This window comes from Dromiciops gliroides, chromosome 2, assembly GCF_019393635.1.
Source record: "Dromiciops gliroides isolate mDroGli1 chromosome 2, mDroGli1.pri, whole genome shotgun sequence".
NCBI classification, from domain to species: Eukaryota; Metazoa; Chordata; class Mammalia; order Microbiotheria; family Microbiotheriidae; genus Dromiciops; species Dromiciops gliroides.
The window spans coordinates 521,440,011-521,512,099 of record NC_057862.1 but is presented as its reverse complement, the minus strand read 5'-3'; the positions used below and the strand labels follow the sequence as shown (position 1 = coordinate 521,512,099).

General features: G+C 40.7%; 1 protein-coding gene across 1 annotated transcript; it reads left to right on the top strand.

Moving 5' to 3' along the window:
• Nucleotides 1-37,368: 37,368 nt before the first annotated feature.
• Nucleotides 37,369-55,137, top strand: LOC122741020 (prion protein). Its single transcript, XM_043984032.1, has 2 exons — nucleotides 37,369-37,523; nucleotides 52,521-55,137. The coding sequence occupies exon 2, from the start codon at nucleotides 52,531-52,533 to the stop codon at nucleotides 53,269-53,271; it is 741 nt and encodes a 246-aa protein (XP_043839967.1). The 5' UTR covers nucleotides 37,369-37,523; nucleotides 52,521-52,530; the 3' UTR covers nucleotides 53,272-55,137.
• The last annotated feature ends 16,952 nt before the right edge of the window (nucleotides 55,138-72,089 follow it).

Below are 72,089 nucleotides of genomic sequence, written 5' to 3'. Positions count from 1 at the left end.
CCCTTGCAAGCACATGGTTCACAATGCTCAAAAAATGAATAAAATGCATCTTCTACCCTAGACTCTCATCTAGGGGCATGTCTCCTATTGAGACTTTTCCACAGAGGGTCTTCACAGTTCTAGCCATATGTTCTTTGTCACTCCTCTTTAGCAACACATATCCCCTAGTCACTTTGCCTACTGTACTTCAGATGATGGTGTCATTTCTCCTCTGCTATCCATTATGGTGGTGTTCCTCCTACAGATTTCCTTAGCAATCAGATGATACTTATTTTAATTTTTGATACTTTGAATTTGGGGTTTATGTTTGATCCTGACGAAAACAGGGAGAATAGGTGGTAACATGATCAGAATCATACTTTAGAGAAGTCACTTTGGCAGTTAAGTGGAGGATGGATTGGAGTGAGGAGAGATCGGGGGAAGGGAAACCATTTAGAAGGCTATTGCAAAGCACTTGCAGGAAGTGATGAGGGTCAAAGTTAGGGTTGTGGCTGTATGAATAAAAAAAGGGAATGAATGCAAGAAATATTATGAAGATCAAAATGGCATAATTTTGCAATAGATTAAGTTTGGTGAGTGAGAGTGAGGAATCGAGGATGATACTGAAGTTGTGCAAGCATCAGTGACTGGAAGGATGGTGGTGTCCTCTATAGAAATAGGGGAGTTTAGAAGAATGGAGAGTTCGATAAGAGAAGGAATGCATTCTGTTTTGAATGTTTTTATTAGAGATGCCTATGGTACATCCAATTTGACATGTCTAAGAGGCAGTTGGTGATGTGAGATTGTATCTCAGGAGACTAGGGATAGATATCTAGATTTAGGAATTATCTACATAGAAATAACAATCCACAGAAGCTTATAACATTACCAAATGATCATGGCATTGATTAGAATTCACAAGTTTTTTTAAAAAATATTTTCTTTTAATCAGCTAAGATGCCTCTTCTCACAATCCAACCCCAAAGAAAAACTAAACCCATTACATACATGTATAGTTGATAAAAAAACAATTTCCACATTGGCTATGTCCTACAACATATTTGTTTGCATATTCTGCATTCTGAGTCTTTCATCTCTCTATCAAGAGGTGGGAAGCATGTTTCATCATTCATCCTCCGGAATCCTGATTGGTCATTACATTAATAAAAGCTCAGTACAACAGTATTCCATCACATTTATATATCACAATTTGCTCATCCATTCCTCAGTTTATGGCTGCCCTCTCAGATTTCCATTATTGCCACCTTTAAAAATTTTGAACATCCTTAGAATTTGTTTCAGTTAGGACTAATCTGTCCCTAAATCTACCCTCCTTTTAATTCCCCCTTCTCCCCTTTCCCTCCTATTTCATTGTTGAGTGAACTCTGTGTATATTCTTCCTTCTATTGACCAGTTCTGATGAAAGAGGTTCAAGTGTTAGTTGCTCCCCCTGACTCCCTCCTCCTTGCATGTATAGCCTGTCATTATGTGAGACAACTTTCCCTAACCCTCCTTTCCTTTCCCCTGATCTCCACCCCCCACCCAGTGTATTCTTCTTCCTTTCTCTTTCCATTTCTTTCTTAAGATCAGCAAGACATAACAGAGCCACATTAAGGCCTTATCTAATTGGAGTCCCTCTATGAACCCTGAAGATGATAGGGACTGGGGAAGAAACATTTTCATCCTCCCATATTTCAATGTAAGTCATTCATCCTTGTTTAATTCTTTATCATTGTTCATTCAAGTTTACCTTTTTATGTTCCTTTTCATTCCTATGTTTGTACTTAAAAATTTCTTGGCAGCTCTGTTCCTTTCCTCAGGAATGCTTAGAAGTCTCCTATTTCATTAAAGATTAATTTCTTGGGGCAGCTAGGTGGCACAGTGGATAGAGCACAGGCCCTGGAGTCAGGAGTACCTGAGTTCAAATCCAGCCTCAGACACTTAACACTTACTAGCTGTGTGACCCTGGGCAAGTCACTTAACCCCAATTGCCTCACTAACAAAACAAAACAAAAAGATTCATTTCTTGTTTCTGTAGCATTATTCTCAGTTTTGCTGGGTAAGCTATTCTTGACTATAAGCCCTATATCTTTTGCCTTCTGAAAATCATATTCCAAGTTCTCTACTCCTTTATAGTTGTGGCTGCTAAATCATGCATGATCCTGACTGTAACTTCTCCAAACTTGAATTTTTTCTTTCTGGCTGCTTTCAATTTTTTTTTTCTTTGACCGTAAAGCTCTAGATTCTGGCTGTGATGTTCCTGGGAATTTTCATTTTGGATTTTTTTCAAGGAGATGACTAACAAATTACTTCTATTTCCACTTTGCCCTCTGATTCTAAGAGATCTGGACATTTTTCTTTTAAGATTCCTTGAATGTGATATCTAGACTCATTTCTTGGTCATGATTTTCAGATAATCTAATAATTCTTTTTTCCATAAAAGTATTTTATTATTTTTCCAGTTACATGTAGAGATAGCTTGCAACATTTGTTTTTGTAAGATTTCTAGTTTCAATTTTTTCTCCCTCCTTCCCCTGCCTCCCCAAGACAGCAAGCAATCCTATATAGGTTATATACGTACAATCACACCAAACATATTTCTGCATTAGTCATGCTGTGCAAGAAGAATCAGAGCAAAAAGGAAAAACCTCAAAAAAGAAAAACAAAAAAAAAAATAGAGATAGTATGGTTCAATCTGCAACTAGATTCCATAGTTCTTTTTTTTTCTGGATTCAGAGAGCATTTTCCATCATGAGTCCTTTGGAACTATCTTGTAATCCAATAATTCTTTTTTTTTTTCTCCTCTGTTTTCCAGTCAATTGTTTTTGCTATAAGATACCTTACTTTTCTTCTATTTTTTCAGCCTTTTGACTTTCTTTTAATATTTCTTGTTTCCTCATGGAGTCATTAACTTTTATTTGGTCCCTTCAAGTTTCCAAGGAGTTTATTACTTGGGCATGTTTTCTCAAGTGCTTTCATCCCACTTTAAAAAACATCTTTAGGGGCAGCTAGGTGGCACAGTGGATAGAGCACCAGCCCTGGAGTCAGGAGTACCTGAGTTCAAATCTGGCCTCAGACACTTAACACTTACTAGCTATGTGACCCTGGGCAAGTCACTTAACCCCAAGTGCCTCACTAAAAAAAAAAACAAAAAAAAATCTTTAAACTCTTATTTCATCTATTCCAGGAAATCTGGTTGAGTTTGTGTTTAAGCTACGTTTTTCTCTGAAGTAATGTTTAAAGATATTTTGCAATCATTCTCTTCTGTATTTGTGCCTTTAGCTTCCTTGCTACAATAATAACTCATCATGGTGGGGTTCTTTTTTCCCCCTATTCTTCCCCATATTTCCTGACTTGGGACTTGATATTAAGGCTGGGCTCTAGCACATTTCTATAGTGAAGATCTGGGTGTGGTCCTGTTGCTGCTTTCTTACAGTATTGGCAATTGTGTTATTCCACAATTTCAGAGACAGTCTAAGGGCCTGCTAGCTTTCAGTTCTCCCAAAGGGGTCTAATCCTGGGCAAAGTTTAATTGCTACTCTTCCTAACTTGAGATCTGCAAGTTCTTAACCTGGATTTGGTTGACTTAATTCAACAGCAGAGTTGACTGCTACTGGACCCTGCCCCTATCAGTCAAATGGAAGGTTCATTTGGCTGGGAGCTGCAGAATTTGGGCCTGAGTTTAAACCATTATACTATTGCTGCAGGCTTCTGAAATTCCTCCTTTCTCCATACCCTGACTAGGGCCTCCTGTAGAGGTCCCCTTCTCACTCACTCCATGCTGGATCTGAGACCTAGGACTGGGGAGTGGGCAACAAAGCTGTCAGTTGGCACATGTCCCCATTGCAGTGTAGGTTTGGGGGTACCTTATTATTAGTCTGAGACCTCCTTTTGTTCTGGTACACAGACTCTCCCCAGATGCTGGAGTGTTCAACCTTTAGATCAATCTTCCAGCATACTCCTTCCCCAACCCCCTGCACTCTTTAATCAAATGACACTGGTTTCCTTGAATACTCAACCTCTCAGCTCTGGGCATTTTCTCTGACTGTCCTCCCTCCTCACCTCTGCCTCCTAGCTCCTGACTTTCTGAAAACCCACCTTCTACAGGAAGTCTTGCCCAATTCCTCTTAATTCAAGTGCCTTCCCTCTGATTACTTTTTCCTATTTATCCTATATATATATTTGTACATAGAAGTTAGTATGTTTTCTTCTCTGTTAGATTTTGAGCTCCCGGAGGGTAGCAACTGGCTTTTGCCTTTCTTTGTATCTCTGCCCCCCCACCCCGCCCCCCTGCCATTTAGCACAATGGCTGGGATGCAGTAATCACTTTATAAATGCTTATTATTAACTGACTGAAAAGGCTGGTGATGAAACATGTTCTCCATCTCCTAATAGAGAAGTGATAACTCAAGATGCAGAATGAAATCTATATTCTTGGTCCTAAGTCCATGGGAGGATTTGTTTCACTTAAATATGCATATCTGATACAAATGGTTTATTTTTATTTCTTTCAATGAGGAGGGGGAAATAAGTAATAGGGAGAGGAGGATCATATTTAAATACTCATCTTATTTGGTTTTAATTAATTTCAAAATTGAAAAACAAAAAATAACTGGTAATTTTAGGTATCGTTTATAGCCTCAGAGTCCCTTTAGAAATGACAGAGTGAAATTCAATATGTTGGCTCCCACAGCCTCTTGGTGGAGAAAAATCATTCAATTGTAACAGTGCATCAGCTTCAGGAGTGATGTCCAACTGAGATTTCTGCCAGTTTTCTTTGGCAATTAACATCTTAACTTAACTTTGTACACCTGCTGAGATTGCACTGTGTCTTTTTTTTTTTCTCCTAATGTTGCATTCACTAGCTGTGACAGCCAGAGGTATAATCTCATTTTCTCTAGCCAGCTAAAGGCAATTATAGAGAAAACACACACACACACACACACACACACACACAAGACCTGGGTGTTCTTGAAGAAGGACTTCAGTGATCTAGACAAAGATCATTTTTATCCTTTTGTTTTTATAGATGAAGAAATTCAGACCCAGAGAGGGGAAGTAACCTACCCATTGTCGTACAACTAGTAAGTTGGAAGAGCCAGGATTCAACCCTAGATATTCTAACCATAAATTCACTGCTTGTTCTCCATAGAATCACAAGATTCAGGACTATCACATCCAAGGGGGATTGATAACATTTAATAATAATAATGATAATGTTTAATCATTTCAGTCTTGTCTGATTCTTTGTAACCCCATTTGGGGTTTTCTTGGCAAAGATACTGGGGTGGTTTGACATTTTCTTCTCCTGTTCATTTTTTTTTTTTTTTTTTTAGTGAGGCAATTGGGGTTAAGTGACTTGCCCAGGGTCACACAGCTAGTAAGTGTTAAGTGTCTGAGGCCGGATTTGAACTCAGGTACTCCTGACTCCAGGGCCGGTGCTCTATCCACTGCACCATCTAGCTGCCCCTTCTCCTGTTCATTTTACAGATGAAGAAATGGAGGCAAACAGGGTTAAGTGATTTGCCAAGGGTCTCACAGCTAATAAGTATCCAAGGCCAGATTTGAACTCAAGAAGAGGAATCTTCCAGACTCCTGGACTAGCACTCTATCCACTGCACCACATAACTGCTCCTAATAGTAATTATAGCTATCATCTATAGAGCATTTTAGGGTTTGCAAAGCACTTTATAAATATTATAGTACATGATTCTAACAACAACCCTAGGAGGTAGGTGCTATTATTATCCCATTTTACAGAGAGTAAAACTGAGGCAGACAATCATTAAGTGGTTTCCCCAGGTTTGTGCACACAATTAATAGATATCTGAAGCAGGATTCAAACTCATATGTTCCAAATCCAACCTTCCATCTATTGAGTCACTTAGAAAACTGAGACAGATGACTTGCCTAGGGTCACATTGCTAGTGTTTGATTTGGCACTCAGGTATTCCTGACTCCAGGTTCAGCACCTCTCATTGTTCTTCATGTCCCCAGAGGACAGAACTGGGAATAAGGGATAGAAGTTGGAAAGGGTCAAATTTAGATTTAGGAAAAAACTTTCTAACAAGTAGAAATATCCCAAAGTAGAGTGGGCTATCTCTGGAGAAAGTCATAATAAGAATAGTGCTTTACAAATTTTATCTCATTTTTTCCTTGCAACCACCCTACTATGTAGGGTTTTTATTATATTTACTATTTTATATATTATTATATTTATTTTTATTATTATTATTATTACAAAATCAGAGTTGGAAGGCTCCATAGAGACTATGTAGTCTAGGGCCTCCTTGGACAAGAATCCTCTCCATGACATCTCCATCCAAGGGTCTTTAAGTAAAGGCTGGTTGACTCATGTGGACCCTATTCACAAGCCAAATAGCCAAGACAGTGAGAAAGAGGTTTTTCATAGTAACAGATCTCAAGCCCTCTTGAATCCAAACAAAACAGTACACAGCAATTGAGACATCTGGGTTTTAAAACCTTTGCCTTGATGGCTTTCAAAAATAGAGAGAGGAAGGAAGGACTTGCTCACACTCAGAGGTTTGTTTGCTAAACAGGATAAAGGTCTGAATGATTTTGAGTGGGCTTAGTGGTTCATCTAACCTGGGTGGGACCCAAAGGCTTATCGGTGAATGGGCAATAATACCTACTTAATGGCTTTCTATGTCCTGGTAGGTTTGGGAAATGCATGCTTCTTTTCCATTAACCCCCTCACCCCATAGCCATCACTATTCTATGTGCAGGGCTGTTGTGAGGATCAAAGGAAATTATATATGTGAAAGCACTAGGTAAAGACAAACATTATTCTGATCATCATTATCATTATCACTGTTATATATCTCTAATATTTTTTAGAGAGCTGGGGCAGCTAGGTGGCTCAGTGGATAAAGCACCGGCCCTGGATTCAGGAGGACCTGAGTTCAAATCCGGCCTCAGACACTTGACACTAGCTGTGTGACCCTGGATAAGTCACTTAACCCCAATTGCCTCACAAAAAACCTCCCCCAAAATAAAAAATAAATGAAATTAAAATATTAGAGAGCTGCCACAGTTGATCTGACCCATCAGGGTGAACTCCAACATTTCCTAAGGGCCTCTTTCCTACAAATCCCAGCCCTGGCTGTATTAAGTTCTCTGAGAGAGACAAAAGAAATAGACAGTGTCTTCTAGATAATTCTATTAGAATCATTCATTAACAAGAAAATTGGGGGCACTTGCTGTTTGCAGAGAATTGTGCTAGAGAGCGGGAGAGATATAAAGTTTAGATAAGACATAGTCCCTGCCCTGCTGGAAAGGAGTATGGCACTCCCTGAGGGAGGGATAATACAGGATGCTACAAGCTCCTCAGTCTGGCATTTAAAGCCTTCCACAGTGTGCCTCCCACCTACCTTTGCAGACATTAAGATGTAGAGTTCCTTCATCTGGCTCTAGGCTTTTTTACACACTGTTCCCTGGGCTCCTCCTCAACCCCACCTCTTCAAATCCCTTCAAAGTTCAGTTGAGGAAACACTTCCTACAGGAAGTTACTACCATCTCTCTCCTCATATGACACTGAATTTAATTAAATGTCTCCTCTTTTTTTTTTTTTTGGTATTCTCAGTGCCCAGTAGAATGTCTTGCATATAGCAGGTGCTTAATAAATGAATGTTGGAGAGATTCAAAGCTAAGTGAGCTGCTGGGGGAAAAGCCCTTACTGATTAGAATGTCATTCAAGGGGGGCAGCTAGGTGGTGCAGTGGATAAAGCACCAGCCCTGGATTCATAAGGATCTGAGTTCAAATCCAGCCTCAGACACTTGACACTTACTAGCTGTGTAACCTTGGGCAAGTCACTTAACCCTCATTGCCCAGCAAAAAAAAAAAAAGAAAAAGGAAAAAAAGAATGTCATTCAAGTTACTTGTCCTGGAAGGGATGGGATTTGAGTTGGGCTTTAAAGGTTAGGTTCAAAAGATGAAGGGTGGGGTGAGGCTGAAGGACCTTAGAGGTGTAGCCCATACAAACTCTAGACAATAGAAAGTAATTCTAAGCCAAGGCACTGGCTTATTACCTTGTCATTCCTTATAAATGTTCTCTCCTATCATGTTGCACCCTCCTCTGTTATCTTCCCCTCTGCATTGTTGTTGTTGAGTCGTTTCAGACTCTTTGTGAGCCTATTTGGGATTTTCTTGGCAAAGACATTGCAGTGGTTTGCCAATTCCTTCTCCATCTCATTTTAGAAATTAAGGGACTGAGGCAAACAGGGTTAAGTGACTGCCCAGGGCCGCACAGCTAGTACACATCATGTTGTTTGTGCTTCATTCTCAAAGGGGACATGACATCAGGAGGTGATGTCATGACTTGCACTGAATTGGATATAAGTGAGGGTGGACTGTGCAAGGTCACCTGCTTCACTCTCTCTTCCAGAGACATCTAGGTTCAGTGACAAGATATATATCAGGACAACTAGAGATGGCCTGGGATGTGTTAAGGCAATTGGGGCTAAGTGGTTTGCCCAGGATCACACAGCTAGTAAGTGTCCGAGGTGAGATTTGAACTCAGTTCCTCCAAATTTAAGGGCCAGTGCTCTATCCACCACACCACCTAGCTGCCCCAATAAATGCTTTGTTGACTGACTCCCCCCAAAATTACTTATGATCTCTGATTGATGAATGACCAAATTTTCTCAGTCCTTGTCCTTCTTAGCCTCACTGCAATATTTGATTCTGTTAGCTCTTAGCCATCCTTCTTTTTTTCCTCTCTGCGTTTTTATGACTGCTTTCTCTTGGCTCTCTTCCTACCTATCTGACTAATCCTTCGTCTCTCTTGCTGATTCATCATCCATAATCCACTCCCTATCTGTAAATTACCCCAAGGTTCTGCCTTTAACTCTCTTCTCTCTGCACTCTCTTGGAGACTTCATCAGTTCCCATGGGTTTAATTACCATTTCACTGCAGATAACTTCGAAATCGGTGTAGCCAATCCTACCGACTCCCCAGGGCTTCAATCCCACATCACCAGTGTCCATTGGACATTTCAAACTACACGTCCCATCCATTTTAATCTCAAACTCAATATATCTAAATCAGAAATTAGTATCTTTCCACACCCATCTGTTTTCATTATTTCCCTATATTTCTGAAGTGCACCATCAGCCTTGGAAAGTCACTCAATTTTATAACCTTGGTGCTATCATTGATTCCTTCCTCTCCTTTACCATACACCTCCAGTCAGCCGGCAAATCTTGTCATGTCTAACTCTACAACATCTCTTATATCCCATTCTCTCCACTCATGTAGCCACTACTCTAAGCCAGGCTTTCATCACCTTTAGGCTGGGTTATTGCAGTATTCTCCTAATTGCTTTATCTACTTCATTCTCTTCCTATTCCTCTATATCCTCCACATAGCTGCCAAAGTGATTTTCCTAAAGCATAGTTCTGATCATTGTCACTCCCCTCCTAAATAAATCCTACCTCTAAGCTAATATTAAACTCCTCTATTTGGCACTGAAAGCTCTTCATAATTTGGCTTCATTCTGCTTTTCCAGATGATGGAAGCCCAGGTCACCCACTGCATCCGAGGAAATTGCCAGTTATCTTGACTCTTGTCTTGCCACTGGACTTTGATGACTCTGGAGGAGAAAGTGAGGCTGACAACTTTATGCAGGTCTGCCTGAGTCAAATCTAGTTCATGTGCAAGTCAAGACATCCTTTTCATAATGTCCTTGGTCCTCCTTGAAAATGAAGGATGGACAACAACCACCTTTCCAGACTTATTACAAGTTTCTCCCCTGCTCCACACTCTGTGGTCCAGCCACATTGTCCATCTTTCTGCTCCTCATAATGATCCATCATCCTGCTTGATTGGTTGTCCCTTATGCCTGGAATGCTTTCCTTTCTCATCTTTACCTCTTATAACTCCTAGGTTCCTTCAAGAATCAGCTGAAGTCCTGATACCTTTGCTGGTTTCCAACCCACATAACCCCCAGCTGTCAGTGCCTTTTTTCCAAGATTATCTCATAAGAGTTTTTATGGCAGAGGAAAAGCAGTAACTTCTTGGAGATCCCAACACGATCACTCCAAAAACCTTCAAATAATGCCATAAGACAATAACTGGAGAAGCAGAACCCACAAAAGGATGGGGTGAGATCATTTTCCAGCCAAAGACGGCTTAGAAGGTTAGCAGGAAAGGTCTGGTGTACTGGGGTGGGAGTAGAGCCCAGCCCCATAGCCATGCCAACACAGATCCAGCCCCAGGCAGACCGAAACAGAGAAAGAGACATCCAGAACCTCTGAATTGGCTGTAGCAGAGGCTTCTTCTGGAATCAGCCCATAGTCTGGTGAGAGGGTCAAGTGGTTGGCCAGGGGGAGATTACAGGAGTCTCTGCTGGCACTGAGGCAGAATTTGGTTCTCTTGCCCGTGCTGGGAACCAGGAAGTAGTCTTGAGTGGTGGTGGCCCAGGTCGGGCAAGGACACAGGCTCGGACACAGGCTCACCCAGAGCTTTCAACCACAGTGAAACAGAATGTTGTTTCCCGATTAAAGAGTAAATAGGCCTGGGGCTACTTACAGACCAGAACACAGGCCAGGTGATTGGAAAACCTGCCTCTCCTTAAATCATACCACCTGGAACCCCCTGAATCTTGGGACAGTGCATCCTGGAAGCAGTGTTCTACTTTAAAAAGGAGTTAAAAGTCAAGATATAGGCTAGGAATATGAACAGACAGAAAAAAATGTGGACCATAGAAAGTTTCTTTGGTGACAATCTTTAAAATAAAATTAAGGTGTAAGAGGATTGCACTGGGAGAAAGGGAAAAGGAAACGTGGAATGGGGTAAAGTATTTCACATAAAAGAAGCAATAAAAAGTTTATGGAGTGGAGGGGAAGATGGAGGAGGAGTTGGGGAGTGAATGAGCCTTAATATCATCAGAACTGGCTCAAAGAGGGAATAACATATGCACTCAAATGGGTATAGTAATATATCTTGCCCTGCAGGAAAGTGGGAAGGGAAGGGGATAAGGGGGGAAGGGGGAAGGAAGGGAGGGAAGATTGGGGGAGGGGCAGTTAGAAACAAAACACTTTTGAGGAGGGATGTAACGATTGGAATGACGCCACCTGCTGGAGACTTACTGTAGAAGAGTTCCGCCCATGAAGCGAAGGTCTTTGAGGGCAAGACCAGGAGTCTTTTCTTTGGCGTGAGGAAGTGATGCGGGCGAGTGGGAGGAGGAAGGAAGAGACTGGCGCTCAGTCTCGCGGTCTTTCCTTTGGACTCTGGTGGAGAGCGGAGCTAGAAATGTGCTCTCCCTTTAATAGATAGAAATCTAGGCCTTTCTCTCTCTCTTTACCAAATTCTTATTCTCCTTAATAAATTCTTAAAAGTCTAACTCTTGCTAAATCTTATAATTTATTGGCGACCACTCATTAGATATTTTAGACAGTTTAGCTAGAATTTTAGCCCTTAACAGGGATAAGGTAAAAGAAGATAGAAAATAGAGAAAATATCATGGGGAGAGAATATGATGGAGGGAAACAGTAACTGGGAGGAAAAATTTGAAGCAGAGGCAAGAGCAATGTAAGATGAGGATGATGATGAGAATGAGGACAATGATGATGATAGTACTTACTTTTCTGGGCTATTATGAATAAAGTTCTTTGTAAGGTATAAGGTACTATATAAATGTTACCTATCATTGTTGTAATAATAAACTTCATGGGTGTTTTGTAAGGAAATCTTTTTTTTTAAGTACTATATAAATATAGTTCACTAAAAAAAAAAAAAAGATGAGCAGGAGGCTATCAAAAAAACCTGGAAAGACTTAAATGAGCTAATGCAAAGTGAAATGTACTGTACACAAAACAACAGCAATATTGTAAGATGATCTGCTGTGAATGACAGTTATTTTCAGCAGTTCAATGATGGAAGACAACTCTGAAAAACTTATGAAAAATGTAATCCATCTACAGAGAAAGAGCTGATGGTACCTGAATACAGATGGAAGTATATTTTGTTGTTGTTAGTTCCTTCTTCTAAAGTTTTTTTGTCTGCTATGTTTTGCATGACTGCACATGTATAACTTATATTGAATTGCTTGAGTTCTTAAGTGGGAGAAGGGAGGAAGGATGAGAATTTGGAATGCAAAGTTTTAAAAATTGATGTTAGGAGCAGCTAGGTAGTGCAGTGGATAAAGCACCAGCTCTGGATTCAGGAGGACCTGAGTTCAAATCCGGCCTCAGACACTTGACACTTACTAGCTGTGTAACCCTGGGCAAGTCACTTATTCCTCATTGCCCCCCCCCCCCCCCATAGAATGTAAACTCCTCGAGGTCAGAGACTATTTAATTTTTGTCTTTGAATTTCAAACACTCAGCACAGAGCTTGTCACATAGCAGGTGATTAAGAAATGTTTGTTGATTGATTTAGGATTTGCTTTAACAAAATACAACCCTTTGATGATCAAACTTAAGTTGACTAGTCTTTGACCAGCAGATATATGGTATTGCCAGGCCCATACTCAGTCCTTTTCAACATGTTGGGGCCAACCAGAGTAAGGGCTCTGTTGGAAAAACTTTTGAGAGCCCAGGACCTCTCTCTCTCTCTCTCTCTCTCTCTCTCTCTCTCTCTCTCTCTCTCTCTCTCACACACACACACACACACACACACACACACACACACACAAACACACACGTTCACTTACACACATACATATACACATACTCACACACATAATGCATGGTGGAATGTCAAAAGTGGATTTACATATTTAGATCTTACAAACTCCAAAGTCCTGTTCTGATACTTCATCATGGCATTGAAGTGCCACGAGAAATTGTGAAGGCTGTGCCCTACTTTTTTTCCTCCATACTTAGATATGTCTTTTGCCATGGAGGCTAGGAAAATTTTCTTTGTGAAATGGCAATGCTCCCAGTACTCTGCATTCCACACACACGGCAACCAGATCATTTGCATTTGCCAGCAAAGTAAGCTTTAAAATGGACTCTTCCCACTAGCCCAGAAAAGGAGTGTATAACTTCAGGTGCCAATTGCATTGTGAAGAAGCAGGATTAAGCATGCATTGGCCTTTCATCTGAGAATTCTAAGATGCAAACATTTTAATTAAACCTAAGCATTAACCAGCTAGATAAAAAAATTATTTCATTACTAAAGGTGGGGAAACTGAAGGAAAAGGATGACCCTGAATGGCTTTTGAACAGTTAGTCGGTGGACCTGGAGTACAACTGAGGAAGGACAGGGATGGTTCTGCCCCACTGTGACAACCCTTATCTTTCCCTATAGAACAAAGTATCAGCTCCCTAGACAGGATAGTGGGTAGAATGAGATTTCCTAGGGGAAAACCACCAGTCTACCTGAAGGTGAAATTATTTTGGTGGCCCTCAGTCTTGTAGCATTCATTGTGTTAATAACATAACATTCCATGTTCATGTTGGAAGGCACAGTATCTATGAAGTGTTAAAATGGTGGTGGTGGGGGTAGTCATTTTCATTTGAAATTATTAAAACTACTCGAGTCTATGAGAGGGTGAGCTACAGTGCAGGAAAAGCAACTAGCACAAGGGTCCTCCTTTGACTAGAGGGCACCAGGGAAAGTCCCAAGGTGTCCAGTGCTGCCCTTGGGCTACACGCAATAGAAATTTGTGGTTCACTTTCTTAGGCTAACTCTTTTCACCATAGCAGCTCCTGTTTAGCCTTCCTATGCTCCCCACTGGTTGGAAGAATACTTACCCCCTTGTTGGGAGAAGTTAAAGACTAAGCAACTTCTGGTCAAGAAACACAGGGAATAAGAAGCTTGGTCAATTCATCTTTTTATCTCTAATCAATAAAATAAAGCTGAAACGGACAAAAACAATCCTACTCAACTCCACAAATTATACCAATGCAGTAATTTCCTCTGAATAGGGTATGTGTTTTCAGATTGATATTTCAGGTAAGGATAGTTTTCCTTTAATATCAGTATTCCTTTCATCTCTATGCCAATAAAATCATAGGCATGGTCCCCATATAGACATGCTTCTTGACTATGAAAATTATTAAATATTCTAATGCTTTCCAAGAAAGATTGTAGAATCTTTTGGCTTAGAAATCTTGGAAAATAAATCCTCTTCTGAGATACCTTAGGTATCCCAACTTATTAGTAGGATAAATAAGTGAATTTAACTTCTTCTTTCCATTTCAATTAAAATAATTACATTATTTCTCATAATTCAAATACTGTCAGCATTCCTGCCTCTACAGTTTTGGCCCTAACATCCTATGGTTCCATGATGCATTTGTGTACTTTTCAGACATAGTATGAAAGAAAATTCTCACTCAGTTGAGTCTGGGACCAAATAATCACTTAGGTCTCTTCTAACTTTGAGATTTCGTGATATATCTTCAAGGAACCAAGTAAATTCCAATAGAAATGAAAGCTAAGGGGGGCAGCTAGGTGGTGCAATGGATAAAGCACCAACCCTGGATTCAGGAGGACCTGAGTTCAAATCTGATCTCAGACACTTGACACTTATAAGCTGTGTGACCCTGGTCAAGTCACTTAACCCTTATTGCCCTGCAAAAAAAAAAAAAAAGAAAGAAAAGAAAAAGAAATGAAAGCTAAAGTTTGCTTTGAACCCTCTGATGAAAGCAATGATATAAAGTCTAAGTATTATTTTTGGTGTCAATGGCATACATGATGTTATATAATGTTTTTCCAACTCATTTAGATATAACTTGGCCAGCCTCCTTGGAACAAGGGAGACAGTATGCTATAATAGAAAGAACTCTGTATATAAAAATCACATGATTTGAGTTTGAACCTTACATCTGCAGCTTTTTACTTGTGTGACCTTGGTCAAATCCCATAAGCTCTTGGGCCATTGCTTTCCTCATGTGTAAAATAGTTTGGAATAGGTGATCAAAGAGCTTAGATTTAGAGATCTATAGTCTCTTGATACTCTAAAATCATATGATCCTTTCAGCACTACCAGGATCTATAATTTTATCATTATGGATACTCAACACACTGAAGATCAGAACCTTGCAGATGGTCTTTGAGGGTTTATATGGACAACAAATACATCATGCTATAACCTACCTGGTGAAAGGCCATTCCAAACTAAGGTAGGCTGGTATTGGTAGGATAAAGATACAATCCACTTGGGATACAAACTCATTATAACAGAGATTATATCAGCTTCTCACACCTCATCAGGACTCTCATAGCTTCTACCCTCCAGATCTCTGCCCTTAGAGGGGCAGAGAACCCTCTGTGTTGGGCACACAGCCCAACAGTTGCCCACCAGCTGCACTTCCTAGATTTGATTATGCCATCATCATGCCCCTGTGCCGGGTACCTCCTCCCTCTCACTTTTCAGCTTTCTTTGGTCTATTGTTTTCCTCTATTAGATTATAAACTCCTGGAGGGCAGGGACTGTCTTTCTTTTTCTTTATCCCCAGCACTTAGAACATAATAGGTGCTGAATAAATGTTTACTGTATGATATTGTATCCATCCCTGGGCTCATACTCAGTGCCTTCCCAGAGCGTCTGCCCTGCTAACATGACTTCAGCAAGAAAGGCTCACCTCCATACCACAAGGAGGCATCAGAGGAAGATTTTAGTGGTACTTTTTCCCAAAGCAAATAATTAAAAAAAAAAAAAACTTCATTCCATAATAGAAGCAGCACCAAGTTGTTCAGAGACATATTTTTGTTTTTAATTAACAAAAGTGTAATTTTCTCTCTCCCTCCTCAGAAAAGAACAGAAAAAGAGAAAAAAGTCTTGTAACATATGCAATCAAGCAAAACAAACTCCCACATTGGCCACATCCAAAAACATATGGGGCAGCTACATGGTGCAGTAGATAGACAGTTCTTTATCTTCTGTGATCCTTTCTATACCTTTTTTACTCATGAACTTTTTCTGTACTCAAAGATCTGAAAGGTAATTTCTTTCTTGTTCCTCTAATTCACTTATGTCATCATTAATATCAATCATATATCCATTTAGAGTTCATCTTTTTTTTTTCCTTTTTTTTTTTTTAGTGAGGCAATTGGGGTTAAGTGACTTGCCCAGGGTCACACAGCTAGTAAGTGTCAAGTGTCTGAGGCCAGACTTGAACTCAGGTACTCCTGACTCCAAGGCTGGTGCTCTATCCACTGTGCCACCTAGCTGCCCCCAAGTTCATCTTAATACATGATGTGAAATGTTGGTCTATGCCTAGTTTCTGCTAGATTGCTTATCAATTTTCTCACCAATTTTTATCAGTAGTGAATCTTTAGCCTTGAAATCTGGGGCCTTTGGGTTTATCAAATACTACTGGGCTCTTTTGCTTTTGTATGCAGTGTACCTTATCTGTTCCATTGATCAATCTCTCCATATTTCAACCAGTACCAAATCATTTTAAGTAAAGTTAGAGATTTGGTATTGCTAGGTCCATTCTCACTTTTTCCATTACTTTTTTTGAGATTCTTGACATTTTGTTCCTTTAGATGAATTTCATTATTATTTGTTTAGCCTCCATAAAGTAAATATTTTGGTAGATTAATTGGTGCATGGTACTGAATAAATAGATTGGTTAGCAATTTATTAAGGAAGATGGGGAAATGCTGTATATAGCACTTTGGGGTTTATAAGGTACTTTGCTCAAAACGACTCTGTGTTGTTTAAAATCTAAATGTGGGGCCTAACCTGCCCCCTCCCCCAGTTTTGGCGGGGAAAACTGGCTAAGATTACTGATAAATTCAGCAAAAGTTTAGGCTTTTAAGGATTTATTAAAGTATATTAGAAGTTAGTGAAGAGAGAGAAGATGAGAAAGCCACCTTTATTTAGCTATCCACACTTCTATAGAGAACACATGGAGTAGATCTTTCTACTCTGTTCTGCCCCTGCCGCCACCATGCTGGTTCCTGAACGAAAAGAGAAAGATCCAGCAAGCCAGCCTCAGCTTCCTGCTTCCTGTCTCTCTCCCCACAAGGGGAGGTCCTTCAAGCTGATTGGTTGAGAGTGGTCTCCTGTTGATGGCATAGTCCATAGCCTCTGAGAACAACACCCTTTTCAGGGTTGGCCATGTGTGGTCTCAATTTAATCATTCTTAAGTAGGTTCTCAGTCAGTTTCTCAGTCTCACCCAATTCAATCAATTCCAAATCAATCTTCAGGTGGGGCCCCTGGGCATCTGCTAAATCCCATTATTTTATCACAACTCCATGAAGTAGGTGATACAAATATTATTATACCCATTTTATAGATGAGGACACTGAGGATCAGATGGCTATGGCTGGTCACACAATAAATGTGGGAACCAGCAAATAAACCTATGTTCCTTCATGCCAAATCCAGTCTTCTTTCCACCACAGCACACTGCCTCTCATGTTTGCAACCATCTCCTGAACCAGTTATAATAAGCAATGCAGTGAGAGCATTTCCTAAATCTCTCCAAAGAGCTTGCTTATTCCTCATTATATAACAAGAGCAGACAGAACCAATCTTTTGCAAATCACTATGGTTTCTGGGCTACTAGAATTGCAGCCTCTTAAAATTGTGTAAGATGTATAATAATCCTGCCTTACTGAGTCATACTTGGCTTTTTCTTTCCCTGTAGTAAGTAGCATCTGCCTGGCTCACAGTCTTTCTTTCCTCTTCATTCCAAGGAATCAGTCTCAGTGACATCATTATTCATGTTTGTGACCCTTGTTGCACACTGCATGCTCATTTTATCCATTCTTCCGATACCCACATTTCCTCTACTTCATTCCCCCATGGAGATGTGACACCTTAGATCTCACCTTATTCAGAACTGCTACACTTCCATTATCCTTAATTCTGATATTCACCTCTCTGATCACCATCTCCATCCTCCGTCTTCTCCTACTACCTGTCTCCTATTGAACTGTCTCTTTGCTCTCCCAACATCCTACAGGTCTTTCATGTCTCCCTTTAAATTATCTCTGTTCTGTCTTAATTTCCCTGCCTTTGTAGTCTTGATCCCATAAACATTTCAACAATCCACTTAAAATCTGTTAGAGTATATGGTATGAGGTATGGTCACTATTCCTAAATTTTGTCATCTAATTTTATATATAGATATAGATACATATAGATACATATATGTGTGTGTATAAAATCGGTGAATGATTCCCTTGTTGTTGTAAAGAATTAATTGTTATTTGAGGTTTTTATGCCTCGGCATGCACTGGCCTGGGGCTCTGCAAACCGTACAGTGCTCCACCCACTGGTTGTAGCTGTTGCCATGGCACTGGTACCTCACATCATCACCACTCGCTGACACCTACATGGGCCTGGCAAAATTATAATGATTGGAAGCCTAGTGAGGGCAGTCATGTGACTGTAAGAGCAGCCAGACAATTGGTTGGGGGCTGTGTGGGGTTTCGGGGAATGGGGAGAAGTCGCCATTATAGCTGGAAGCTGGAAGGTGACAGGAGCTCTGCTGTATATTCTCAGCTGATTCCTGGGCGGTGGTATTTCTTCAGGTTGTATAATTTCCCTTTCCCCATTTTATTTCCTTTCCCTTGATCGTACTGATCCTGTTTGTGTTTTTCTTTAAGTTCATTCTTGTTAAAATAAATCCTGTTCTGTTTTGAGGGAGGCTGCCGGTCTCCTTCCTTGCCCCAATATTGCAGCAAGCCGCTTAGCTAACACTCCCCAATTAAAAATTGGTCCCCACATTATGATCTTGATTTGATCAAATACTAGTCTATTATATGTTCTGGGTTCTAATTCTTAATTATTTACTTTGTTTCATGAGTCAATTTTAAAAATTTTTGTCTAGTACTAAGTAAATATGATACTATTTCATAGTATAATGTGAGATTTAGCAGTTCAAGTCCCTCTAACTCCTGTTTTTCTTCTAATTCTCCTTGATATTCATATTATTTTTGCCCTCCATATGTACTTTGTAATCACTTTAATCCTATGAAGTAGCTTATTGGTATTATCATTTATAGTGTTAAATCTATAAATTAATTGGTGTAATATTGCCACCTTTACTATATTGGCTGCTTTTAGCCATGCACGTGGTATATCTCCAGTTTTTTTTTTTATCCTGCCTTTATAACTTAAAATTATTTTTTAGTGGTCTTCATTTTATATATGTATATATATGTACGTATATGTATATGTATGCATGTATGTATGTGCGTGTGTGTGTGTGTATATATATATATGTATATAAGGCCATCTTTTTCAAAGAAGTTTTTATGATTTCCTGTGATGGGAAGAGCTGTCCACTGGGTCAAACCCTCCTTGTGGGAAGAGCAACATCTACAGGGTGGGCAAAAAGTCACAAAGTTATGAAGGGGTTTCAATATTTAATAACTCCTTTATTTTTTGTTTTTAATTTATAATACCATAGCATCATATAAAGTATATAGAGAATATACATATATATACATATATATGAAATAAAGAAAAAATAATTTTCAAAAAGGTTTTAAAAGACAAGACCCCTTTGTGACTTTTAGCCCACTCTGTACTACTTATTTGGTTGGGATGCATGTCCATAAGCTTGGAGGGTCCCTACAAAAGAGTAACTTTTCCCTAAAAAATAAAACAAAACCATCCTTGAGATCTAATTGGTCCAAGAGACTAAGGTTCAAGCCTTAGCTTCCCATTACCTATGGTATAGAAGCCCAGCACACAAGTAGTTGGTACTCCTCAGACTAGATAGATTTCCCATTTGTTGTGGAAGTCAACACACCCTTTTTAATGGATGTGTCCTAGTAGCAAATATGATGACAAAAAGAGCTACATATAAGTGAGATGATAATACATCTTGGTTCAATATCCTTTCTATGCTAGTATTTAATAAACTTCCCTTTGTGGAGCAGCTAGGTGGCGCAGTGGATAAAGCACCAGTCCTGGATTCAGGAGGACCTGAGTTCAAATCTGCTCTCAGACACTTGACACTTACTAGCTGTGTGACCCTGGGCAAGTTACTTAACCCTCATTGCCCCGCAAAAAAACAAAAAGTAAAACAAAACAAAACTCTTCCTTGTTAAGTATTATGTGGTCTATAAATGTCCCAATTCACTCTAATCTAAGCCCAAGTCAGGTCTGGCACAGAATGTTTGGCATAGCCAGCAGGATTTGTTTGGAATGATCTCATGGCTGACCTTCTGATTAAAGTGTAGAAAAGGCAATAAGAAGAAAAGGGAGCCCCAGGCAATTGAATGGCCTGATTTTAGAGCCTGACACCTGTGGCCACTGTACTTGGTGACACATATTGATTCCTCTCAATAAGACAAGAGGGTGCATCTACTGATTCAGTGGGATTAGCTCATTGGGTTTTTAGGGAGGCTGACAGGAAGAGTAAAGGTACTGTCAGGTCTAGTATTCCCTAGCTGTCACTGATAGCCCTAGAAAAGCTAGGTTGCCAGCATAAGGATAAATAAGCTGTGCATGCACATACTCAGACCTGAGAGGCTTGGGAGTCAATAAACCTTTCTGATAGAATGTGTCATGGCAAATGCAAATGAGGGTAGTTATAATCAGTTAACAAACATTTATTTTAAGGACCTTGATGATGGTAAATGTCCATGAGGTAGATAGACAGATCTTTTTTTTTCCGTTTTTTTCTCTTTTCTTTTTCTCTTTTTTTTTTTGGGGGGGGGGGGGCGGCGGCAGCGGGGCATTGTGGGTTAAGTGACTTGCCCAAGGTCATACAGCTAGTAAGTGTCAAGGGTCTGAGACCGGATTTGAATTCAGGTCCTCCTGAATCCAGGGCCAGTGCTTTATCCACTGCACCACCTAGCTGCCCCCTAATGAACATTTATTAAGCCTGCCAGGCACTGTGCAAAGCTGCACACAAATCGACCAATGATTTTTCCTTACCTAATACCTTTTTCATGCTATTTTTTTTTCCAGGGCAATGAGGGTTAAGTGACTTCTCCAGGGTCACACAGCTAGTAAGTATCAAGTGTCTGAGACTGGATTTGAATTCAGGTCCTCCTGAATCTAGGGCCAGTGCTTTATCCACTGCACCACCTAGCTGTCCCTCCAGGCTACTTTCAAATAAACTTCCTTTGGTTGAATATTATATGATCTACGAGTATCTCATTTCATTCCAATCCTGAGCCTAAACTACCTGACCAGCCTGAATCAGGCCTGACCCAGAACACAGGGTCCATTTACATCTAACTTAGTTTGAAGACTTTCTGCACTGAATCTGGGGCACTTTGTGAAGGATCTTCCAACACAGAGATCCACTGTAACTTATTCCAGGATCTTGTGCATTGTAGCCCAAGAACCGACTGGCATTGATAGACCAGTTTATAGAGGGATTAGTGGATCTAGTCCCACATAAACTATGCAGAACAGAATGGGAAGAGATCCTGCCAGATACATTAAATCATGTGTTCCAAAAGAAAACCCCATCTCACCTCATATCTGGGTCACCTATAACATCACCATAGGCTGAGTTGATGAAAGATATATGGAGTACGAATTGGAAGTGGGCCTCAGTTTTGCTGCCCCCTAGTCAAAAGTAGAGGTGGTCTCTAAGCCACAAGCATGGTTGGACCAATTAGGGCAGAGTAGTAGTTAAGGAATTTATTTGGGCTAGAGAATACTCAAATAGGACAAAAATTTTTAAAAATAGATCGACAAAACAAAGTAAATAATTAAGACCTTCAGAAACTGATGTGTCAGAATCAGCTCGTTCATCTGGTCTTTAAACAATCTTCATGAATGCTTCTGGGTACCTTACATCATTGTTCTAGTCCCATCCTTCACTCCACTGAAGAGTTCAGTTGTTCCATTCCCTCAGGGTTGTCTTTGAGACCCACTTTTCCTTCATCTGGTCAGGTTTTAGAGGTAGCTAGATGACACACCAGCCTTAGACACTTTCTGTGTGTCTCTGGGCAAGCAACTTCTGCTTGCCTGTTTCTTCAACTGTCAAATAGGGATAATAATAGCACCTACCTTCCAGGATTATTGTGAAGACAAATGAGATGTCTGTAAAGCGCTCAGCTACTCCGTTTCATTTTCCTAAAATGAATTCACTGCTGAATGTGATCTGCCCATTAGCCTAGACTTGAGAAGACATAATTGCATGATGACTCTTCAAACACTTAAGGGCCTGCCATATATAAAAGGGATCAATTAGATTTGTTTTCTTTGTGAACTAGGAGGCATAAATGTAAGTTGATGAGAAGCACATTTATACTTGATTTAAAGGCAAAATTCCCAATAATTAGGTGTAACTATGCACATAGAACTACCATTGCCAGGCCCTAGAGCACCAAGGCTCTCAATTTTCCCTCTCCAATAAGGGGTTCCTCTCAGCCCTGGACTGCCCTGGTGGAGCCTGGCCTTTGAGCAGAGGATTCAGGGTAACTTTTCCCCATCTTCCATGACTCTTTAGCTGTCACCTAGTAGCCCTGGGAGGGGGAAAATCATTCAAATCCTAAATTTGCCTCCAGCCTGGGATTTCCCCAAAAGGGAGAAATAGAAAGATATTCAATTTGCATCATAAAGCAACTATTCATCTCCTTTTGGCAAAAGAAATGCTTAACACAAGAGACAAGTTGGTGTGGTAAGGACAATACCTTAAGGCCTCACTTCATGCAGGTCCTATAGGATAGCTTTTCCTTAAAAGGTACTAAAAATTGGGGGCAGCTAGGTGGCACAGGGGATAAAGCACCAGCCCTGGATTCAGGAGGACTTGAGTTCAAATCTGGCCTCAAACACTTGACATTTACTAGCTGTGTAACCCTGGGCAAGTCACTTAACCCTCATTGCCCCACCAAAAAAAAAAAAAAGGTATTGAAAAATAGGCCATCAATTTTGAAACTTAATTGTCCAGCACACTAAGTCTCAAACAACTGAAGGAGCTTTCTGGCAGTCTAAGTGCAAAAGCTAACACAAAAGTATCTGAAGTCCCACCCTTAAGCCTCTGCCCAGTGGATAAGGCCCGGAAATGAGTCCATTTATTGAATAGCCTTTTCCTGCTGGCAGAGTAAACTTCCTTTTATTAATGGTTAGACATTCCAGGAGAATCTTATTCCACTCCAATTATGAACCAGAAGCATGGGAGAAGCCTGAATTAAGCCTGGCTAACAGCTGGGCAGCTAGGTGGTATACTGGAGAAAGTAGTGGACCTGGAGTCAGGAAGAAGCACCTTCTTGAGTTTGAACCTGACCTCAGACACTTGCTAGCTGTGTCACCCTGGGCAAGTCTCTTCACCCCGTTTGCCTCAGGTTCCTCATCTGTAAAATGAGCTGGAGAAAGAAATGGTGAACCACTCTAGAATCTTTGCCAAGAAAACCCTAAGTGGGGTCACAAAGAGTTAGACACAACTAAAAAGACTGAAAAATATGTTCATTAACAAAGACTTTAAAGAGTATAATAATTTATAACTAATATTATACTTTCTCAAAGCTTGATACTTGTCTGTTGGTTGGTAGACCAGCAAGCAGTAAGAGCTGACTGTGTGCCAGGCACCATACTAAGTGCCAAGGATACAAAGAAAGGGAAAACACTACTGTTCTCAAGAAATTCCCATTCTAGTGAGTCCCAATAACCTCCAGGATCAAATACAGAATCCTTCATTTGGCTTTTCAGTCCCTTCAGAATCTTATACTTTCTTACCCTCCTAGTCTTCCTACATCTTAGCCTTCTCTACATCCTCTATAATAGAGTGACACTGGCCTCTTTTCTGTTCTTTGTACATGACATACCATCTCTCCGGCCTTTGCATTTTTAATGACTCTCCTTCATATCTGGAGTTCTCTCCTTCCCCATCTCTGCCTCCTGGTTTTCTTCAAGTCCCAGCTAAAATTCTACCTTCTGCAAGAAGCCTTTCCCAATCCTCCTCAATCTTAGTGTCTTTTCTGAGTCGACCTCCATTCATCCGGTGGATAAATAAAGACATACATTTTGCATGTACATAACTGTTCACATATTTGCTCCCCAATAAGATTGTAAGTTCTATGAGAGCAAGGGCTAGTTTTGCTTTTCTTTGAACTTAACACAGTCCCTAGCACATAGTAAGCACTTAATAAATGCTTCTGGATGATTGTTGGTTATTGCTGTTATTGTTTTGTTTTGTTTTTTTAAAAGGTTAGGGTCAAACTCAGAGTTATCAGATGGAAGAGATTACTCCTTGTCTGGCTTAAGCTCTTCACTCTCTAGTGATCATAATGTCAGCCTTTGTGGTTTTCCATTCCAAGGCAGATGTGACTTCTGTGACCGCATGCCTACCCTCTTCTTTATCGTCTGCTGTGGATTCAATTGTCTATATTGTTATTGCTTCCAGGGTATCAAGGAATTATAGATTCTCAGAATTTAAATGAGTCTCAATGATCCTCTAATACAACTCTGACCTGAAGCTGGATTCCTTTCAGCAGCTTCTAAATCCTGCCACTTCTTTACCTGAAAACTTAGAAAATGTGTTTACTATACTACTCAACTACTTAGATGTAATTTTCACCCTCTAGACAGTATTCATAACATTTTTGTGTATGTCACAGACCATTTTGGCAGTCTTGTGAAGACTGTGAAACCTTTTTCAAAAGAATTTTTTAAAATGCAAAATATAAAATACGTAGGAACATAAAGAAAATCAATTATATTGAAATAGTTTTCAAAATATTTTTAATAGTTCATAGACTCCAGTTTAAGAACTCCCTTTTCTAAGAGAATCATCTTTTTCCTTCCTTTCCTTTCCTTTCTCTTCTCCTTTTCCTGCCCATTTCATCCTATTCTGTTGTCTGATGACTAGCTATACTTCTCCATTTCCCCATAAGTGACTTACAAAAAACCTAAGCAATCCAACAAATGCATTTCCTTTTTATTATATTTTCCCCTCCTTTCAAAAAGCTGCCATTTTAGGAGTGTGGCCAAATTGAGGCCCAAATAATATATTTTGGGGTACGTCTTTTATACAAGGCATGAAAAGACATATAAAAAGCAAAAGTGAAATAGGATCCAAACATGAATCATCAAAATATAAGCTTTTATGTCATAAAGGGGTGAAGGATGAGTTCACATTGGGCCTGAAACAAAGATATATCTTTGATTGGATGGGGAACAGGGAAGAGAAAACAGCTATGGGTATTCAATACAGGAACTTTCAATTGTAAAAGGATTGAGTTCTGAAAGTTTGTGTTATGGGGTTGGGACATATCAAGGTATTTGGGACTATTAAAGTTTAACATATGTCCCAATCCCATCACAGTTTGTTGTCAGTGTTCTTTATAACTTGGAGCATATTTTCTCATAGAAACAATGGAATAAGTGCCAATGAGATTCCTATCATGATATGTAAATACCTCAAGAAAAGTAAGAAATTCGATAGTTTCCTTTTGTGACCGCAGTGGTCAGAAGTATGTTTCCATTGACACTAGGAGTAGTGTGAATCTCTAACTTTGGCCATATGAGATGAACTTGAGTTGGTTCCCCGCCTTTAGTAGGATTTCATGAACTACACATGGTTCTCTTTTGTAGTGTTTGATTTTTAGAAATGTGTATTAGCTCAAAAAAATAAGCAAGAGTTGTAGCTTCTAGAAAACATAATCCAGTGACTTTTAGAGATTTTTCAGTAGGTTTTGGTGTGGGGGAATCAAGTTTCAAGGGTCCTACAAGTCCACAATGAAACAGGGTCAGTTTCACTGAAGTCCAAATGGAAGCTGGGGTAATGAAGAGTCGGACACAACTGAACAACAACAAGGGAAGCACTGTCAAAAACGAAAAACATCACGAACCATTGCTGGGAAATGGCCTGATTAATCCTCAGAGAACAAGCCAAGACCTTGAAAGGGAGCTGGCAGTCAGAGCCTAACACTCAAACTTTTAGAAATTGAGTGCCCTCTCAAAGAGCTTTTATTTATGTGGATTATATCTATCATTATTTACCACAACTGACATTAAAATGTCTTAGTATTATTATAAAAGTGATTTTGTCTTCAGGGACCCCCTGAAAAGCTCTCAAGGACTTCCAAGAGTGATCAGACTATGTTTTGCTCTATAATATAACAAATTTCTTGAAGATGGAAGAACAGTGTTATTGTCTTTTTAAGTTAAAAAAAGTTGATAACCATTCCTATAAGGAAATACTGCTTGTCATAGCCAAGGCAATATAGACTGGAGTATTATTGTTAATAATGAAAACCACTTTTGCATTTAAAACTGTATCATAAAACCATAACACAGCCACCAAAAATGTTTTGTTAATTTTTTTTAAATTTAAAAAAATTTTGTGATTTTCTTTTTAAACTTCTTTTTTTTTTTTTTTAGTGAGACAATTGGGGTTAAGTGACTTACCCAGGGTCACACAACTAGTAAGTGTTAAGTGTCTGAGGCCGGATTTGAACTCAGGTACTCCTGACTCCAGGGCTGGTGCTCTATCCACTGCACCACCTAGCTGCCCCTCTTTTTAAACTTCTAATAGGCCTGAAAGACTTGTTTGCACTAAGGAAATTATTGACCTTGACAAATAGCTTAATATACAGGGAATCGTCCCAGAATTATGTACATTCCTAAATTTTATGGGGTTAGGATTAAAGTTTAAACTGGCCAACTAAACTGAAGGACACGCCTTGAGACGCTAGAGAGATAAGGCCATTAGGCCACACCATTAGGCGTGGCTGCTGCCTGAGTGGCACCAAGGGGACAGATAACTCCAAAAGTCAAGACCACCTCCCCTCATTCCAGCTTCTCCCACCCCCAAAGGGAACTTTCCACAGTCAGATGATCACCCCATCTGTCCCTCCATCATCCTTCCTCTATAAAAACTTTTGCCTTTCTCCTGTTCAAGGAAACAGGTATCTGAGAATTGTCTCTGTGCCATTTCCCCTCAAGACTCCTCTTGAGGTTTCCTTTTTCTAGCACTTAAATAAATAAAAAAATTATTCTAATTGAATTTGTGTACAAGAGGGTGTAATTCTTTAAAGAGGAATACTTAAGGACCCTCCCACAACCACCCATTTCCCCCATGACACTAAACAAAGATGGAACACTACAACATGACCTTGCACTATTATACCATGTTCCATGAAAGGTTTAGAAACAGATCCAAGAGCTAGAGATAACCATGCTCCAATGGACTGGAAACTCTCCAGATTTAAATCCCACTGAAAACCTATGGGCTATGATCAAGGTTAGACTTAAACAAAAAAAAAACCGAACTTTAACAAAAATATACCCAATATCCACCATGATAAAAAATGTGGTCTCATAATAAAGAATTAAAAAATTGTGTCAAAATCGTGTAACTCAAAACCAAATGGCATAAAACAAGTAATTTAAACAAAAAGAAGACATGGTACATATTAAAAGTTTTAGATGAAAAACATAAGGTTTATTTTTTAAGTCACTAAAATCAAATCACTTTACTTTGTTCCAAGTAATTCACAAACCACTCTAGTGCAGCCCACAGTGCTTGTTTCATCCATAATATAATAATAGTTCACATTTCTATAGCATGGTAAGGTTTACAAAGTACATTTCCATGATGACCCTGTGAGATATAGTGTGCAAGTATTATTATTCCAATTTTATAGATGAGAAAACTCAGGTTTAGCAAAGTAAAGTGATTTGTCCTCACAAAAATCCCTCGTGGTAGGTAGATCAGGCATTTTCCCATTTTCCTGTCTTAAGAGACCAATTCAGAAAGAGTAAATGAAATAACACAGCTATAGGTTTGGCTGAGATAACACAGGAATCTCCAAGGTCATCCAGTCCAACCTTTTCATTTCACAAATGAGGATACTGAGGCCCAGAAAGATGAACTGACTTGTCTAGAATGGGACAGGTAGTAGATGTCAGAGTCAGGATCTGAACCCAGGTTTTTTGACTCAAAAATCAGCCCACTTTCCACCTAGATATGCAGCCTCTCATAATCCCAACAAAGGACAACTTTTTTTAAAATTACTATTCTTAAAATAAATCCTTAGTCTCTGAGGGAATTTCATATTTTTTCTTACTAGTAACCATCTAGAAAATGACAGAAGATAAGAATAACAAAAACAAAAAATTACAAAGTTTCTAATTTCACAATAAAAATTATCCCTGGTGGTCAGTGAAATGTAAAGGTAGGAATAGAACCAAGAAAACAATTTATTCAAGGATAACAATTTCACAAAGTAAAACATCTTTGAGAGACTTAAGAATTCTGATCCATTCATTGACCAACCATTATTGTTGTTTGTCCTTTGTTCTGGAAGTGGGCCATGACATAGAGGTGATGTCTTGACTTGCAGTGAATTGGATTTTAGTGAGGGAGGACTGTGCAAGGTCACCAACCTCATCATCTCCTCCAGAGCCATCTGGGTCCAGGTAGATGATGGATAGATGGATAGATAGATAGATAGATAGATAGATAGATAGATAGATAGATAGATAGATAGATAGATAGATAGATGGATAGATGGATAGATAGATAGATGGATAGATGGATAGATGGATAGATGGATAGATGGATAGATGGATAGATGGATAGATGGATAGATGGATAGATGGATAGATAGATAGATAGATAGATAGATAGATAGATAGATAGATAGATAGATAGATAGATAGATAGATAGATGATAGATAGATGATAGATAGATAGATAGATAGATAGATAGATAGATAGATAGATAGATAGATAGATAGATAGATAGATATAGATAGGTGATGATAGATCAGGATGACTGGAGATGGCCCTGGATGTTTAAGGCAAATGGGGTAAAGTGACTTTCCCAGGGTATGAGATTTGAACTCAGGTTCTCTTGACTACAGGGCCAGTGCTGCCCTCACCAACCACTGTTACTGAGGGTACTTAAGGAAGCATGCTATGCACTTCCTGCCAGAAGGTGATGAACTCAAGATGCAGAACAAGACAGATTCTCAGAAAAAGTTGTGAGGATGTGTTTTGCCTGAGTATGAGTGTTTGTTACAAGGGTTTTCTTTTTCTTTTTTCCAAATTGGGGGTGAATGGGAGAGAGAAGAAAACTTCCAATAGGGTGGCCGAGTGGGAGGTTCTTTAAGCTGATTGGCTAGTGTCATTCAAATTCATTGGTTCACTGGACCCGAAGGTGGTCTCGATGTAAAGTTCAAAGTTTTTAGCTTCTGAGAACAATACCCTCTTAAGTACCAGCCAGATGTGCTTACAATCTAGTTAACTGGAAGTTAGCCAGTCAGCAGTCAGTTGCTCTCACCCAATTCAATCAGTTTAGCTCAATCTCCAGGTGGGCCCCTGAGTATCTGCTAAATCCCCTCATCTACCACATTCCATTATCTTGACACAGTGGGAAGAAAAATCCAATATTCTTCATGATAACATTATTTGTGATCACAAAAGAGGAAAACAAAATATGAACCCAGTCATTGGGAAATAGTTGAACAAATTCATAAATATGAATGGAAGAGAATTTGAAGTCAGAGGACCTAGCTTCAAACTTCCATTCTGCTATTTACTATCTGTGTGACCTTGGAAAAGTCACTTAATATTTTGGGGGCTCAGTTCTCTCAAATGTAAAATGTAGAGGTTGGACTAGATAACCTAGAAGACCCTTCCAACTCTAAATCTCTGTATCATGAGCCTATGAATGAATGTGAAGAATATAGAAAAACATGAAATGATTTGTATGACCTGACAAAGAGTAAAAAAAGTAGAGCCAACATATTCACAATGCCTATATCAATGTAAATAAAGTCAGCATGGGGGGGGGGGAGCATCTAGGTGGGGCAGTGGATAAAGCACTGGCCCTGGATTCAGGAAGAGCTGAGAGAAGAAGAAGAAGAAGAAGAAGAAGAAGAAGAAGAAGAAGAAGAAGAAGAAGAAGAAGAAGAAGAAGAAAGAAGGAAAGAAAGTCAACATGTAGAGGTAACAAAACTGATCATGGTTAGTTCTATGCCCACCAAAGCTGAAGGACACATCCTTCCCTTTACTTAACAATTGACAAACTGCTTTTCAGGAAATGTGCTTTGTAAGGAAGGTTGCTTGGGCAATTGTTGTGAAATGCCAATTATGTTAAAATAAAATGCATCAATAAATTAATAAAATGAAATGAAAGGATTGTATCCAGTGATGTTTAATAAGTATGATTTTTTTGTAGAAAAATCTAAGAAGTCCTTAAAGAGGGAGGAACTAAATTTTGATGAACCTAGAAAAAAACCTAAGATGGGGGCAAAACAAGTCATAGATATAATTACCGAAAGAAACTCCCTAGGTAAAAATGGTTCATCATTTCAACTGAAACATGGGTTACAATTCAATCATTTCAGGATCCATGATTTTTTCTAGTGTGAGTACCCCTACACCAACACCTATCACAGTTCCTCTACAAATTAGTAAGTTATCTTTGAAAGTTTCTGTGGCCTCATTACTCAAATATATTTTTTAAAAACTGAGTCAAATTTATAATACAATTCATTCCCCAGTTGATAAATGGTCAAAAGATATAAAAAGGCAGTTTTCAGACAAAGAAATCAAAGCTATCTATAGTCATATAAAAAAATGCTCTAGGGGACAGCTAGGTGGTGCAGTGGATAAAGCACTGGCCCTGGATTCAGGAGGATCTGAGTTCAAATCCAGCCTCAGACACTTGACATTTACTAGCTGTGTGATCCTGGGCAAATCACTTAACCCCCATTGCCCTGCCAAAAAAAAAATGCTCTAAATCACTATTGATTAGCGAAATGCAAATTAGAACAACTCTGAGGTACCACTTCACACCCATCAGATTGGCTAACATGACAGAAAAGGAAAATGATAAATTTTAGAGAAGATGTAAGAAAATTGGGCCACTAATGTACTGTTGGTGGAGTTGTGAACTGATCCAACCATTCTGGAGAACAATTTGGAACTATGCCCAAAGATCTATAAAACTGTGCATATTTTTGATTTAGCAATATTGATATTAGATCTATATCCCAAGGAGATAAAAAGGGAATGGGGAACCTATTTTTTCAAAAATATTTATAGCAGTTCTTTTTGTGACAGCTCAGAATTAGAAATTGAGGGGATGCCCATTAATTGGGGAATGGCTGAACAAGTAGTGGTATATGATTGTAGTGGAATATTATTGCGCTACAAGAAATGATGAACAGGCAGATTTCAGAAAAAAATGGAAAGACATGAACTGATACAAAATAAAGTGAGCACAAATGTGAATGATTTAGCTATTTTCATCAATAAAATGATCCAATACAATCCCAAAAGACTCACAATGAAAAATGTTATCCTCTTTCAGAGGAAAAACTGATGGCATCTGAATGCAGATCCATGCATACTACTTTTCACTTTCTTTCTTTTGTTCATGTTTTCTTTTACAAAATGACTAATATGGAAATGTGGGGTTTTTGGATTTTGGGGTTTTTTGGTGACACAGATTTAACTCCTCAGGGGAGGGGAGAAGAAGAGAGAGAGAGAATTTGGAACTCAAAATATATTTTTGAAAAGAATGTTAAAGGGGCACAGTGGATAAAGCACCAGCCCTGGATTCAGAAGGACCTGAGTTCAAATCCAGCCTCAGATACATGACACTTTACTAGCTGTGTGATCTTGGACAAATTACTTAACCCTCATTGCCCAACAAAAATAAAAATAAAAAAGAATGTTAAAAATTGTTTTTACATGTAATTAGGATAAAATATTATTTTAAAAAAGTTTCTGAGGTGAAAAATTCATCACTCTTAGGAAAAATCTGGTGATATTGCCCCAATAATAGTTAGATTCACCTTGGAAATGCAGAAAACATTTTGTTATCAGAAATAATGATACAGTCCACCACAGAGATTATACTCAAACTTTTCAAATTTATAAGACCTGGCAGAGTTTGTTTCCTAGGAGTAAAGCCGTCAAGGACCCAGGGTCACCTACATGTATTACTATGAAGGATCAGATGAGTACTTTAGGGGAAGGGAATTAGCCAGAGGGGGATTAGCTCAAATTAGCATTCACTTGGCATATAAAATGTAATGGGATTGGTATTCCTTATCTGTAATCTGAATTCTGCTAAAGTAATTTCACAATTGAGAAAGCAAATGAGAAAAATGGATAGCTCTCAAGCAGAAAAAAAAATAATGCTGCTTTTCTATTAAGACAAGGCAAAATCATCTCTGAACAGAAGTAAAGGGCATTTTATTAACATTAGCCCAACTTTCTGGAAAATGGTAGGGTGTGAGATTATAAGTGAACTAGCCTTTTCTTGATTACTTTCCATTCTCTTATAATTTTTTATAGTGTGATATGTAATATTTAGGTCATTTATCCAATGTGAACTTATTCTGGAATATTGATGTAAGATATATATCTAAACCAATGTCTGCCCCTTCCCAAAGTGCTAACAATCTCTTACTTGCCAAATCTAATGTCCTTTTCTTGGTCTTCCTTCTTCTTGAACTGTTTCCAGTCTTTGACATTGTCAGTAACACTCTTCTCCTTGACACTCTCTTCTCTCTAGATTTTTCCGGACACTATTTTCTTCTGGTTCTCCTCCTACTTCTCTGACCACTCCTCAGTCTCCTTTGTTGGATCTTCATTCAGGTCACAAAGATAAATGTTTGTGTCTCACCAGGCTCTGTCCTGAGTCTTCTCTTTCCCCTCTACACTATTTTACTTGGTGATCTCATCCAGCTCTGCTGGATTCAATTATCATGTCTATGTTGATGATTCTCAATTCTACTTATCCGGTCCTAACCTCTTGTCTGACCTCTAGCCTCAAATCTCCAACTACTTACTGGACATCTCAAACTGTCCTGAAGACATCTTAAACTTAATGTGTCCAAAACCAAACCCATCTTTTCCTCCAAATCCTTCCCTCTTCCAAACTGCCCTATTACTATTGAGGGGACCACCATTTTCCCAAGTCACTCAGGCCCAAAATCTGGGAGTCATCCTCAACGCCTCTTTTTTTTTACTTCTCATATCCAATCTTTTGTCAAGGGCTATTGATTTTAACTTTGTATTATCTTTTGTTCTCTGCTCTCACACTGCCTCCATCCTGGTAGAGGCCCTCATCATCTCACACCTGGGTTATTGCAATAGCCTACTGATTGGTCTGCCTTCCACAAGTCTCTCCAGACTCCTATCCATCTTCCACTCAACTATCACATGACCTTCCTAAAGCACAGGTCAGACTATATCACCCCTCCTGTCCCCTCCCACACAATAAATTCCATCAGCTCCTTTTCCCTCCAGGATCACCTTTGGTTTTAAAAGCCATTCATAACCCCCACCCACCCAACCACATACACACATAATCTGTCTAGTCTTCTTATACCTTATACCACCCCCCATGGCTGTCCCCCATACCTGGAATGCTCTGACTCCTCATCTTGTGACTTTCTTCAAGTCCCAACTAAAACCTTACCTTCCAAAGGAAGCCTCCTACATTTAGCTTGTTTGTACATAGTCACCTGCACATTGTCTCCCCATTAGACTGAGTTCTTAGAGAGAAGGTACCATCTTTTCCTTTTTTTGTATGCCTAGCACTTAGTACAGTGCTTAACACAGGGTAGGTCCTTAAATGATTATTGACTGACATGCCCAGAAGCAAGCCGACCAAGTCTGTGCCAACCTGAAACCAGAAAGTGAGTACTGTCTATGTTCTAAGCCCTGGGTCCTTGCCCATAAAATACACATAGATGTCTAACAATTGAAGAATGGTCTAACAGATGACTATACGTGAATGGAATGGAATGATGCTGTGCTTTAAAGACTAATGAATATGAAGAAACCAGGGAAATATGAGAAGACTTGTATGAACTTAGGCAGAGTGAAAAAGAAAAGCAAAACCGTGAAAACAATATACCCAACGATTATAACAAAATAAAGTCAACATAGAAAGGAAAACAGAAGATACCAAAGGAATGGGGGGAAAATTGCACCTTCCTAATAAAACTGGCTAAATGTGTATGGTGTACTTTACATATGTTAACTCATTTGATACAGCTACCCTGGGAGGTAGGTGCTCTTGTTATTCCCATTCTACAAATGAAGAAAGCCAAGCATAAAGAGAATAAAAGTGACTTGCCCAAGGTCACACTGCTGGTAAGTGTCTGGGGGCAGGATTAGACCTCTTGTCTTCCTGACTCTAAATCCCACACTGTATGGGTACACTGGACCACTTGGCTGCAGAGATGACCAAGAAAACATCAATAAATACTGGCCTATGTGCCTACTGCACAAAATCTTCAGAAGTTATTTACACATGAATAGAAGGCATGCTGGAAGAGAATATTAGTAGGAAACAAGCAGACTTTCCCAAGGTATATTTAATAATGGACCCTATATTAAGTATTTCACAATTTATGGAAAAATATTTGTGATATATAAATCATGTTTGGACTCAGTTTTCTCATCTAAAAGATGAGGAAGTTAGAACAGATGATTTCTAGTCGATCAATCAACCAAGAAGCATTTTTTTTAGATTTACTGTGTGTGGATTAGCAAAAAGAAAACTGATTTTGGTCAAGCAAAGCACTGTCTTACATTACTCTTTTCTCTCTCACTTTTTTTTTGGGGGGGGGGGGACAAAGAAGGTTAAATGACTTGCCCATGGTCACACAGCTAGTAAGTGTCAAGTGTCTGAGGCTGGATTTGAACTCAGATCCCCCTGAATCCAGGGCCGGTACTTTATCCATTACATTACTCTTTTGCAACAAGTTCAAAAATATCAAGATCCTCACAAATTCCCTGGAAGATATAACCATCAAAATAATCCTGTTCAAATCACCCTCTGATAATAAACATTGCTGTTGTTCAGTTGTGTCTGACTTTTTATGACCCCATTTTCTTGGCAGAGATACTGGAGTGGTTTGTCATTTCCTTCTGTAGCTCATTTTATAGATGAGGAAACTGAGTTAAATAGGGTTAAGTGACTTGCCCAGGGTCACACAGTTAGTAAGTGTCTGAGGCTGGATTTGAATTTCAAGTCTTCCTGACTTTAGGCCTGGTGCTCTATACACCATGCCAGCTAGATGCTCCTGGGCAGCCAGGCAAGGGCATAGGCATAAAACAGAGAGCTAGGTGCTCAAAGTGATAAAGGAGATTCAGTAAATCAGTTAGTTCCCTTCTCTGTAAAACCATTAGGGTGAAGGGAATATGGACTTGACAATGAGAGGAAAATTAATCCAGTGGAAACTTACTAGATTTGGAATCAAGAAGCCTTATCCTGACTCTGTTACTTCCTACCTGTGTGACTTTAGGAAAATCAGTCATTCAATTTTGACCTCCGTTCTCTTACATATAAAATGTGGAAGTTAGAGTATGATGGTCTCTACTCAATCAACAAATATTGTTGTACGTGACTAATACGGAAATGATTTACAGGATTGCACATATACAACCTATATCAAATTGCTTACTGTCTTAGGGAGTGGAGGGATTGAGGGAGGAAGACATTTTGGAACTCAAATTTTTATTTAAAAAATGAATGCCGGGCCGCTAGGTGGCGCAGTGGATAAAGCACCGGCCCTTGGATTCAGGAGTTCCTGAGTTCAAATCTGGCCTCAGACACTTGACACTTACTAGCTGTGTGACCTTGGGCAAGTCACTTAAGCCCCATTGCCCTGCCAAAAAAAAAAAATGAATGTCAAAAATTGTCCTTATATGTAACTGGAAAAAATAAAATACTATTAAAAAAACCCAAGTGTTATGTTATAAATATATATATACAACATATATTGCACATATAAAATGTGTATGTTTACAAACTATATATACATAAAAATATAGATACTTGATGTTTTAGAGGGGAATATGCTAGCAGTTAGGGGATAATAGAAATAAAAGGTTGCCCTTGAGCTGAGGCAGAAAGGAACTAGAGATTCTGAGAACTGGGGGCTGTGAGGAGGAAATATATTCCAGGTATGGCATAGAGATAAGAGATGGGAGGCCTTGAATGAGGAACAGTTTGGCTAGACCACAGTGTACATGGAAGGGAGTAACATGTGATAAGGGCCAGGTTCTTAAGGACTTTAAGTGCTGAAAATTTGATCTTGGAGGTTATGGGGAGCTATTGGAATATACTGAGAAAGGGAGAGTTGTGAGATTGAATTTATAAATAGAATCTGGCCTTGGTCTTAGGTTCAAAACCTGCCACTGATAAGTACTGGCTATGTGATTCTAAGGAAGTCACCCCAGGCAACTCTCCCTCTTTAGTACCCAAGGAAATGAAGAGTATTAATTGCAGAAACTTTGCTGACCTGACTTGCTAAAGGAACTTTCCTCAGTAGGAACTTCCCATACAGTGATGAAATCCTAAATCTGCACCAAACAAACAAAACTTTTTTATGCTGAGAGATACAAAGCAAAATACCATAAATGCAGAGACAAAAAGTGAATCATTCTGGTTACATAGGTAATTGGGGCTTGGGTGTTGTTTTTTTAATTGTTGAAATTGTTTCTGTTTTATAATACAAATTATTTTTAAAACTATCTTTTCCCTTCTTCCCTCCAAAAACCCCCACCACTCATTAGAACTCGAAGAGATCCTAGAAGTCACATATTCCAATGTCCTCATTTTACAAAGGGGAAAGCCTGAAGAGGTGGCTATTTATGACTACTAGTCTGTAGAAACTAAAGTAGAAAGAATGGGTCATGTTGGGGTGTAATGGAAATTCTTTATCTGCGTAATCGTCATCATCGAAAGGACTGCGAACTTTTAAAGTATTCATCACTAACGGTGCTGGTCTATTACTAATTTCCGAGTTGGAATATCTTGCTGATGTGTTGTTTGGTTTTGTTCAAGTTTTGCCACGCGCGTGTGTGTGTGTGTGTGTGTGTGTGTGTGTGTGTGTGTGTGTGTGTGTGTGTGAGAGAGAGAGAGAGAGAGAGAGAGAGAGAGAGAGAGAGAGAGAGAGAGAGAGAGAGAGAGAGAGAGAGAGAGAGAGAGAGAGAGAGAAACAAGAAAATGCTTACTGGGGGAAAGGAGTACAGATATTCTGAGATGAAGGTGACATAAAAACAAAAAAATTCTCAATAGAAATAAGATTTCGAAAACTGATTCTTTGGCTCCAAGCACGAATCCACTCCCTCGACTCTATTTCTCTGATTACAAAAGTAGCAGAAATTGCCCTCCCGCTCAAAGACTTTGCTTTGCTCTCATGTCTCATTCTAGTCCCGTAAATCCACAGCTGTGACTTCATGCCAACTATTCCCCCCGTTGTTTTTATAGCTAATGAATAATCCCTTATAAATAGACATCCCTCGCTGAACACATTGACCAGCCAATAATCGTAAAGACGATGTCATTCAGGCGGAGGGGGGAGGGGGGGATGGAGCCATCAGTTTTTGCTAATGACAGATCTGTCCTCTGAAGAAAGCCAACCCTTTCTCACGTGATTCCTTGCAGGCGCTCCAGTGGGGGCGGAGGGATCCATTGGCCGCTTGCTTCATCAGAAGGCGGGCTCTGCGATTGGCTGGCGGGAGGAGCTGCGGCCAAAGAGATTGGAGGCGAGGAATTCCTCCTCCCTCCTCCCTGAGCCCCAGCCCTTGTCCCAGACCTTCCTCGGGCTGCCGGACAGTTAAGAAGAGCAGACAACGGAGAGGCTGTTGGTCACCTGCGCGCCACCAGAATCCCAGCCCCCCTCCTGCCGATTCTGCGTTGTTTGGATCCAAACGAAGGTGAGTCTTTTTCTCATTTCCAGAAAAGGGGAAGTCCACACCTGCCTTAGAACATCTGGAAGCCTAGACCCCTCCCCGTGCCTCTGCAACTGACTCTCCTAGAGGAGGGTTTGTTTGGAAGAGGATGAAAACCAGGGATTCAAGCCAGCGTGGGATGGCACCCAGCTGAGAGGGCAGCCAAATTGGGGGCTCCTTTGGGTATGAGAGATGGCGGTCGTCTCTTTTTCTCGAAAAAGGATAGTTGTTTTGGTGTCCTGAGTAGGTAGAATGTAAAGGAAATAACAAGCCCATAGACCTGGCCAGCTTGGCCTGATTATTTTTTTTTTAATGCACCTGGGATTACGATTGGATGAGCAGAGGTTGATAATATTTGTACTGCGCCATCCAAGCAGATACTGAGAAGTGTGTGCGTGGGCATCTTGCCGGGAGAAAAAATATTTTATTTCACAGTGGGAGAACTTTGGGAATTGGGAAGGTATGTGCAAATTGCTAGGGGGAGGGATGACTTCAGAAGTGGGCACTGTCAGAAGTCTCGAGAACAGGTGTGTTTGTGTTGAGGAGGTGGATAGGTGTTTCCATCGGGGTGTGGAGAGGTGTTTTCAGGTTGCCTCTGTTGATATTCAAAGAGTGCCTGCGTTGTGATGGATTGTATGGGGAAGTGGAGGGATGCTGTGGAAGGCTTCATGTATTGGAAGAGTATGAGGTTTCATCTACATAAAGGTCTAGGTTGCTCTGATAAAGACTGGTCCTGGGTAGATAGTAGGTAAGCTAGGAGGTGTCATGGAAGCACCCCAGTTTTAGCCCCAGCCCTGCCCAGCTCACTGATTGGGCCCAGTTTTTTTTCACTCTATGGGCCTTCTCTCCTTTTTGAAAGGTTTTTAGATCAGATGACTCAAAATCCTTTCTGTCTCTCATTCTGTTTAGCAATTTTAGTGGACGACAGAAACCTAGGAGCAAGGTGTGTCATGGGTCCTACTTCCTTTTTCCTAAACAAGACCACTGTGAAAACCTGCTTAGCTGTCAGATAAGCCTGTCGCAAATGTATATCGCCGACAGGGTTATTGTGAGGCTCAAATGAGATCATAAAAGCACCTGGTACATCGTAAGATGCTAAATATAACGACAGCAGATTGCACCATCTCTCTAAGTATAAGGGGTAAACGTTTTGCTGAAAACAGACTGATATAGTGCCAGAATTGGGCCCTAGAGATTATCTGGTCCAAATCCCACATTTCACAGATGAGTTACCCGATCCAGTATTAAAGGAAGGGGCGAAGTATGAGATTGAATGGGCAAAGACATATATACCTTGGAGGATGGGGAGGAGGGAGGAATAAAATTAGATAGATATAGATATAGATATACACATAGATGAGATATATATAGATGCGTATGGTAACATATTCAGGGAGGGCAGGAAAGGAGAAGCAAAACCCAAGGGGAATGAGCCAAGAAACTGCGTAGCAGCAGCAACCACAACAAAATATTCAGTCGGCCCGGAATTTCAAATTATTTCCTCCAAAGAACCCATCCCCAAACCCCATTCAAGGGATGTCTTCACCTCCCTCGCCCCTCCCGACGCCCTCGCTCCTCCCTACGTCTCCATCCGACCCATTTCCCCCCCCCCCCCCCCCCCCCCGCCTTTGGAATTTAGAAGAAAAAAGAAGCTGCGGGTCTTAGCGTGAGGAGCTGAGAAATTCTCGGGGCGGGGGGGGGGGGTGTTAGGATGCTTGAGTTCGCTGCTTCAGAGCAGTGGGGAAGGTGTTTGGACAAGCCAGGTGAGGAAGCGGGTGGGGGCGGTAGTAGGAAGGACCGCGCCCGGTTGGTTTCTGGCTGCTTCTAGAATGAAACATTACCGCCTGTTGTGGTGTCCTGGGTGCCTGTTGGGGGGAGGGGACGTGGGAAGTAGGGAGGGGCAGGAGAGGATCCGGGAGGTAGGAGGAGCCAAGTGTGGGGGGGTGGCTGGGAATGGAAGGACTAATTAAAAAAGGAAGGGGGGGGGGCGGCAGGACCGTTATTAGTGGGAAAGGAAAGACCATCTGGTTTAATAAGGCTTCCGACGGAACGTTAAATTAGCTATGATGGGGGGACGCGGGTTCGAATCCAGCCCTGGACACTTAGGAACTAACCTGGACAAATCACCTCCGCTCTAAAAAAAAAAAAATGAGCCCAGAGCGGGTGGACCAGAGACTTCTAACGTCCTTTTTTGGTATCACTGATTTTGAATTGGAAGAGACCTTAAAGATAACTTTTTTAAATTAATAACTATTTATGTATATTTTTCTTGTAAATTTTATATATATATATATATACAATGCATTTAAAAACTTTATTCTGAGAAAGGTTCCATGGGCTTTACCACACTGCCAAGAGGGGACTATGATCCAAAAAAGGTTAAGAACCCTTGGTTCTAGCCTAACTCCACTTTTACAAATGAGTAAACCAAGGCCCATAGAGGTTTGGTGACTTGTCCAAGGTCACACAGGTAAAATATAAGCGGCAGTCAGGGACTCATATTAAAGTCCTCTGATTCTAAAGGTAGCTGTTCCTATTCCACCATCTTGTGTCTCAGGTAGAAGCTTAAAAGGGTGTGTGTGTGTGTGGAGTTTGTGTTGATTGGGGGATCTGGATGAAGAAAAGGAGCCTTTTGGCCTCATGGAGAATTTTAAGATGGTAGGATTGGCTTCCACTCCCTCTCTACTCCCAGAGACTCTGCCTTAGTTCAGCCCCTTTTCACCTTCTCTTTGGACTCTTGAAACAGCCTCCCTAATTAGACTTCTTTACTCTAGTCCCTCACCTGCCCAATCCCTTCACCACATGGATCACAGCCCAGGGCTGACCCTGCCTCTCTCTGGCTCAAAAGCTACAGTTCCTTTTTTTCTCTAGAATCAAATACCAATTCTGATATTCATAACTCAATGCCCTTCACTCTCTGGCTCCAGGTGACCGTAACTACTCTTCACCCAGTCTACTTCACATTGGTCTACCCTTCTCCTGCTTTCCAAATACAAAGACATTCCCATTTTATGGGAGGCAATAGGGAGCCAGTAGAAATTTTTGAGCAGAGGAGTGGCCAGGTGAGATGTACTTTAGGGAAGTAATTTTGACAGCTGTGTTGAGGGTGCATATGGGAGGGAAGATATTGGAATCAAGGAATATTGGCAAATATTTCTGCTGAGAGGTGATGAAAGCCTGAATTCATCTGGTGCTTGAGTGAATGGAGAGAAGAGGCAGATGGGAGGAATATTATGGGCATAACACCATCAAGATTTGGCAACTGACTGAATTTGGGGGGAGGAGAGGAAAGGAATCAAGGCTCCCCTCAAAGTTTTGCATCTAGATGAGTGGATCAGAAAGGACAGATATTAAGAATTTCCATTGAAAAATCACTTCACTATGACTTTATTAGAGAAAGCAGGTTTAAGATCTTTGCAGCCTGAGTGTGGCCCCCAGAGCAGAGAGGGTGAGGGTGAGAATGTGTACCGCGCCCCCCCCCCCCAGAAACTGATGAATTCCCTGAACCCAATTAGTGAAAAAGAAACCAGTCTTCTGAATAGCACAGAAAAAAAAAATGGGCAAAAGAATTTTAAGTACAGTTATCCCTTTCACATCTTGAGGCATAGGATCATAGCCCAAGCGTGTGCGCACGTGTGCGCGCGCACACACACACACACACACACACACACACACATAGCCCAATCTGGAAAATCCCATAAAATGTTTTGACCCTCCCTTTATACTGAAGAAGTCTGATTTTTTTTTTCTTTTATAGGGTGTTTACAGTTCCTTATCGTAAAATCTGGGTTAAGTATTTGGTCATAGGCTCTGTGTCATCTGTAAGCCTTCAAGTGTTGTATGTGGCTTCCACAGGACTCCCCCCAAATTTCCCTTTAGTTTCTAATGCTAACCAGAGATATATTGATAGGGATAACTGTAACTCTAACCCTAGCACACAGCAAACTTTCACACACATTCCATTGAACAAGCATTAAGAAGAAAGAACATGTAGATAAAGACAGTCTCTGCTGCCTGGAGCTTATTAGTCTACTACATTTATGAAAAGGATTGCAATATAGTTCAGAGGTACAGACTTGAGTAGATACTCCCATCATACTCTAATACCTGAAACTTGCCATAGCATCCCACTATCTATTCTATTTAGCCTTTTCTGCCTATATAAATTTGGGGCTCTTAGCCTGGGATCCCTGAACTTGGTTTTTTTGTTGTCTTAAAAATATTTTAATAACAGCATCAAATATGTGGGACCTTACCAAATGTGGGTTCTCAATACACATATAACTGGTTTTCTTTTCTCTCGTGTGTGTGTGTGTGTGTGTGTGTGTGTGTGTGTGTGTGTGTGTGTTTAAAAATATTATTCTGAGAAGGGGTCCCTAGACTTGACCACACTAGAGGCCAGGGAAGTTAAAAAAAACTCGGGCTATAAATAAGTCTTGGTTTCAGGCACTGAGAGGGCTGAAATAAGGACCTAAGATAAGAGACCCTGGCAAACCCCTAAGCTCAGAGTCTTGTTTGAAGGCAGATTCTCTAGAGACTTCCCAAAGCCCTTGATTCAGTGTCTCAGGCCTGGGAGACACTCCCTATGCAGTGTCAGCTCCCTCTGCTCCCAGCCCTTCCCTAAATAACAAGCTGGCAATGTGCAAGAATAATCCAGAAGCTGCTGCATCAGAAGAGAGTCCTGCATGGTTTTCTTTCTGAACAATTAAAAAAATAAAAGAAAATCCATTTTATTTTTTTTTTGCTAATTGGTGCTTTTTTTCAGAGAACTCATATGTGTATATACTATATATATATATATATATATATATATATATGAAGAAACATGCCTATATACCCATATACACATAAATAGTTGTGGTATATACTATATATACACATAGATTGTATATGTGTGTATATATATTTATGTATATAAGTGGGTATACATATATTTATGTATATAAATATATATACACATCTATGTATATATACTTGTTCTGTCATTTTTCAGTTGTGTCCAGCTTTTTATGACCCCATTGGGGTTTTCTTAGCAAAGATAGTGGAGTAGTTTACCATTTTCTTCTCTAACTTATTTTACAGCCAAGGAAACTAAGGCAAACAGAGTTGAGCGACTTGTCCAGGGTCACAGAGTAAGTGTCTGAAGCCAGATTTGAACTCATGATGAGGAGTCTTCCTGACTCCAGGCCCAGCACTCTATCCACTACACCACCTTGCTGCCCCTATATTATAAATACCACAAATATTTGTGTTCTATCTATCTATCTATCTATCTATCTATCTATCTATCTATCTATCTATCTGTGTGTGTATGTACACACACATATATACATACATGCCTAGATGCTTGTATATGCATGTGCATATATTTATGGATATAAATATGTACACATCTATCCATATGCAGTTTTTCAGTCATTTCAGTCATGTCCAATTCTTTGAGCTGCCTGCATCTATATATAGTACATACCATAAATATTTGTGTATATAGGGATATAGACACAGACATACACATGAGGGGGAGAGGAAGAATGAGGAGAGAGACAGGTGACATTCCTCCCTCTTCCATAAAGTCTCAGGTCCCACTGGACTAGGATGGCACAAAAAGCATTATGAGTCTCCTGCTATATTTTTCCCAAAGTTTTGTTTTGTTTAATTGGAGCGTGGATTTGGGAGGAAGAAAGATCTAAGGATAGTGATACCCAAAAACAGAAGAAGAAAAAGATGTTTTGTGGCATATTTTTGTTGTTTGTTTGTTTTTTTGCTGGACAATGGGGGTTAAGTGACTTGCCCAGGGTCACACAGCTAGTAAGTCAAGTGTCTGAGGCCGGATCTGAACTCAGGTACTCCTGAATCCAGGGCCGGTGCTCTATCCACTGCGCCACCTAGCCGCCTCTGTGGCATTTTTTTAAAATCACCAAACAGAAGGAGGTTCAGAAGGAACAACAAACAAGCGGTAAAACTTTGAAACTAAGGTATACATTTTTTTTAAAATGCAGTCTGTTCATAAGTGAGAGATTTGTGGCTTCCTGTACAACCTTCTTTATATATTCTTCCATGGATGTGGAAATGCTTGAGGTGGTCAAGTTCTGAATGTCAAAAAAGTTTTAATTAAAAAAAAAACATTAGCTGTTAGAAGGAAGGCTAGAAAGCTACAGAAAAACCACCCATAAGACCCATTCTCAGCTCTGACTGCCATTCACCTGGGCGACCTAGGGCAAGTCTCTGCCTTATTGGGATTGGGTCTCAGTTTTTTCATCTATCAGAGGAGGTAATCGGACAAGATGTGCTCTAGGATCCCTTCCAATTTTCAATTATTCTCTGATCCCTGGACACCCCCTCCACCTCCCTCATATATGCATGTGTGTGTGTGTGTGTGTATATATGTACATGCACACATATACATACATATATACACACACATACATACACACATATACATACATACACACACATAAATATATATATATATATGTAGTTTTCATCCATAATTAATGATCATAGCTGAAGAGCTAGAAGGGGCCTCCAAAGCTTGTAGTTCAACTCCCTTATTGTACAAATAAGGAAGCAGGCCCAGAAGGTTGAAGTGATTTGTTCTAGACAGAGTTGGTAGAGGTGAGATTTGAACCCAGTTTTCTGACTTTGAAACTAATGCTCTTTCCCTTGTACCATAGTATCAACATTGTACCATGTTTTCTGTATATTAGTCTGGTTTTAAATAGATGAGATTTTTAAAATTATTTTTTCCAGAACTGTTCTTAATTATGTATTTTTCAATTGGCAAGCACTTAAAAATCAACATCGGCTTATGCCGTAAATAATGACTCCAGTTCATATGCTTTCTTTTTTGTTTGTACATTTTTTTTTGCAGGTCAATGAGGGTTAAGTGACTTACCCAGGGTCACACAGCTAGTAAGTGTCAAGTGTCTGATGTCGGATTTGAACTCAGATCCTCCTGAATCCAGGGCTGGTGCTTTATCACTGCACCACCTAGCTGCCCCATAGGCTTTCTTAAGAGAAAGTGAAGATAAGGTTTTATGAAATCTGTTCCATTAAAAGCTGAGGATATCCACGCAGCACATTAATATTGGCAAAGCACTTTACATTATTACCTCATTTTAGCCTCACAATGTTTCTGCTATGTAGGCCACTATAGGAATTATCCCGATTTTACTGATAAGCAAACTGAGTCTCGGAGAAGTTCAATAACTTGCCCTGGGTCACAGGGCTTGTAAGTGTGGAAGTCCGGATTTAAACCCAAGTCATCTTGACTCTAGCTCTAGCACTCTCTCCATCCCCCGAATCATTTAAACCTCAGACTGAATTTGCAAACATCAGCTCTGCTGTCCAGTGTCCCTGTTGCATGGCAACGGTAGAAGCATAAAATATTCAAAACCCTTCAGCATGCAAAGTTAAGGGGTGACCACATTACAGGGCTATTAAATGTCTCGTAAACTCTGCTCCCTGGGAAGTCACCTTGGTGCTCCGTGTCTCCTGCAAAATGAGGATCCTACGCAGGACCCCCCCCCTTTTCCTCATTTGGGGAGAGTTTTGTGAGGATTATTTGAGTTACCAGGAAAACAAGGAGGTGGCTGTTTAGTTGCCAAGCTGTTGAGCTTGGTTACTTTGACCCTACCTTTCCCGTCTTCTTAAACCTTACCCACTTCTCCACTTACTTTACAGTCAAGCAGTGCTGGCCTACTTGTAACTCTTCCAACATGACACTCTTGTTCCCATCTGCGTGTATTTACGCTAGCTGTCCCCAAGCCGAGAATGCCCTGTCCTCTCAACAGTGCCTCTGTTTCTCTGGATTCCTTTAAGACAGTTCAGATCTCACCTTCTCCAGGACCCCTTCTCTGGCCTCCCTAGCTTCTGGTTGTGGTTGTTGTTGAGTCGTTTCAGCCTGATCTGACTCTTCCTGACCCCATTTGGAGCTTTCCTGGTAAAGATACTAGAGGGGCTTGCTGTTTCCTTCTCTAGCTCATTTTACAAATGAGGAAATTGAGGTAAGCGGTGACTTGCCCAGAATAACACAGTAAGTGTCTGAGGCCAGATTTAAACTCAGGAAAATGAGTCTTCCTAACTCCGGCCCATCTAAGGATATCAGAATGTGCAAGGAGACCCTATTTAAATGCCCTTTCCCCATTTATTTTTAAAGCATTTAGCACAATGCCCAGCACATATTGATAAATGCACTCTATCCACTGCGCCACCTAGCTACTCCAATGATGATGGTAACTAACATTTATATAGGCTTTAAGGTTTGCAAAGTGCTTTCCAATGTGTGAACTCATTAGAATGTAAGCTTTTTGAGGGCAGGAATTATTTGTATCCCCCAGCCCACAATAAGCATTTAATAAATGCTTGTTAATTGTTGACTGACTTGGATTTATGATTTCATCAGCTTGGGTACACTTTCCAGAGATACCTTTCTCATCTTGTCAAGATTCTTGTCCATGGATGTTCTCCCTTAAATCCTATGAAGCATCCACACACAACATGCTTAGAGCCTTTAGTTCTCTTCACATTCGGAGAATACTCAAAGAGAACAGAGTTGGGGTGTCCATTCCTTGTTCTTTTACTTCATATAGTCTGCCTGACTGTCAGCTACTTGAGGGTAGGAACTGCTTTTCACTTTGTCTTTTTCTCCCCAGGGCCTAGTACACAACCTTGCACAAAGAAGGGGCTTAATTAAATGCATACTTTTATTGGATGGGAACAGAGAGTCAACAATGAAGGAACCAGCCCTGACTTCAAGTAGGTCAGGGCTTCCTAAACTTTTTCAACTCATGGCCCCTTTTAGCTCGAGAAATTTTTACCCAACAAATCAAACACTTACTGCCAAATTTTTCACTACCCCCACATTCAGTTATGGGTCATGACCCATAGTTTAAGAATCTTTGCAGTGAACAACAAATGCTTTTTCTTCCTGGAATTTTAAATGGAAAGAAAATTGGATTTGGATACAGCTGGGTTCAGATCTTGATGTGTGACCCTGGCAAAGTCACTTAGTTTTTCCAGGCCTCATTTTCTTCATCTGTAAAATGAGAGAGGGTTGGATCAGTTGATCTCTGGATTCCTTTCCAGCTCTAAATATAAGATCTTATCACTGTCTTTAAATCTACATCAGAGAGAAAAGGAAGAACCAAGTAAGCAAAGGACTCAAGAAAAATGCTATGGGTTGATTTTATAGGTCAGATTACTCACTCTTGGTCAGCATGTCATAGGAGCTATAGTGCTGGGTTTGGAGTTAGGAAGACTTGGGTTTACATCTTGCTTCCATTACTAGCTGAGTGCCCATGTCACCTAAATGGAGAGAGAGGGGAGGGAACAAGCATTTAGTAAGCACCTACTATGTGCTAGGCATAATGCTAAATGCTCTACAAATATCTCATTTGTTCCTCACAACAACCCTGAAAGACAGAAAGGTGGGAAAGAAGGTTGAAAGCAGAAGGGAAGGACAGGGAAGACAATTTTATGAGTAAACAGTGGCAATTTTTGTTTTGGCTTGGGGTTTTTTGGTGGTTGTTTTAATCTCTCTGCGGAAAGCTCCCCTGGGATTTTCTAATGGTCCCCAATGCGTATTAATGAATAAGTTATTAACATGTATAGTCAAACAGTCAACAAGCATTAAGTTCTTACTATGTGAATGAATAAACGAATAACTATATTAATCTCCATGCCCCTGCCACCCCCCTTTTTGTTCAGATCAGTGTAACTCTAGTTGATAAAGTAGTTTATCTTAAGCCTTTAACCCATGTGCTGGCAAGAGATAAAGGACCTACATGTACTATTTTCAGGAGAGGGAGTATTAGCAGTGTAAACATTGGAAGCAGCCATTACTTAAAAAGTAATTTTGTCATATTTATGTATTTTATTTAGGGTAAGGAACTATCTCTGGTACCACCAGTCTCCCAATATTTTTCTCTCTCTCCCTCCATCTCCCCCTCTCCCCTCTCTCCCTCCCCATTTGTCTCCCTTTCTCTATCTCTCTCCCTTTCCCCCTCTCTGACTCTGTCTCTGTTTCTCTCAGTTTTTCCCCTACACCAGACTTAAAATAATATGCTTTTTAAAAGAATTTAAAATTTTTTTATAGATATATTCATAGCACTTCAATCAACATTCATTAAAGCTCTACTACGTGATGGGCAGGATACAAAGACAAACATGAAACATCCCTACCCTCAGAGAGCTTAATCTATCTTAAAGACAACATATACATATGTAATTATGTATAAAATTCCTATAAAATAAATTAAAAGTGGATTTGGTAAAGAGGGCATTGGTAACAGGAGGGAGGGGATAGTTTAGGAAGGAAAGAAGAAAACAAGCATTTATTAAGGTCATCTACTATTAAGTGCCGGTCATTGTACTGAGCACTTTACAAATACTATCTCATTTGATCCACGCCACAAGCCTGTAAGGTAGGTATTCTCATTATCCCCATTTTACAGTTGAGGAAACTGAGACATAGGTTAAATGACTTGTGCAGGGACACATAGTTTATAAGTACTGGAGGCTAGACTTGAATGAGATTTTAGACCCAGTGACCCTAAATATGCCAGAAGAGGTCAAGAGTATGAGGAGGGAGCTGGAGGCCATGCTAGATGATAGTCACTGGGTCTAAAGTCTCTGCATGGTTAGTCTGGAGAAGAGAAGACTTAGGGAGAATATGATAACTGTCCTAGGAGGAGTTTAAGGCCTCTGTTTGACCCCAGAGGGAGGAACTAGGAACTGAGGTCTGAAGCAGGGTGACACCTTCCTAACAGTCAGAGCTGTTGCCCTCCTGAGGTAGGAGGCGGCTCCTTACCCAAGGCCTCCAAGCAAAGGCTGGATAACATGTCGAGGAGGTGCTGGTTGGGATGAGCGGGCCCCCGAGGCCCCTTCCAATGCTGAGATTTCCTGGTGGTCTTCCCAGGGTATCATGTCCAGAAGCCGCCCTGACCCCAGGCTAACATTTCTCTTATAAAGGGGAAAGGAGTCTATAGATGTGGTCACTGGGCCACATCCCCACTTAGGTGGGCACCTTGATCAGGGCTTCCCTGCCACTGGAAGGATTCTCAATTCATTGATAGACTTAGCAAAAGTAAATGGATAGCCAAAGAGAAGAAATCTTTAAGAACTCCTACAGCCTCCTTTGGTGGTTCAAGTCCCTTCAACCAATGGTGGCCTGGAGTCAGCTTTGTGGGCTGGTGTGAACAGAGGCCCAGGACCTACAGCACGGCTGTGCTGGAGCCAGCTCCAACATGGCTTGAGAGAGCCAAATATTACAAATTCAGTCTGAACTTTTATACTGAGGAAATCAGCTGCAAATCAGGGCTTGGATTATTATTTTGTTGGTTGTCTAGACCTAAGAAAGTGGTGAACAAAACAATAATACAAATTGACCTTCAAAGTGTGTCATAAGTACAATTTTTTTCCCTGGAGAGCTGGTTAGTAAACATTTACCAGCATGCCTTGCCTGCAGCTATCCTATGCCGACAGCACTCCCTCTTCACTCCTGCTTTCTAGAATTCCTTATTTCCTTTAAGGTTCAGTTCAAATTTCTATGTGAAACCATTTGTGATCTTTTACTTAATAGTTTTCTCTCTCTACTCAATTACTTTGTCTTTATTTATCTGTGTATATAATGCATTTCTTCAGTGGGATTCAATTCAGCAAGCATTTCTTAATTACCTACCCACCATGTAGGTAATTGTTAGAGAAATTATTATTTTACTATATATTAATAACCAATCATTAATTTGAGATTCGGGATTTTCTCCTCAATTTTCTTATTGAGGCCCTGTTCTTGTATCCGAAGGACACTACTAATTGGAACGTGCTCTTCCATCTTGGGCAGGACTACACTCAACTAGTAGATCCAACTTCTATTTAGAGTATAAATAGAATCCAACTTGGGTAAGTTCTTATCCTGGGGAAAGTAGCCCCTGTCCTTGTACTCCTCCCTGAGAGTTTCTGGTCATGAAGCAGAAAGCCAAGCAGAGCGGTCTGGATGGAGACGGATTCCCTTGTCCAGATTGCTGGAGGCAACCAAGTATCCTGCTGAAGCCAAGTCCTCAGCAGGAGGAACTGAAGACTTTTAGGCCCCTCCTCATGAAATGGCCACCAATCAAGGCTGTGTTTCACTCAGGGGAGTTCTTTGTTAGAAGGGACACATCTGATTTTAAGGTGTTCCAGACTCTCCTTTGGGGTCTTTGGTGAGAGAGAATCCACTGAACACCAATTTATTGATTATTAGCTAGCCTAATTAATAAATTGATTATTCATTACCCAGAAACTCTGTATCTTGGGGTTTTTCATCTATAACATACCAGGCCCTGTGCTAGTCATTGAGGATGAAAAGAAAGTGAAAACAACCCCTGCCCTCAAAGAGCTCGAATTCTCCTAGACACAGATAAATCCATACAAAGTGTATACAAAGAGGGGCAGCTAGGTGACTCAGTGGATAAAGCACTGGCTCTGGATGCAGGAGGACCTGAATTCAAATCCTGCCTCAGCCACTTGACACTTACTAGCTGTGTGATCTTGGGCAAGTCACTTAACCCCCATTGCCCTGCCCCCGCCAAAATGTATACAAAGTATTGGGAGGGGCAGGAAGTAGTAACAGGATAGGAAATATCAGTTACATATTGTGTATATATGTATGTTTGTGTATACAATATGTAATATGCACATATATGTTTATGTGCACACTTTTATATATACACATGTATTCCATGCTGTTTAGCATTTGTAAATATATACAGCATATATACCTATATGGCTTATAAGTATACATCCTATATAATATAGTATCTAGGTGGTGCAGGGGATAAAGCGCAGAGCCTCAGTCAGGAGTCAGGAAGACTCCTCTTCCTTAGTTCTAATCTGGCCTTTGACATGTACCTGACATGTGACCCTGGGCAAGTCACTTAACTCTTTTTGCCTCAGTTCCTCATCTGTAAAGTGAGCTAGAGAAGAAAAGGACAAACCACTTCAGTCTCTTTGTCAAGAAGCTCCCCAAAATGGGGTCACGAAGAATTGGAAATGACAGAAAAACAACTAAACAATAAATATATACTATATATAGTAAATAAGCATTTATTCTATACATGCATATATTAGACATTATATATCTGTGTGCATACGCATACACATATGCATGCACACACATTGTCATCCATGTGTTCATGCACATATGTGTGTTCGTGCATGTGTGCATACACACAAATGTGCGCGCATGCACACATGTCTATAAACACACGCATGTCCTGAATAGTAAAGGCCATATTATATAGCATTGCATATTGTGTAATCTATGCTGTTTGGTGCTCTTAATGGCTGTGAGACCACAATTTGTGTATGTCTTTAATTGGGAAGCTGCTCTACGACACTTGGAATGTGTCCAGAACTCTGTTGTGCCCTTTGGGGATTATAAAATAAGCATAAGTCTCAAGGAGCTCCCAGTCTAGCTGGGAAACAAGATTCTTCTCCACACAACACAATTACATGTGGCACATGTTGCTTCCCTTGTTGGCTGAGAAGTGCTTGGAAAATGGAGACTTTTATTTCTACTCTCATATCTGCAGTGCCCAGACCTGGGACTGGCACATGTTAGGTAGATGCTGGAATTGGAGCATCCTTGTGTTCTTGTTATTAAATGTTGTAGAAATCATAATAATAATTATAAATTCGGAAAAGGGAGAGTTCACTCAGCCAGCTGTCATTCATGAAATACTTCCTCTGTACAGGGCTTTGCGCAAGGTGAGGGGGAGGAGGGCACCAGCAGCTGGAGAGTTGGAGGGTATCAAGGAAGGCCTAGTGTAGACAGTGGTGCCTTCTTTTTTTTTTTTTGGTGGGGCAATGAAGGTTAAGTGACTTAACCAGGGTGACACAGCTAGTAAGTGTCAAGTGTCTGAGGCTGGATTTGAACTCAGGTCCTCCTGAATCCAGGATCTGTGCTTTATCTACTGCACTACCTAGCTGCTCCCTTGACAGTGGTACTTCTTGAAGGGAGTTGAGGAGGCACTATGAGACGAGGCAGAGGTGGGGAACAGCTAGTGTGAAGGAAGGAGACAGAAGTGGAGAGAATGAATGAAAAAGCATTATTAATTCTGATAGAACGGATCAAGCATAAAAACAGACCATCTCTGCCCTCCAGAAGCTTATACTTTAATAAAGGAGACAGTACATAGAGGGAAGGGTTGTGCAGGGAGGGCTGTGTGGGAAGTTACTGGGATGGCAAGTGGGGAATTGGGGGAGTAGATGTACACACCCTTTCTAGGAACCATGTCAGAGGTAGAGGTAGTTCCCTGGAACTGGAAGTAGGAGGAGAGTATCTCCTGGTGCCTGAAAAAGTGGGCCAGGAGAGGCAATCACCAGTCAAGAGAGCAGGATCCTAGAGGAAAGGTTCCAGAAACAAAAAGGTGAAAATGGAACAGGTAGCAAAATGATTGGCCATAAAGAGGATGACTAAAGAAGAGGGAGTGCTGTCTGAGGAATGGGCTGGAATCTTCTTTGATTAGATCACTGTTTACCACAATCCAAAAAAGGTTGTGTCCCTTTTAAAAGGGTTTCCCCCAAAAGAACACTGCAAAGAAAGTTTACATGTCACGTTGCATTTAGGTTGCCAATCTTTGCTAGATTTTTAGAAATTATTATTATAGAAGCATCCTGCTTCTTTTTTTTCTTTTCTTTCTTTCTTTTTTTTTTTTGTGGGGCAATGGGGGTTAAGTGACTTGCCCAGGGTCATACAGCTAGTAAGTTTCAAGTGTCTGAGGCCGGATTTGAACTCAGGTACTCCTGAATCCAGGGCTGGTGCTTTATCCACTGTGCCACCTACCCGCCTCCCTACTTCTTTCTGATTTCACATTATGACAATGTTTTAAAAAAAATTTACATGACATATGTATCTTAATTGTGTTTCTTTTTTCCTCTCCTTTTCCTTGAGTGGTTTTTAAATAAAAATAGAATTTTGATCACCTTTTTTTTTTTTTCCAGATCAGCTACCATGGGAAAAATTCACTTGGGATACTGGATCTTAGTTCTTTTCATTACGACCTGGAGTGATGTAGGTCTCTGTAAGAAACCAAAGCCAAGACCTGGAGGGGGATGGAACAGCGGAGGAAGCAACCGCTACCCAGCCCAGCCTGGTGGTGCTGGAGGCAACCGATACCCTGGATGGGGGCATCCTCAGGGAGGTGGCAGCAATTGGGGTCAACCCCATCCCGGGGGTTCTAATTGGGGTCAACCACATGGTGGTTCTAACTGGGGTCAGGGTGGCAAATGGAAACCAGATAAACCGAAAACCAACATGAAACATGTGGCTGGGGCAGCTGCTGCTGGGGCAGTTGTGGGAGGGCTTGGTGGCTACATGTTGGGAAGTGCCATGAGCAGGCCTGCCATGCACTTTGGCAATGATTATGAAGACCGCTACTACCGTGAAAACCAGAACCGCTACCCCAACCAAGTCATGTACCGGCCCGTTGACCAGTACAACAACCAGAACAATTTTGTGCACGACTGTGTCAACATCACAGTGAAACAGCACACCACCACCACCACCACCAAAGGGGAGAACTTCACTGAAACCGACATCAAGATCATGGAGCGCGTGGTCGAGCAGATGTGCATCACGCAGTACCAGAATGAACAACGCGCTGCTCAGTACAACTACAACATAGCATTCTTCTCTGCCCCGCCAGTGACCCTCCTCCTCCTCAGCTTCCTTATTTTCCTGATTGTCAGCTAAGAAGCCTTGCAATGTTTACTTAATGTTTTCTTAATGTTTATTCTCTTAATCTTTGCAGAGAAGGAAACCCTTCAGTCTGCAAGGGCAGCCCAAATAGCAGCAGTTTCTCATTTCTGTGTTTGTCACCCATAGGTTAAGGCCTCTATCACTCACGAGCACTGGGGAATGTACAGTAGATCCCAGATGCCAGGCCGCCCTCTTCCTCCAAACCATTTTGATCATATATCTGTCAGATCGATGCCACCTTTATCAGTATCCTTTCCAAGGGAGGAGATCATTAAGCAAATTCTGGTCCATCTGGACACTTCAGTAGTGTGTAGCAAGTTGAGGCCAAAACAGAAATGATTTCAAAATACCTTTTCCAAATAGACACAACCAAGGGTCCTTTTGCTTGCTGAAATGTCCCCTACATGTTCCTCCCTGCCTGTAGTTCATTAAATTAGTAGATACAGAATTAGCAAACTTAACACCAGTTATACAGCCTCATTTCTTTTTTGTCTTATCAGCTGTGATATCACAGCCAGTTAGATGTTCTTAGGGAACTCATTCATACATTTCAATACACCCTGATGCATTTTCAAAAAAACAATTTTCATCATTTTGAAAAAAACAAACAAACCTGGAGACTGTCTGGGCAAACCATAGAAATCACCCAACAGTGTGGGTCCAGGCCTAGCTGCTGAATCTATTTGCAGCTATTGCTACAGAGTACTGTGAATACTATCTTGAATTTCATAATGGGATGCACTCAGCAGAGGCTGCACCAAAAATATATCCGGCCCAGGGGCCCGGTCTATTTGTCAGTGGTAAAACGAGCATAATTCTGTAAACTGTATCCTGTGCTATGGAGACTGTGCTTCTGGGTAATCCACAATTTGGAAAGTAGTGTTACTTTTAAGGGAGTGCTTTGTTGTCATCTCAGACCATTTTGATATGTACATTTTGTTCAAACCCAGTATAAACCATGTCAACCAGAGCATTCCACCCAAGAACATGAAAATACAAAGCATTTGGAGAGGAAACCCTCTCCAAAGCTAGCAAGTGTCACAGTCCAGGCGGCACCTTGGCTGGGTCTATTTGCCTGCAAGCCCACAGAGGTGCCAGCATTGATAGGGTTAAAGCAAGGTCTGATTAGCCCAGGGGAATGGACATCGGTTAAAGTGTAATTTGCCTTTTAGGATTTAAGGAGACAGTCTGGTGAGTTTATAAACGAAAGAAGCTTGTGTAGCTTCTTTTTCTCCTGTTTCAAGACAAAGTAGCAACTATACTGGATGAACTCTTAAAATCAGAATAAAAGAAGAATCCTTCAGAGGGAAGGTTTGGAAGAAATGAGCGCTTTTTAAAAAATTTAATCAAATCTCAAAAACAATATCTCAGAAAAGGTTGGGAGGGGGGAGAAGACAGGGAGACGATCTGTCTAAATGATTTTTGTTTGAATTGTGAAAAAGTTGTTCACATAGAGTAAATTATTAGGTTATTGTTGTCACTATTCTGCATTGTGATTGGCTTGCAATGTAAAGGTAGTTTTTGTAATCAGTAAATATCGGGTATGATAAACTAGAAATTCTGTTCAGAACAGTTGTCACCCAGAGTAGCATACAGTGTATTATGTTTCTTTCCAAGATTCCAAATGTCTATTCCATGGGGAAAAAAGGTATCCTTAGGCTTTCAGCACCATATGCTGAATGGACTCCTGCTGTGACTTGACAATACACAGGGGAAAGTGGTCTCTGAAATTTGCATGCACTTAGTAATATAAGGACATTTTATAGATTTGTAACTTCGCACGTACTTGTTTTGATGTATTAAAAATTTATAAATGTTTAATATCTGACTAAAAATTAAACAGGCAGCAGATGAAATAAGCATCATTTGTAATGTCTCTTCTCTTACTGAATATTAGGCACTGCTTTGCGTGGCTATTGGCTCCTTTTCCGAAGCCTGTTCATAGTTTCCAGAGCCCTTTTAAGTTTTTATACTTGTTTGCCTTCCCATAGGGAACTTTGCAGGAGCACTTCTTTGTCTTCATGATAGTACAGATACTCTGTCCCTAATGCTGGAGCCCAGTCCCACTTTCACCCTTTAGCAGCTAACCTCCTGGTGGTGAATCACTGTGGATTTAACAAGACTCAGCCTTAGTCTAAAGATAGTTCACTGCCGGCCGGCCGGCGCTTGAAGCCTTTTCAGACTGGTAGGACCCGCCAGGGCTTGCACTTTTGCAGACAGAGCCTTTAAGACCCCAGACTCCCCTTTACACCATGATGAGGCATCAGAGGAGACCATCAGAGAAGAGAATCAGATGTAGACACCAAAACAAATTAATAAGAGAACTTCATGTAAGCAAAATGTAATTGGCAATGCAGCTAAAGCCCCACCCGGCACTCGTCTCACAAGCATGCTATCTGTGATTTTATTGAAGTCCTTAGTGTTAAACTACATAGGACCTGCTACAGATTGCCTAGGCGCTCCACCAGAGGCATTCCAATGTGATGTTGAACCATGAATGACTTCTCTGGGCCCAGCCACTCAACTGGTCTTGTTTTCCAGCCCTGTGTGACTCTTCATGACCCCATTTAGTGTTTTCTTGGCAAAGATACTGGAGTGGCTTGCCATTCCCTTCTCCAGTTAATTTTACAGATGAGGAAACTGAGGCAAAGTGAGTCAAGTGACTTACCCAAGGTCACATAGCTAGTAAGCATCTGAGGCCAGATTTGAACTCAGGAAGATAAGTCTTCCTGACTCCAGGCCCAGCACTCTATCCACTATACTACCTAGCTGCCCCAACTGATTATAAGCCTCTATAATTATGATAGCTATCCCAAACCTCTCCAAGTTTACCACAAGAATAGCTTAAGTTTGAGGCATACGTTTTGCCTAAAATATAGGTAAGTTATGTCTTCAGCATTCTGCTCTACCAGTCCAGAAAAGCTGTCAAGAAAAGAAATGAGGATAGGCTGACATGACCTGTTATTGATGAAGCCATGCCAGCGCTGTTTGTGATCACCACTTCCTTTTACTGATATTTACTAGTGAATCCTTTGATAATATCTTATGGAATTTTGCTAGGAATCAAAGTCAAACTCACCAGCTTATCATTTGTGGTCTCTGTTATCTTTCCATTATAAGAAAACAAATATTTATTCTCCAGTCTTTTAGTCCCTCTCCTGTTCATCATCTTTCAAAAGATCACTGGCTGTCTCACTGGTCACATCTCCATCCTGGGAAATTGGTTCATTTGGGCCAATTGACTTGGATTCATTCAGGCCAGCAGGGGACTCTCTTAACAATATCTCCATTTATATTTGGTGACATCTCCCTGTCAGCTGGAATCAATCTCCATGGCAAACAGGAGGGAAGCTTCTTGGCTTCCCTCCTGTTACCATTCCATCTCATTCAAGCAGTAGATCCCTTCTCTTATCTCTTTTCCCCAATACAGCTATAATCAAAATTGTACTGTTTTGCTTGACTTTCCTCACCACCATCAGCCCATTCTGGACTCGTGGACTTGAGCATTATTCTTACAGGACTGTGACATCTTTGTGCATTCATCCTTCATTACCTGCCTTTGCTTCTGGCTCTTGAATATGTTTTTTTTTTTTTTTTGCAGGGCAATGAGGGTTAAGTGACTTGCCCAGAGTCACACAGCTAGTTAAGTGTCAAGTGTCTGAGGCTGGATTTGAACTCAGGTTCTCCTGAATCCAAGGCCTGTACTTTATCCACTGCACCACCTAGCTGCCCCCCTGCATATGTACCAGAGAGACACCCACCAAAAATATTCCTTTGAATTTTTGATTAGATGGCACCAGGGCAGGCTTTGGAACTGGCTCAAAGTAGAACTAGCCCAGTCCACCAGCAGTGAGATGAGAAGCAGCTGGTGAGAGAAAGATGTTGGTAAGTTCCTGTTCTGTCAAGGCAGTACCAATAGGGGCATATATCATGGGAACTTTAGGGAGAAGTAGCCACTCCATCTCTGAATTTGTCCTAGAAGAGGAGAAATCTGGGCATAGTGTGACTTGCGCCCAAGATTATGGCGGAGAAGATTTCAAAGAGTTTAGAAAAAGGATAGATAGGATCCCGGGGACTAAAATTCTAAGGGGAAAGTTAGCCCAGGAAGGATGGAAACCTCACTGGTCTTCTCTTCCAAAGAGGAATAAATGGAGTTGCTCTCTAAAGAGACCGATGAGCAGGCCCAGAGAACGAATTCTCTCACCACTTTAGATTATATAATAGGGGCAGCTAGATGGCGCAGTGGATAGAGCACCAGCCCTGGATTCAGGAGTACCTGAGTTCAAATCCGGCCTCAGACACTTAATACTTACTAGCTGTGTGACCCTGGGCAAGTCACTTAACCCCAATTGCCCCCCCCAAAAAAAAGAAGATTTAAAAGTAGATTATATAATAAATGAGATTAAACTGACCTCAGAGGCCAGTTAAGTTGTGGAAAGTGCCCTGGAGGATTTGTAGGACATTTACCACCAAGGCAGAGATATGGTAGTAGCAATATCTGTTTTATATAAGCTGGCTTGATTCATTATTATTATAATTAATTATGTTAGTAATATAATTATTATATTGTTAAAATGTGTTATATAATATTCTTGCATGAATAATTCTATTACTATAAAGATGATGGTGGTTAGCATTTACATAGCACATATCTACTATGAGCCAGGCATTGTGCTAAGAGCTTTACAAATATCTCATTTGATCCTCACACTAGCACTGGGAGGTAAGTAGTATTATTATCCCTATTTTACATTTGAGGAAACTGAGGCAAACAGAGGTTAAAGTAATTTGTCTAAGGTCACACAACTGGTCAGTGTCAGAGGATGAATTTGAACTCAGGTCTTCCTGACTCTAGGACCAGATGTGCCACCTTGCTGCCAAGCTTAAGACTGGACAATGGATTTCCAAAATTTTTTAGAAAACCTTTATCCACCCCATTGAATTAGCTGCTTACAGTAAATTAAATACTTTGTAAAACTTTTTCTTCCTGATGACAACCATGCCATCCTTTGAGAATTCTGGGTCTCTTTTCTACTCCACATTCCTCTTCAAGTTCTGATTATCACCCAAATTTACCATGACTTTTACAAGCAATTGCATTATATAAACAACATGGCTCCCTGTCAACCAGGTGAAGCCCACCTCTCAAAAGGCAGAGGTGTCCAAGCTGGGTTGAAAGCAGAAAAGTTTTAATAGGAAGAAAATCAGACATTAATGCTGAAGTCCCTACTACAAGATACAAAGGCGCCCACAACCCAGAAGAGGCAGGGGAGATTTATGCTTGAAAAACCACAGAGGGGAGGTTCAGGGAGGGGTTGGGGAAAAGAATGGACAATCTTTCCCAGGAACAGGTGGACAGAGAAGCAGGATGTTTTGCAGGAGCAGTTGACCATAAGGCTGGTTTGAGCCAGTTTGGGGTGGGGTGAGGGGTGGGGGTGGAATAGCTCAGCAAGATGAGCCAGTGACCTTCAGCAAAAGTATCTGGGAGAGGGGGCAGCTAGGTGGGGCAGTGGATAAAGCACTGGCCCTGGATTCAGGAGTACCTGAGTTCAAATCCGGCTTCACACACTTGACATGTACTAGCTGTGTGACCCTGAGCAAGTCACTTAACCCCTATAGTCCCGCGCAAAAAAAAAAAAAAAGTATCTGAGAGTGAGCAGGACTTTGGCTCACTGCAGGCTCCTGACTGGCTCCTTTCAGCAAATAGGTTTACTCTGTGTCTGGTGCATCTGCCTGGTAAGGTAACTCATAGGAAACAGGCATATTCATCTTGGGCATTTCCATACTCCCTCATGTCCACCACCCCATGCTTGTGCTCTTATCCAAAAATCTCCACCAGTATCTTCAAGATGACTGCATCAATTTACCCTATGGGGTTTCACCTTGGAGACACAGACCTGGATTATAGAATTAATAATGTTAGCAAGCTAGAATATTGGGTTAAATCTAATAAAATCAATCAGTAAACATTTATTAAGCTCCTATTCTGTGCCAGGCACTGTGCTATATGCTGGGAATATAATAAAAGTCAAATGGATGGTCCCTGCCCTCAAGGAGCTTACAATCTAATGGGGAAAACAACATGCAAATGACAAACTACAAACAGGATAGATAGGAAATAATTAACAAAGGGAAGGCACTAGAATTAAGAGAGGTTGAGAATAGCTTCCTGTAAAAGACAGGATTTTAGTTTAATGGGGATAAACGTAGAGTTCCACTTGAATGAAAGAAGATTGGCTTCACAAGTACAAGATGGGGGAGGCATTGCAAGACAGTCCATCTGAAAAAGCACCTGGGGCTTTCTTGGGCTGCAAGCTCTGTGTGAGTCAACAGTGTGATTTGGCAGCCAGCAACACTAATGCAATCTTGGGCTGTGAGAAAGGGGGAGGTGTGGCTTTCAGGAAGAGATGTCTTGACTTGCTCATGAATGGGATTGAAATGAGGCAGAGTTGCACATAGGACTCAGCCTCACTCTCTCTTCTCGAGTCATCAAAGTCCAGTGGCAGGATGCAAAGCAAGACAGTTGGCAATGGCACAGGATGCAGTAGATGACCTTGGTGTCTTTGATGTCTGACTAAGCGCTGAGTGCTCAGCCAGGTAAGAAATGAGGAAATATCCTGAGCTGAGCTGAGCTGTCTCCATACACAGAGTCAAACACAACTGAAATGACTGAACAACAACAATGGTGTGGTTCCTTTCAACATTCGCTGGGCAGCATATGCAAGGAGTGAGTTGGTACACATCACAACCTCAACTCTATTCATTCTTCCAGGAAACTCTGGTGTTAATGCTGTTCTACATCATACACAGAAACCTTTTCTCCTTTCCTCTGTCTGGTGGCTTTTTCTTCTGTTAGATTCCAGTTATGTATAGTTCTTCCTACAGAGACTGTAAGATCAAATTCCTTTTCTAAGAGGCACTTCCCAGTTCATCAATGGATACTGTTTGTTTATAAGATGAAACTTGGCCCCAAATAGGCATAAAAACCAATTAGACCATATTGCTTATACATTGCCTTGTTTGAACTATTTCCCATTAAACCCCCCCTGTTTGCCCAACATAACCTAAGATCTTTCTAATTCCATCCCACAGTGAAAGGTCCCTTTGACACTATTTAGTTCAACCTTCCAGTTCTCCCTACCCACCTATTTTGCAGATAAGAAACTGTGACCTGAGAGCTGAAGAGATTTGATCGAGGCCACCTAACTAGTAAGTGGCAAAGCTACTTGGGATATATGGGGTACCCAGGAGGCATAGCACCTCTGGTGTGAGGGCTTGCTGAGCCCTTTTCAGGGCTGCTCATCAGGGCTTTGGTCTACCTGATTCACCCAATTCTTACCTGTGGCTCCAAGAAGCTGTAGCACGCACAGCTGCCCCACCTCAGTAAAAAAAACAAAAAAAAACCCATCTCAGCAGACTAGCTAAACCAGTTTGAGGGTAGCCAATGGGCCACAAACCCATCAATGAATTAGGGGGGTGTCTTCACCAAGCATGTGAAGACCTCCCCTGGTATGGGAGGAGAACAAGTTGTTCCAATGGCCAAGAAGGCAGCTTAATCAGGCTCTGTGGAGCACTTGGTCAAACACCAAAGAGTCCAAGGTCATCCACCACATGCCAGGTTATTGCCAGTCACTCTGACTTTTGTCCTGCCACTGGACTTTGATGACTCAGGAAGACAGAGCGAGACTAGCGAGTTTGTGCGACTCTGCCTCACTTCAATCCAATTCATGAGCAAATCAAGTGTTCTCATTGGTCCTCTGAAAATGAAGGATAAACACCAGCAGAGCTGAGACTCAACTACACGTCTTCTACTGCCCTTTCCAATGTACCACACTGCCTTCAAAGAAATTAGGATGAACCACACTGAAACCCTCATCCAGGCTTTCTTCGGTCGGTCCTTTGGGTAACTTCCAAGTTTTGCTCTCCATTGTGGCACAGGTTCATAGGGTTTAGTTCTGACAAGGACCTCATTGGAACATGTAGTCCCACCTCCCCATTTTACACGTAAAGAAACAGGTACAGAGACGTATGGTTGCTCTCCCAAGGTCATACATAAGAGAAGTGGGATTTGAAACCAGGTCTTCTAGGGTCAAGCTAAGTGTCTGTCCTCTGAGGACCAGGCTGGCCATTTGAGGCAAGGTTTGCCACTAGAACCCTGACCATCAGAGGATTGATTTTCTTGTTGTTACAGCTAGTCACAAAACCATCAATTGAGGCATGAAGGTACATGGTGATCCAGATCAGGGTTTCTTAAGCTTTTTCTATTCTGGACCCCTTTTCACCTGAGACATTTTTATGTGACCCCGGGTATACAGGTATATGTATAGGTATACATAACTTTTGCTGTTTTCAAATTGTTTGTGGCACCCACATTCAGTTATTCGACTTCCTATGGGCTCATGACCCACAGTTTAAGAAGCTTTAATCTATATTAGTGGGGATTATCCAGACCACTGAAATCACACATACAAGTATTTGAGTGGGCATACCGACCTAGTCTATCAATCAAAAATATTGCACTCCCTTTATTTACTCCAATTTTGGATTCATGCAGACATCCTGGGGAAGTGTATAGAGCACTGGTCTGGGAATCAGAAAATACCTGGGTTCAAATTCTGTCTCTCATACAACTAGCTGTGTGACACAACCTCAGCCACTTCCGCAGGGCTTATCTACTGAGTCATCAGTAGGTTGCCATCAGAAAACTAGAATGTGTTTGCATATTCACTTAATGGGCCTCAGATCCTGGAATGATATCAACACCTAGCTACCATCACCTCATTATTATTGTATGTGGTAAAACTGTAAAACAGGTTTTCCAGAGCTAGAGGACAAAAAGTGATTGTGCTGCTTTATCTGTCACTGAACACAGGCTGACACAGGCTGATTCTAAGAACATTCAATTGACTGGTTAAAATTGAGCTAAGTCACTTCTCAGGACTCTGACCTTGACTAGCTTAATACCTTGGTGATGTTTGCTTTTTTCATACACTTTCTGATCTGCAGCAAGAGCTTAGGGAATGCCCTTCCCCTAAGCAGGTCAAAACTGATCAGTTATAAACAGGTTTTGACCTGTTCAAATGGTTTTTGAGAGCTGTTGTTCATCCTTTATTCTGGAAGAAGACCAATGATACCATGGGAGTGCTTTCTTCACTTACACATGAATTAGATGTAAGTGAGGCAGAGCTGCAAAAAGTCATCAGCCTTATTCTGTTCCTCCCAGAGTTATTGATGTCCATTGACAAGACAGAGTCAAGACAATGACCCTGGATGCATGCAGTAGGTCTCTTTAAGAGTATTCTGAACAACAACAAAAAAGAGTAGTCTGAACACTGTGCACAGTAACAGCAACATTGTATGATGATCGGCTGTGGCATATCTCTTCTTGGCAATGCAACGTTCCAAGGCAGTTCCAAAAGACTCATGATGGATAATGCTCTCCACATTCAGAGAGAGAACTATGGAGTCTGAATGCAGTTCAAAGTATACTATTTTTGCTTAACTTGTTATTTTTCTTTCTTGTGTTTTCTCCCTTTTGTTCTGATTCTTCTTTTACAACATAACTAATATGGAAATATTTATAACATGATTGTACATATATACATACACACATATATGTATATATAAAAATACAAAATATTATATATATATATATATACCTTATATCTGATTGCTTGCTGTCTTGGGGAGGAAGGGAGAATAATATGGAACTCAAAATCTTACAAAAATTAATGTTGAAAAGAATCTTTTCATGTAATTGGAAAATAAAATACTACCAAGAAAAAGAAAGACTCCACGTCAGACAAAGTGCTGATCTTCATTGCCAAAGGACATTGTTCCCTCAGAGCTCCCCAAACCAATGAATCATATGTCTTATGGAAGCAAAAAAGCAACAACAACAAATATGTGTGTGTCTTTAATACATACATTTAATAAATATATGTAATGCATATAAAAAAGAATAGTCTGAGGTTCCCAGAGACTTAGGCATAACTATAGAGCTTGCATCAGAGAAGTGAGGTATTCCTTATTCTGGGCCCAGCACTTATTCTATCAACTCAGGCTACCTATTATTCTTCTTGATAACATTCCTAATTATCTGAATAAGTAGGACAAGGAGATGTAGTACTAAGACAGAGAACAATAAAAAAGGACTCAGATTTCTATAGTCTTTTAAGGCAAAGGGAGTTAGATGGCACAGTAGACAGAGCACTGAACTTGGAGCTAGCAGACTTGGATTCAAATCCTTTGTCAAATACTCACTAGCTGCATGACCCTGGTCAAGTCATTTTACATCTCTGTACCTTAGTTTCTTCATCTATAAAATAAGGCTCTAAACGTATGATCCAATAAGCCTTCTAGTATAAGGTTTACAAAGCATTTTCCTGACAAGAGCCCTTCATTAAGACCAGTCAGGTGTCAAGTTCTATTCCACTTCCACAGTAGACCTGGCATCTATCCCTTTTTCCACACTCAGCCCTCATCACTTCTCTCTTGCTTGGACTATGACAGATTTTCAGTTTTGTCACCCTTCTCTTAGGTCCATCCCTAACACTGCTCCCAAACTCATCTTCCCAAAGCATAAGGGATCACTCTCCTGCTTAAAAACATTCAATGAGTCCCTCTTGCCTATAAGATAAAATATGAACCCCTTGGCCTTACATTTAAAACCTTTTACAATCTGCTTCTAGACATAAGCTTTCTGGTCTTGTGTCACATCTCTGTTCCAGCGAAAATGGCCTACTTCTTGCTGTCCAGACTCAGCTCTCATCTCTTCTCTATGTACCTTTGCTTGCTTTGGCTTAATGCCACACCTGAAATGCTTTCCTGTCTTCCTACTACTCCTTAGAATCTCAGCTCTCCATCAAGGCTCAGCTCAGAGGCCGCCTTCTCCAGAAAGCCTTTTGTGATCCCCTTAGTTGTTATTGTAATCTCCTTCCTCAAATTACCAAATGTAAATATACACACAAAGACCTACACAAATCTATATATATCTGTCTCTATCATGTGTGTACACATATATGTATCTGCATATAGGTTTGTGCTGGTATATATGTATGTATAGACATATATTTAGTGTGTGTATATATGTATGTTATACACACATACATGCATAGGGGTAGTCGTATGGAGGGCAAATAATTGGTGCAGTGTATAGAGCACCAGGCCTAGAATCAGGAAGACTTGAGTTGAAATCCAGCCTCAGACACTTACTAGCTGTGTGACCTTGGGCAAGTCACTTTTTTTTTGCCTGACTGTTTGCCCCAGTTCCTCATCTATAAAATAGGGGCACACTAGAGAAGGAAATGGCCAACTACTCTAGCACTTCTGCCAAGAAGACCCCATGGACAAGGCCCATTGGGTCACATAGAGTTAGACAGCTGAATGACCAAACAACAATGACAAAGCAGTAAGGAATAAGGGCATTTCGGGTATATAGCCATTTTGTAGATCATTATGGCTGGAATAGTTCATGAAAAAGGGGAGGGGGGAAGAGAGAAAGAGAGGGAGAGGGGGGAGAGAGAGAGAGAAAGAGAGGGAGGGGGGAAGAGAGAGAGGGTGAGGGGGGAAGAGAAAGAGGGAGAGGATGAGAGAGAGGGAGAGGGGGAGAGGAACAGAGCGAGAGAGGGAAAGAGAGAGAGGGGGAAAGAGAAAGATTGAGAAAGAGAGAAAGGGAGAGAGGGGGGAGAGGGAAGGGAGAGGGAGGGAGAGAGGTCGAGAACGGGGGTGGGGAGAGGAAGTGGGGAAGAGAGAGAAGGAAAGAGAGAGATTGAGAAAGAGAGAGGGAGGGAGGGAGAGAGAGAGAGAGAGAGAGAGAGAGAGAGAGAGAGAGAGAGAGAGAGAGAGAGAGAGAGAGAGAGGGAGGGGTGGGCAAGCAGGAAGACAGGCAGACAGACAGACATGTTGTAAGCTTCTTGAAGTTAGGGACTGATTTTCACGTTGTCTTTGTGTCTCAAAAGTCTAGCACAGTGCCTTGTACATAGTAGATACTGAATAAATGACTATTAGATTAGATTTGCTTTCAAACATGCCTTAGAGCAGAATAAACCCTGCTTCAGAAAGTCAGCAAGGATTTCTCTGAAGACTCTTCTCATCACCATTTTAGACCTCACTGGAAAAACTGGTCCCCTTGCCATTGGACCAAGGACTGCCACAGTCAGTTAACAAGCATTTATTAAGTGCTAACTATGTGTGGGGTACAATGCTAGGTGCTATGAATAGAAAGAAAGGTCAAAATAGTCCATGCCCTCAAGGAGTTTACAGTCTAATGGAGGAGACAACATGCAAATAACCATGTGCATGCAAGGCATCTACAGGGTAAATGGGAGGGAATCTCAGAGCAGTGCATGGGACTAGGTAGGAAAAGCCTTCTCCCAAAAGTGGGATTTGAACTGAGTCTTAAAGGAAGCCAGGAAGGCCAGGAGGCAGAGGTAAGTAAGGAGGGAGAGCATTCTAGCATTGGGGGGAATAGCACAGAGTCAGGAGATGGAATGTCATTCGTGTGTGTGTGTGTGTGTGTGTGTGTGTGTGTGTGTGTGTGTGTGTGTAAGAACAAGAAGCGCCAGCTTTGCTGGGTCATAGAGTATACAAAGGGAAATAAAAGGATATAAAGGAATAAAAATAAAAAATAAAGACTGGAAAGGCAGGGAGGTCTTTAAAGGTCATCAGAGGCTCTTATGTTGGACTCTGGAGGTAACTGAGTGTGAGGACAGGGCAGGGAGAACAGAGAGGTTTACACGGTCAGACCTGGGCTTTAGAAAAATCATTTAGGATTCCAGGAGCCAAGATGGCAGAAGAGTAGGAAGATGTACAGTTGAGATCCCCTCCACAAAACTCCTCCAAACAGATCTAAAAAAATGCATCAGACCCAATCCTGAAGGAGAAATCCAGAAAAAGTCACAGAGAATCATTTGCCTGACTCAGTTCCACATAGGGAGACAGTCAGACAGGTCCGGGGACACAGGGATTGGGTCAGGCCAGGAGCACTTGGCATGGAAAACTCCACTACCCAGGGAGAGACTGTGTACCAAGAGGGAGTCCTAAGCCCATACAGATCCATACAAGAGCAGTGCAACAAGGACAGGTACCAACTGGCACCTTTGTCACCACTACCCTGGATAATAGATCCTAAGTGGACTGAGAAAGTACCTGCAGACAAAGTACCTGAGTAGGGAGACCCTGGGGTATCTATTGAGAAAGAAGGAAATTCAGAAGCAAACAGTAGCAGTATGGCCACCCCACAGTGTGGCTGACCCCACAAGCAGAGTGGTGTCTCAGTTCCGGCTTCTAGCCCAAAAGACAGAGGAATAACCTGGGCAGGAATACCAGGGCAAAAGGGAATCTACAATCCCATCACTCTGAACCCACAGAACTTTCTAGCTGGCTGATAGGGGCTGTGTCTAGTACTGTTCTACTGTTGATCAGACCAAAATCCAGGTTAAGAGCTTGTAGAGCTCGGATGGCAGGGGTTGATGGGCAGCAATCAGACTTTACTCTGGATCAAATCCCTTTGGGAGCATCAGAAGCTTGCAAATCCCTAACCTTTCCCTGAGATCCTGGAATAACTCAATATTCAGTATCCCAAGAAAGTAGCAAGAGGATGAGTCCAGAACTCCTCCAGAAGTATGGCAAAACCCAGCCCTAACATCAAGTCCTAAGTTGGGAAGGAGCCTGGAAGAATGAGCAAACAAAAAATAGACTACCATAAAGAGCAACTACAATAGCAGCGTAACTTAAGACACCAACCCAGAGGGGAAAAAATTACTCCAAAATATTTACAGGCATTGCTTCAAAGAAAAACAAGCTTGGGCACAAACTCAATTAGAATTCCTAGGGGAAAAAGAGAGTTAAAAATATTCTTATCAATAAAATGAGAGCAATTGAGGAAATAATGGGAAAAGACATCAGAGCTAGAGAAGACAGATTGGAAAGTGAATTAACAGTTTGACTCAAGAGGTCCAAAACCTTCTCCAAGCAACAAACTCCCTGAAAATTAGTATGGACCAAATAGAAGCCAATGACCCTGTGAGACAACAAAAATATTAAAAACAAAGTCAAAAGACTGAAAATATAGAAGAGAAGAAAAATAAGGTATCTTGCATTTAAAAAAAACAACTTGGGAAATAAATTGAGGAGAAAAAAATAAGGATCATTGAATTATATGAACACCATAACCATATTTATATATGGTCTTGATGTTTGGATGGTATATTTATATATTTATTATTATATAGCTATAGCATACTTATAAATAATATATTTATATATTTCCCCCAAGAATTCTTAAAACTGCCCAGATCTCTTAGAACCAGAGAAAAAAAGTAGATTTTTTTTGGTGGGGCAATGAGGGTTAAGTGACTTGCCCAGGGTCACACAGAAAAGTAGAATTTTTTTAAAAAACCCACCAGCCACTTCCTGAAAGATACTCCCAAACAAAAACTCCTAGACATATCATAACCAAAATCCAGAGTTTTGGGCTCAAATAACAATATTGCAAGTAGCCAACAAGATAGACAAAAAAATATTTTGGAGTCCTGAGTGAAGGGTGGACTAGATTAGGGAGAGACTTGAAGAAAGGAAACCAACCATGAGGCTACTGTAACAGCCCGGGAATGAGGTAATGAGGGCATGTACCTGGGTAGTGGTTGTGTGTTTGTTAAGAAATGGGAACATAGATGAAAGGCATTGTGAAGCTTGGGATGACAAGACTTGACAACAGATTGGCTATGAGGGAAACATGTGAGTAAGGAGCCAAGAACTATACTGAAATTGTGATCCTGGGTGGCTTAGAGGATGAGGGCACTTTAAAAGTAGTAGGAAACTTCAGAAGATGGGAAGATTCAGGGGGACATATGAGTTCTATTCATCCAGAAAAGTCGTTATAGGGTACACACTCTCTCTTGCCATTGTTTCCCTACTGGTTAGTACCCCCAAGAAAGAGTCCTAGAAGATATCCACACCCACATCAGTAAAATTTCTTCTCTGGAAAACCCAGACAATGCAGTAGCTGTTCCTGTGCCTTAAGGGACTCACCTTGAGCTGGTTCTTACTCCAAAAGAGAATTCAATTCAAACCACAAAAAGGCAATTCTCTATCCTACTCTCTACAGTGGCTCTTACAAACCTTTTCATCCCTATCTCAATCCTGTCATGGCCCTCTTTCCTCCCAAACTCTCCTCATTCCTACCTTCCCTATAACTGAAGAAGACAACACCATCCTCCCTTCCATCAGGCTCACAACCTAGAAGTCATCCTGAAAACTCACCATCTCTCACCCTGCACTTCAATATCCGAATTGTTAAGAAGGTCTGTTTATTTCACCTTTGCAACGTCTCTCTAGGGCAGTGTGATGTTTAAAATCTAAATTGTGGTCGCCTTAAATTAGAAGCTTTAGCACCAGTCCTTGGACATTAAACATTTATTAAAGCATACAGATATTCCCATGGAGTTCAGAAAGTTAAGAAAAAAGCCTATTTAGCCTAGAGTTCCAGCCTGGTCTGGTTCTTCCTCATGTCCTCTGCCACAAGCCTGCTTCAATCACGAACTCTCTAGCAAACTGATTGTGGAAGCTTTTTATAAGTCTGGAATAGAGGCGGTCCTTATACACTGCTTCAAGCTGATTGGTTGGCATCCTCCAAATCCATTAAGGGCTAACCAGGTGTGATTACAATCTAGTTAACTTTGAAGTAGGCTAATCAGCAGTCAATCACTCTCACTTGATTCAATCAGTTTAGATTAATCTCCAGGTGGGTCTTGGAGTATCTGCTAAATCCCATTATTTTATCACAGCAGGGTTTCTTAAATATTTTCCATTCGAAACCCCTTTTTGCCTGAGAAATTTTTACTCAACCCCAGGTACATGGGCATATAAAATAGGTATAGAAATCAAATATTTACTACCAAATTTTTATGACACATTCAGTTATAAGACCCCATATGGGGGTCTCGACCCACAATTTAATTTAGAGTAAACAACCTTCTCTCCTCTGACCCTGCCACTATGCCAATGTGGGCCCTCATTACCCCATGCCTGGACTATTAGAATAGCCTACTTGTGGGTCTGCCTGCCTCAAGTCTCTCCCTACTCCAATCTATCCTCCATTCAGTCATCAAAATGTTTTTCTTAAAATATGGGTCTGAGCATAGACTCAATGAACTCCAGTGACTTCCTATTAGCTCTAGGAATAAACACAAAATACTCTGTTTGGCATTCAAAGCCTTTCATAATCCAGCCCCCTCTTACTTTTCCAGTCTTCTTTTACCTTACCTCCCACGCCCCCCCCACACACATACTCTTTAATCTAGTGACAATGGCTTCTTTGCTGTCCTACTTACTTCTATTTTCAAAACTCATTTATATTTTTTAAAAGTATTTCACCAAGTAGAATACACTAAATCTTTTTTCCCCCAACTCAACAAACATTTATCAAGTACCTATTATTTGCTAGGTATTAGAGATATAAAGAAAAAAAATGAGGTCCTGCCTTCAAGGAGCTCATAGTCTACTGGAGGGGGTAGAAGGAGACTTGCAAAAATTGCCTACTAATGTGCAGGGAGGTGGTTGTGAACCATATCTAGAGATTCAGTACCCACACCAATGAAGTCACAGATCCTTGAAATGTTCTATCATTAATAATAGAACATTTATATATAAATATTTTATTGTATATTGTAATGATAATAATAATAACAATAATGATGAAGAGGAAGTTCAGGTCCTGGAATGCAGCATTTGCTTTGTTCTAGAAAGTCTTCATTAGATAGAAAATAGAGTAAATATCAAGGGGAGGGAATAGGATGGAGGGTAATACAGTTAACAATAGTAACTGTGAAAGAAATAATGAGCAGGATGCTATCAGAAGGACATATGAAAAATGCAAACCATCAACAGAGGAAGAACTGGTGGTATCTGAATACAGATTGAACTATAATTTTATTTGTTAGCTCCTCTTTCTAAAGGTATTTTGTCTATTTTCTTTCACAACCTGACTAATGTGAAGATGTTCGTTTTGCATGACTGCACATGTATGACTTATATTGAATTGCTTGAGTTCTTAGGAAGGGTCAAGGAGGGAGGGAGGAAGAAAATTTAGAACACAAAGTTTTAAAAAATGAATGTGAAAAAATGGGGTTTTTTACATGTAACTTGGGGAAATTCTAAATTTAAAAAAAAGAAATAAAGTTTTCATGTTATGGGTCTCTGGGTCTGTCTTTGACAGTCTACTAGATCCAGTGATAGTCAAAGGCTGAGATAGACCAGTGACCACAATCAAATGCTGGAGATCTAAGGGTTCATGATAAGAAAATCCAGAAGAGGTAGATCAAGGGCCACATGTCAAATAAGACCATACATACAAGGGTTGATGACTTCTCTGGACCCTCTATCTCCCTCTCAAACTCACACTGTTCAATCTTAGAGCTTAGTATAGGGCCAACGTAGGAGATTGCACAAAACAAGCACCTCCAGCTAGGCAGGGATAAGAAGCAAGAAACCACATCTTGCCCACAATTGGATAATATCTTTAGCATCAGTTCCCTCTTTTCCATTGCTATTATCAACACAGTAGTATAAACTCTCATTATCACTGGCCTAGATTGGTATTGTAGTAATATTAAGTTTTAGAGAATGTTTCCATTTTTATTTTTATTATGTTTCATGTGTAACAACTAAGATTCTGAATTTCCTTAGACATGTTTTTGAGAACTCTCATTATTTGATTTGATTATTAGCAAAGCTATTTAAAGTTGCATTAAGCTCAATTTTGTAGGAAATTTTCCTGACTGATTATCAGCATCCACACATCAACACCTGAAAAGACTTCCACAACTACACCCAGAGGACATCCCAAGAATCATCTGAGAAAAGACTTCCAAAGACTTAAATGGACATTTTCCTGTTTTCCTTTTCTACATTGTATACACTGTTTATAATGTCCACTTACTAAAGGGGAGCGCTCCCTTTGTTTTTTCTGTTTGTGATGTCCACCTGCTAATAGGGGAGTGCCCCCTTTAGCCTTTGTCAATGTGTCACTCAATTTCTTTTTCTCTCTTTTCATTCCTTTTACTTAGTTAGTCATAAGCATCTGTAATGTCATTGTTTCATGTGAGAAAACCATGTTTCTTCATGTGAAGCACAGTGGGTACTGTGAGAGTTGAAATGATGCCTCCTTCTGGGAGGAACATTGTGGGCTCTGGCCTGAAAAAAGGCCATGTGGCTTGAGTGTTCCAGAACTGACATTTTCTGGGATTTTGAAGGTCAGCCTGGCATCCGGAAGTTACTTCTGTAGAGCTGACTGATAGACTTGTCAATCAGAGCTACCAGCCAATTAGCTTGGAGCTATGTGTATGTGGATAGCCCTGTTTCCTGTTTCACAGGAGGCTTCTGGGAGGAGGAAGGAGCGAGGGGCTCTCTTTCACTCAGGACCTCGGTTTGAGTGGAGCTGAGATGCTGGCTCCCTGAAATAGATAAATGAAGGAATCTTGGCCTCTTTCTCCTCACCAAATTCTTATGCTCCTTAATACTTAAAAGTCTAAACTCCTGCTAAAGCTTATAATTTATGGTGACCACTCATTAGATTTTTAGACAGTCTAGCTAGAATTTTAGTCCCTTACTGATAGCAACTTTACAGTAGGACAGTGTCCTTGGAGGTCTTCCTACACCCAACCTTTCCCTGATCCAATACATTGTCGATACCAATGGCAAAATAATCTTTATACATCAAGATGGTCATTTCACTCCTCTGCTCAAAAATGAAAGTACTAAATTGTTGGATACAACATATTCAAATGCAATGTACTCAAAATGCAGCCTGT

Bases quoted from the DNA above. Each gene is read 5' to 3' on its own strand.
- LOC122741020 (XM_043984032.1), top strand. From the start codon at position 52,531: ATGGGAAAAATTCACTTGGGATACTGGATCTTAGTTCTTTTCATTACG.